This window comes from Diospyros lotus, chromosome 13, assembly GCF_014633365.1.
Source record: "Diospyros lotus cultivar Yz01 chromosome 13, ASM1463336v1, whole genome shotgun sequence".
Lineage (NCBI taxonomy): Eukaryota > Viridiplantae > Streptophyta > Magnoliopsida > Ericales > Ebenaceae > Diospyros > Diospyros lotus.
The window spans coordinates 1,889,307-1,947,256 of record NC_068350.1 but is presented as its reverse complement, the minus strand read 5'-3'; the positions used below and the strand labels follow the sequence as shown (position 1 = coordinate 1,947,256).

The following is a 57,950-nucleotide window of genomic DNA, read 5'->3' as shown; positions in this document are numbered from 1 at the left end:
GTGATATCATGTGCCCCAGCTCTGCTTGCTTGATGCATATGTTGAGAGTCTGTTAGATGGCTTTTTTCTTTTGTATTGCTATATGCAGTCTGTAGCTGTAAGTGTCTGGTTCTAAACTTCACAATTGACCGGTAAGTTCGGTAAACTGATTGATTTATATGAAGCTCTAACATACATAAATACTAGCTGTCTCTTCAGTAGCAAGAGAGCAAATTGGGCACAACTAGAGCAAAAGCAGTGCAGGCTTAGCTTTATTTGAAATTGCATAGGGCCGAGCCAGTACATAATAGAATAGAATAGAAGATAAGCAAAGGGTTATTACTCGTTGAGGAAGAACATAACATAGTGGTATAACTTCATTTTGCTTGATAGAGAATGTAAATAAACGAAAATGGTATAATAATAAAAATAAAGTGACAATTATATGCAAATAATATTGGATTTTTTACAAAAGTTATAGGGCTAAAATAGTAAAATAAAAAATATTTATTAATTCTCACTTAATGAAAGGACTTAAACAACCAATAGGAGGCCATATTTGCTCTTCTTAGTGGGCCGGCCCACAATGAATAATAAATTATTTATTTAATTTTGAATTTTATAGTGGGCCGGACTTGGAAGTCTCGAGCCCGACGATAAATATTTAATTCGGGCTCCGCTCCAGACAATAAATATTACTTGGGTCAATTGGGTCAGGTAAAATTATGTACTTTGATTTTTTTTATGTGTCAATTTAAATTATTTATTATTTTTAATTATATTTTATAATTATATTTTTAAGTTAATTTAATCTTTAATTTTAATGTATAAAAAAATAAAGTAAGATGAGTCAATTTAACTTTATTTTTTTTATATCAAAATATAAAATTTAAATTGATTTAAAAATATAGATATATGAATATAATCAAAATAACAAAAAACTAAGTTATACAAAAATATGAAATGTTTTTGATATGAAACGAAAACGTACAAATAGATATTGTTTTAAAAAATAAAATTAAATAAGATTTGAAACATGAATAAGAAACGTTTTGAAAATGAAAAAAATGATTCTTTCATTTGTCATATGAAATAAAATTTAAAATATATAAAGTTAAATTAATTAAAAAAATTAGTATAATAAAACAACAAAAAATTTAAATAATTATAAAAAATAAAAATTTGACCAAATTTTTATATCAACATATTATTATTTACAAAATATCATTAAGTTTTGGATAAATTATATGAAACCTTTTCTGCATTTAGGGTCATGGCTGATTGTAATATTTTAAAAGTGTAAGGAAATTTTTTTATGTAATTAAAAGTACATAAATAAATTACACATGATATCAAGTGTAAAAATTTTATAATTTTTTTTAATTAAAATATCTTAAAGAAAAGTGTCTTTATCCAAATAGGCATCCAAATAATGCCATCAATAATACAGCTCTATTATTCGAGTCTGGTCTGTCCAATCTGTATCACCACAGCCCTTGTCGGCTTCCTGCCTCAAACATTTAGCTAAAAGTCAAGGTGCATATGATTATCTTCATCCGCGTTCCCCAACACGTGTCTACCTCTCATTCGTTAGTCCACGCTAGTGGAAATCGCCAGGAAGCCGCCATTTTCCCGCACCCCCATACCCTCTCCACGTGTCCCGCCACACCCGCCGGAGCATTGAAACTGAGCCACCGCTGTCCGCCACGTGTCCACCTAAGCTTTTCATTTTTCAACAACGTTGCTCTCTCTCTCTCTCTCTTTCTCTCTCTCCTCGATATATATATATATATATATAGCCGCTAACGTCCATTCCGAATGTGATCCAAATCCAAAATCTCCGTAAGAGATTCAGAAAAAGTTGTAATTTATCTCTGTTTGTTTTCTCCTTTTGTAGATTCGAAATCATTCAAATTTCAAAGCCTGCAATTCTTCGTTTTGTTCGTTTGTCAATGATCGGTAGATCCGATGTGTCATCTCGCCGGATTTTAACTCTTCCGGCGGTTCGTCCCTGCGAAGCCGTTTCCCCGGCGACTCTCCTCGATTCTTTGATCGTCTTATCATCGAATATATGCGATTACAAATCGAGTCTGTTCGTCACCAATGCTCAAAACGCGCGACAAACGATTCGATTGGTCGCCGTTCTGTCCATGTACCTTCGAGAAGTCGAAGAAACCGAGTCGAATCTGGATGATTCCATTGTTCTAAGCTTGTCGGAGCTTCATTTCATCTTGCAGAAGCTTCGGTTCCTGTTGGAAGATTGCTCGCGCGACGCCGCGAGGATGTGGATGCTGCTGAAATGCGAGCGGGTGGCGAGCCTGTTTCACGTGCTGCTGCGAACCGTGGCGACGGCTCTCGATGTTTTTCCTATGAAATCCATTCAAGTTTCGATGGAAGCTAGGGAATCGGTTCAGATGGCGATGAAACAGGCCCGGAAATCAGGTTTTGAGGTCAATCCAGTTGACAGATTGGCTTTTCAAGATGTGATTTCGATTTTGAGCCAATTTGAGAACGGGATTGAGCCTGAACGGAGTCATCTGACGCGTGTTCTTGATCATTTGGGCATTCGAAGCTGGGGTGAATGCAACAGAGAGATCAAGTTCTTGGACTCTGAATTAGGGTTCGAATACTTGAGCTTGGAGAAGAAAGATTTGGCTCTTTTGAGTAGTCTAATTGGGTTCTTGAGCTACTGTCGTGGTGTGGTTTTTGATGCTGTGGACAATATAGCCAGTCATAGATCCAATAGCAGATCTGGCAGTGAAGTGATTAGGCACCTGAATGCTGATGATTTTCGGTGCCCAATCTCTCTTGAGATCATGAATGATCCGGTAACCCTAGAGACCGGACACACTTATGATCGTTCTTCAATTCTGAAGTGGTTCAGAGCTGGAAATCCCACCTGTCCCAAGACAGGTGAGAAGCTCAAGAGCACAGATCTGGTCCCAAATTTGGCTGTGAAGCAGCTAATTTTGCAGTACTGTTCTGAAAATGGCATTCCAGTTACTGAGTCTGGTTCTAAGAATAAGGACATCACGAGGACAGTGGATGCAGGCAGTAAAGCTGCTGGTGAGGCCATCAAATTGCTGACCAATTTTCTTGGTAGCAGGCTTGAGAGTGGGAGTGGCCAAGAGAGGAGCAAAGCTGCTTTTGAAATTCGGCTTCTGGCCAAATCAAGCATTTTTAACAGGTCTTGTTTGGTGGAAACTGGTACAATTCCTCATCTCTTGAATCTGTTGCATTCAAGAGATTCATTAATGCAAGAGAATGCAATTGCAGCATTGCTAAACCTTTCCAAGCATTCGAAAAGCAAAAATATTGTAGTTGAGAATGGGGGTGTGGAATCAATCCTGAAGGTTATAAGGGATGGACTCAAGATCGAAGCTCGACAGCACGCTGCAGGTGTGCTGTTTTATCTGGCTTCGGTGGAGGAGTACCGGGTTTTGATAGGGGAAACTCCGGGGGCTATTCCAGCTCTGATGGATCTGCTCAGGGATGGCACTGATAGGGGCAAAAAGAATGCATTGGTTGCAATTTTTGGGCTCATAACGTACCCTGGCAACCACTGGAGAGTTCTTTCAGCTGGATTAGTCCCCTTGCTGGCTGATCTTTTGACATCTTCTGATAGGGAAGATCTCATCACCGATTCTCTAGCTGTTTTAGCAACTATAGCTGAGAAACATGATGGAACAAGCACAATTCTAAGAGCTGGGGCTTTGCCTAAGATTGTGAAGATTCTCAATTCCACAAATTCAAGGGCAGGAAGGGAGTACTGTGTCTCATTACTGCTGGCTTTGTGCATAAATGGTGGGGATGAAGTGGTTCGTGTTTTAGTAAAGAACCCTTGTCTCATGCCTCTGTTGTATGCCCTCGTCACCGAAGGCACAACTCGCGCCAGCAAGAAGGCCAGTTCACTCATTAGACTTCTGCATGAATTCCACGAGAGAACCTCCTCCAGCTTGATGATTCCAAATTTTCCACGGGAACGCCCTGTCCATGTGTGGTAGCATACGGTTCTTCTTACCATCAGTTTCTTGTAAGCATCCATGTGAAGACACAATTTCTGCAGTATCCTGTTTCTCTTTTTGATTTGTGATGACGAAATTAGCTCGGTTTTTTCAAGAAGCTAATTACCTGTGCAGCTTCTGCTTTTTGATGAAGCTTTGTACAAAAATTACAGTTGTATTATGATTCTTTTGTTCTCAATGCAATAACAATAAGAGTGAGATATAGTGTAAAAGTTCCATTGTGCTTGAAACTCTTGTGGATAAGAAAGTCGTTATTCTCTCAATAAAGGCCCCATTTTTATTTCTGAAGTATACATGTTCTTAGGATCAATTCACAACTGTTATAAGGCATTGCCTGTTCTTTGTAGTTATTTTTCTTGAGCTTGATTGATAGTTGTATTTGGAATCTCATGGAACTAGTTACCACTTATCTTTTAGTACAAAAACACATCTGTGTGTTGATTGTTTCATTCATGCTACTAACGATGATGTTTTAAAGTTTAAACAAGAACAATCTTCTCGAGTTAGTCACCAATTTGCGTGGAACAACTGGTTCACCTTGCTGAAATGTCGAGAGCCTTCTCTAGTCTTACCACCACTTCTTCCATGGATGGCCTTTGCTGCTTAAGCCCCGTGCATGACAATGCTAACTTGAGTACAAGTTCAAAAGCTTCAATTGAGTACTCCCCGTTGAGCTTTGGATCAGCAAAATCTGTTATTTTCCCACCCCTAGTGAGAACTTTTGCCTGAACCCAGAAATGCATGAAAGAAGTTACAATCAGTTGTTTTAGGTCAAGTAATTGAACATGGAAATACAGCTGATAGGTAGTTTGTCCTCACCATTTTATCTATAGACATTGGTTTGCTCAGATCCAAATTAATTACCCTCTGCCCTGATAGAAGTTGTAGAAGTACTATCCCAAAACTGTAAACGTCACCGGAAGAATTAACTCGCCGGTTCTTTTGGTACTCAGGATCCACATAACCGAATGTTCCTCTCACTTCTGAGCTCACAAAAGATTGTCCCATGTTCATAACTTTAGACAAGCCAAAGTCTGATAGTTTCGCTTCAAAGTTCGTGCATAGAAGAATGTTTGTTGGCTGCCAAAAGTCAATAGACAAAAGTAAAGAAAACGAAATCATATACTCGGAACATTCAAGTGTTAAATGAGGAAAAGAAGTGAAGATCCCACAATACTAAGCCTGCCTTAATATCTCTGTGTACAATGCACCCATCGGGATAAGTGTGGAGAAACCAGAGACCCCTAGCGCAGTCGATTGCAATCTGAAGTCTTCTTCTCCAGGACAGTTTTTTCTCTTTACCTGCTTTTTTGTGACTTCGTCAATTGACTCTCCACGAACAAAACAATAAAATGAAAAATTAGAAGCATCAATAAATGGATAGTAGGTTACCAAATAGCCACTCTGAGAGGTTCCCATTATGACAGAGCTCAAAAACAAGAAAACACTCGTCTTGTCCCTCACAATGTCCCAACAGAGTTACAAGGTTTGGATGTCTGACATGTGATAAGCTTGTAACTTCTCTTACAAATGTCTCCATATGTCCATCATCATCAAGTATGTGCTTAACTGCAATGTGCTGCCCATTTGATAGAATGCCCTTGTACACCTTTCCTAGTATAGGAGGACAGCATTACATCAAAACCCGACTTGGATAAAACAGAGTTCCTCAGTTTATGTTACTTCAGCATGAAATTTCATACATCTAACATGCTTCTGTGTGTGGATAAGGTTTTTATTAGTGTTGCTATGAATAATTTAGCTCGACGATGAACCTCACACCCATTCTCCTAACATGGTTTTCACTATTATCAAATACTTGTAAAAATAAGCAAGGTTTATGCCTTGGTGGTTCTTTACTCAACTGACGTGAATGCAATATATACTGATACTTAATGCCATGTTCTTGCATTTTATCTTTTTTATCTTCCCTGTGAAGTGAGACAAAGAAACCTTCTGAAACTGGAAAACTAAAACATAAGCAGATACAAAACAATGAGCAGAAGGATGAGAATCTGGATGACCTTCATTCATTAAGTTAATAGTGCTATACTCGAGGACTAAACAAAATATTCTAGATAACAATGAGCAGAAAGGATTCAGCACCACCAAGTCATCTCACCTTTCTGCTCTTTGTTATGCAGAACTAGAAATAAAAAGCCAACTTTTCATACTAGTTGTGTTTGTTTCTGAAGTTCAATTGGCATATCTTGTCTTTCTTTTTATGAGCGCCAGGTTCGGTTATCAATGCCATAAGAACAAGCAGCATGATAGTCATCTTCGTGTATTAGTAAGTACTTACCAGCTATCCCTTGGCCAATGAAGTTTGATACACTGAGATTGTTTGTTGCAGAATAAACTTCCTTAATTGTCATCTGCTGGGAATTGGAATCCTTGGATGCCAAATAATTTGAAGCTGTTGAGCAGAACAAGGAGGAGAAATTTCACATCTCTAGTTGTTTCTTTATGCTGTATTCAATTGTTTGAATTTCTACAATTTTTAAGGTAAGGTGCGTACTTGCTTTTTCTCTGAGGAAATCAGGTTTGATTGATCTCCTAAACAAAATCCATGATGCAATACCCACTAAAATTATAATCCCCACAAGCCCTCCGATTATAATCCCCAGACCTGAAATCATAAATCGAACAAAAAGATGAAAGAGCCCGATTGAAGTTTATGAGTCGGATGTTAGTCTAACAATAGATCCTTGATGATTTGACTCCGGTTTGTTAGGTTACCTTTTTTGTTCTTTTTAACTTCACCCCCTTTGTCATCTGCAGGTGAAACAAGATTGGCAACAATCAAGCAAGACTGTTAAACTGAGATGAGGCGAGGCATCAAACATTGACAGAAAAGAGGAAAGAACCGAATTGAAATACGTGAAATCCTGTTTCACTCACCAATTGGATGGCTTTGCTCTCCAAGGCATTTGTAAAGCGCTCGGATCCACTTTTCCTCATCAATCCTACTGCTTGTCAGGGACACTAGCACTGCAAACTGGCAAATGTCATCTTCAACTACATTTAGATCTCTGCTATTTCCTGACGGGGCGCCCAGTTCATCCCAGCTCCTCAAGCAGGCTCTGCAGGTCTTATCTGATTCATTTTCAGAACCCAAAAGCCTGCAATATTGTCCCAGAGTTGTCAACTGATTCCCTAACTTATTCTCAACATCTATAACAGAGTAGTCAGAGCATCCACCAGCTCCCCAGCTCAGCTTCTCAATACCACAGTCTGAAGCATTTTGCTTATGACTCTCCATTGAAGCCAAGCAGCCTGCTTGCTCTGTCGAATTCAAGAATATTTGCCCGGTTTGGTTGGCGCGCTGCCCCAATGCACGCAAGTACCCATCAAAAACAGATCGACAGCAGCTGTCTTGAAGAAATCCACCCCAGTTGCCTTGTGTGCAATCCGAGCCATTCCCAGACAAGGGAAGCTGAATATCAAGGACACAATCACTAGCAGGCGTCTGAGCAAAAACCAAGTGAACGGTGGCAAATAAGGTAAGAATTGACACAACAGAGGAAGATTTTCGATGCATAGTCCTATGGAAATTCATCAGAGGCATAGCCATGGAAGGCTGATTTTGCAGATAAATCAATCAAAGAGATAACAGAAGTCAAGAGCACCATGAATCTTCCGTCCTTGAGATCATGTATGCACAGATAATAGGACACTGCATTATGTAAAGTACAGCTTTCTATGAAAGAAAGAAGAGTCAGGCTGGCAAATTCGGCCCTTTCAAGAGTGAATGTCTACGGAGAGGAAGGTGTCTTTGTTGGATACTTAATTTATATCTAAGCAAAAACAGCTGACAAGAGACATGCGTCGCCAGGTATTGAGAGCTCCTCACCTTGCAAAAGTCGAGAGATTGTCATTTTTGTTCGTAGCCTTCTCTTTGTTTTTGTCTTTCAACTGAAAATCTATTATGGACCCTTTATTTTACTCTTTAATCTAGATCACAGGAGATTATGCATGGAGCTTCTTCTGTATCTTTTGTGCCCTTTTTTGTATTTTTTTTAAATCTTATTGTATGAACTTGAGAGGCATACATAAGGGAAATTTTTAAAAATACTATAAAATTTTAAACTATTTAAAACAAAATTATACTTTTCAAACAACTTAACAAACTACTACAAATCATTCGCATGGGGTTCCAACATAGAAATCAATAGAACTCGTTCATAGAAATCAATAAAACTCGTTATTGGCACTAGCGACATGAAGTCTCCTTTACTTGACCAAACTTTATTCACTTGCCCAATGTGTTGTCTCTAAATAATCTCTATACTTATAAATTTTTTTGACTATTTTGAACTTACTACTCTTAGTACGAGTCAAGATCTGCCGTCTCATTCCCAAGTCCCCTTGGTTGTCTCTCCAATTAAATTAAGTCACCTCACGAAATTAATATACAGTGATGTGTATTAATAGTGTCAAAAAATTCAACGTTTTTCTTCCAAAATTCATTATGCAATTAACAGGAAAAAAATCAATCTCTTCCAAATGAAGAGATGGGTTTTTTAAAAAAATTTATAAATTTTTAAATAGTTTAAAAATTTATAGTATTTTTTTTTAAAAAAAATCTCCATACATAATAAAGGCAAATGGCTAGAAGAAGTGAGAAGTTGATTGGCAGTCTTCACCATTGCTTTGAACAAGTCCTTTTGATTCTGTGGAAGAAGAGACAACTGCCGGCCAGTTTCTAGTTTTGTTTTCGGCTCCCCTAAGCAGAAAGCCAAAAATAGGACCTGTATGCTTGTTGTTTGGACCCTTGCCTCAACCAAGTCATTAAAGACACTAATAACAATTGCTTTAGCATAATTAGTGGGATTAATTTTTCGTGATTAAAGATTACATGTTTGTGACATAAATTAAAATTGCATATAAGAATGACTCTTTTTTTTTATTATTATTTCTGAATAATGAAAAATGGCATCAATTGAACTTTACGGTTTTCTTATTATTTTGCAATTAACACGTTACAAATTTAACGTCGTAAAGTAGTGTTTAAAATACTTCAAATCCACGAGAACCTGCCCATCCTTAATTGAGACAGGGCCAAGAGTTGTTTAACTAATGTTGAGTTGGTTTTGAAGAATTCTCAATTAAGTTTCAATCAGAGTCAAGACGAATATGGTATTTAATATTTTTGTCTTATTCGTCTCTATACATATATGTATGTTATATTTATATAGATTTGGTCATTAGAGCGGGAATGAGGTGAAAATCCCTATATCGAGTATGGGACAAGATATTAGAGTAAGATATGGAGATAGGCAAGGTAAACCCCATTGTGCCTACAAAAACAATTATTCACCAATCTTTCCACAACTAAAAAGTATGTCAAAAGCAAGTTCAAGTGAAGGCCTATTTAGCCCAACCAGGCCCATTATAGCTGGATCAAATGCAAAAGCCAAGTTCAACTGGAGGCCTATTGAACCCAACCAGGCCCAATATAGCTGGATCAATTGCATGGACTCAAATTAGTCTTCCAAAAATATGATTTAGGGTTATAAGTTCATAGTTTTATATTTTTTGAAATTGTAAAAAATGGAAATAGAGGTGACGAGGGACACAACGTGTTATTATCTTCTTAGTTGAAAGAATCTATATTTTTGTTTATGTTCTTTCATATTTTTTTTCTATAGTTATTTAAATTTTTTATTATTTCAATTATATATCGAGATCTATATTTTTAAGTCAATTTAATTCATGTATTTTGACTTTTTTTTTCATGTGACAATCTAAACTTTTCGTTGTTTTGATTACACCCTCTACTTGTATTTTTTGAGTCAATTTAATATATATATTTTGATGTATAAAAAAAAAAAATTAAATTATTAACACTTGGTTGATTATGTCCAAAGAATCATCATATATCCTCTTTGGAAGACAAATTTGAAGATAATACAAGAATGAAAAAAAATTGTTGGTAGCAATGTTTTCAACTTGATAAATGAGTCAAAGTTCTTGCATAAAGTGTTGATTCATTTCATTTTATCTTTTTTTTGTTTTCTTTACACGTCAAAGTACATGGAGTTAAATTGACTAAAAATTCATGTATATGGATATAATCAAAACAACGAAAAGTTTGACTTGCCACACACAAAAAAAAAGACAAAATATTGAGTTAAATTGATTTAAAAATATAAATATATAGGTGTAATCAGAATAACGAAAAATCCTATTAACTATACTAAAAAAACATAAAAGTATAAGGACAAAAATATAAGTTTGGCCTCTAAAAGAGTAAGTATAGTGACCATCTAAGAACACTACTTACGAGTAATATATTATGTATCGGCAACAAAAAATATTAATAAGTAAGTGCGTTCGCAAATTCTCAAATAACTAGGCTTAAAAATCGATTTGATAATAGGATTGAGTTGACTTAATTTAGGTTTTCTTGTAATTTAATTCAATTATATTTCTATTTCTTTGTGCTAAGTTGAGATTGAATCACAACTGTGAACTCGACCCACCCCCATTGTTTGCTTCAATTTTCAGACAAATTGCTGTTGCTTGAAGAAACAACAAACAGCAGCAACAATGGCGTGGGGCTCTTTCTTTTTTTAATGTTTTGTTTGATTTTTTTCAATAACTTGTGGCTAAATAAATGTTATATATCTTAATATTTTGATGTGTCGTGCCATTTTAATATAATTGCATAGATTTTGAAATTTTAACCGAACTTGATTAAAATATAATCTCAACACTGATGTTGTGTGAGAGTTTAATTAAAAAGGAGAGGAAAAACAACACATTTTATAAGCTTTCCTAAACACTTACATAAGAGATAAGAATATGATATAGTATAATAAAATAACTAAATTTAGTCGGGTTGGGTTAGATTGGTAGTACTTTGCGGTTTAATCAATTTTATTCTTAAATTTCTATTTATACAAACATACTTTCAAAAAAAATTATTCATTAAAAGTGATGAGATCGATGTTAAATAAAATGGCGAGCTAGTCATTTTCTTTTTATGTTATAGGAAAAAGAATTATTCACCATCAAGATGAGTAAAAACCTCTTAAATAGTTGGAGAGGATAAAAAAAGGTTAAAAAGTTATATATCACATGATTAAAATGTCACATTTTTTGTGCTCGCAAAATCTAGCATGGTGAGTAATATTGTTTATTTTGATCCATTCTACCTCGTAGCGTCTTGAAACAATGATAAGTTTAAGTTATTATATGAAAAATTTATCAAAGTATAAAATTTAAATTAATTTGAAAATGTATGTTTAAAGTATAATCAAAATAAATAAAAATATAAATATTCACATGAAAAAAATTAAAAAATATAAATATAGATTTGGCCAACGGATGTAATAAATAATCAAATTAGGTATATATATGGTAAGTAATTAAATAGAAAGGAAGAAATTGCTAACGAGTTGTCTAAGTTGTTTTTGATGTGATTATATAATATTTATATGAAAATAAATTTGGGTACGGCTGTATAATTGATTATTTAATAATATTTTTGAATAAAAATATTAAAAAAGTATTATTAAAATTTAAAAAAGTTTAACCAAATTTGTCAACAAAAAGGACATTTATTTAAATAATAGAATAGATTAATATTTAAATCAAAATTTTAATTACTTTATGTCTGATAAAGGAGGAAGCGTGTCACGTGGAACTTAAAAAAATCATAAAGAATCTCCCTGGCAAGAGCAAGAAGCAAACTCGCCTCTAGAAATACGACGTCGTAATGCCAGGATCCTACCACCATCGCCGGCCAATAGAAGGTCAAACAAATCAGCTCTATCCCGAGCCGACCGATCTCCGGCGATAAAGAGGGAAAATCTCCGAGAAATGGGCTTCACGGGCGCCGGAGGCGGCGGCGCAACCGTCGTCGGCGGGGAATCGGAATCATCGTCTCTGCTCAACAGCCAAAACAGTCAATCCAATGCGCCGAAGGACTCTTTCCATTTGGCCTACGCAATCTACTTCACTCTCGGCGCTGGCTATCTTCTTCCCTGGAACGCCTTCATCACCGCCGTCGACTACTTCTCGTACCTCTACCCGGACTCCTCGGTCGATCGCGTCTTCGCCGTCGCCTACATGCTCGTTGGCCTCGTCTGCCTCCTCTTCATCGTCGCCTACGCCCACAGATCTCACTCCCACGTCCGGATCAACATAGGGCTCGCTCTCTTCGTCGTGTCTTTGGTCGTCGTTCCGATCACCGACGTCGCCTATGTCAAGGGCCGGACGGGGCTATACGGCGGATACTACGTAACGGTGGCCGCCGTCGCGCTTTCCGGCATTGCCGATGGATTGGTCCAGGGGGGCGTGATTGGTGCCGCCGGCGAGATGCCGGACAGGTATATGCAGGCTGTTGTCGCCGGCACTGCTGCTTCAGGTACTGTTATTTTCGACAGTGGTGGTAACTGGGAGCATTTCTGGTGGTCTGAATTACTTGGTCTTAAGTTTATATTTGCATTGTGAAAATTCAGACTATAAATATGGGCAAAATTATTGCTGGATCTTCTTATGCTCTGCTCTTATCCTTTGGCTCCTAACTACCTCCTCTACTTGACAAGAGTAGCACCATACCAAGCATTTATCACACTATGTGAAAAATGCTAGAAAGTCCGACGAGTTTACCGACACCGAAAGGGGGCAAAAAAATAATTTTGCCCCACGCCCTGTTCTCTCCCTCCCCCTCCCATGGATTCCCCCTGTTTTGTGCGTCTCCCTGCCATGGCCGCCGCCGCACCTTGTTGCCGTCGCCTCTTTGCCATCGCCGCCTCGCCTCGTCGATAGTTGCTGTATCAACTGTCGGCGAGGCGAGGCGACGATGACAGAGAGGCGAGGCGAGGCGCGGCGGCAGCCATGGCAGGGGAGACGCACAGAGCGGGGGGCAGGGGCCCGCTTTGCAAATTTGCAAAGTGGGCAGGGACAAAATTGTCTTTTTGCTCCCTTTCTGTGAGCCACTCGATAGGCCCGTTGGTGTAGAACTACTCAATGGGGAGAGCTGCCGTTATGATAGATATGCATTTCCACATTTATTGCAGGATTAATGAGTATCTTTTTTTTTTTTTTCTGTAAATGATTAATGAATCTCGAAGTCTCAAAAGAAAATAAATAACAAAATTCTGGAGAATAAATTTGGAATCATAAAGACGAAGCAGCTTTAGCTTTCAAGTAGAGTGCTGTTCTCCCTTGTAATCCGTGTATTTCCCTATGGGTAAATTTTGTCAGCCAGGTTTTAACTTAAAGTAGCCCGGGCAACAAGCAAAATGACAGTTATGGGTGAAAGGGACATAGCATTTGTTAGCAGAAGCTGGAGTCATTTAACTTTTTCGTCCTTGCTACAATCATCCAAATCTTGTTGGTGGCATATGTTTTTGGGGTTTAAAATTGTGTTTTGTTGGTTTAGTTCGATATATAAACACAATATAGTATTAATACATATACTAACTTAAACACTTTGATATGGAAATATGAAAGTGCATCTCACTATTTTATTTTTATTTTTTGATAAGCACATCTCATGATATGTTTATATGCATTACAAAGACAAAAACAAAAATAAAATAAAAAATCTTTAATATCAACCTATTGAGCTGATAACCACGGGGAAGGATTAAGTACATTGTGTGGGTAAAATAGGTAAAATAAATTTTTTTATCAACAAAGCTAAGCCCAAGACCATGTAGATTGTTTAAGTTAATATCCACAAGTCCATCAACATCCAGTTGGAAAAATAAAATAAAATGTCTTCCAAATGACAATTTACCTTTTTATATGAAGATTTGGGTTGTAGATCAAGAAACTTGAGGTTATGTTCGAAGATTAGTGCTTTAAAGTTGTATATTTCATATTCATTCCCCTTCCCCTTGATCAGGCTACCACCTAAGACAGAGGTGAACTTCAGACTAAGGTAATTGGTTTCCTCAAAATAAAGGAGAAAATTGGTTTGAAAAATTGATATAAGCTATTGTCGGGAGAAAAGGAGTGTTTTTTCAAGTTTATTAGGTTTATCCAAATTATTGTTTCATCCTTCAGATTGTTGGTTGTTTTTTCGGTTAGTCTGATCTGGTAGTGGACTGAGTGGTCCTTATCTTCTTTGTTTGGTTTCAGTTTCAGATTAGGTGCTAAAAAGTGGTTCCTATTTTTGAGGAAGTGGGTAGTTTATCTCCAAAACTGTATATGTATTGAGCCCTACTTTGCTGAGAAATATACGATTTTCCTTGCCTATGTTTTAACAGCTATTTAAGTTATGAACAACACAGTCATTATGAATGTCATAATCATGGTTACCGGGAACATGGTGCATTCTGGGTCATGGTGTGGGAATAGGTATGGAATATGTTAGTATGCTAATTTTGTGGTACGAAGAGGGTTGGCTTAATTAGTTCATTGTTTTGGGTTGTAGTCTGTTCTATGGTTGTACTTGAGTCGAAATTAGTTCTATGATTCTAAAAATTGTTTTTTCTGTGTTGTTTAGAATTCTTTTCTATGTTTTTGTACAACTTTTGGAATGAATAATCCTATGCAAACAAAGTTTGGTTTGAACATAATTCAAAATGCAATAGAATATACAATATACAATAAAGTGAGGTAGCAAGCTTTCTTTTCTCTATTTTTCTTTGAAATTGTTATAACTTTATGTTTCTTTCCTAGTTTTTAACTGTTTTAACTAAACTCATGCACTGCTTGGGATCATCATTCTTAGGGATCCAGATCATGTTCCTCACGAACTTAGGACACAAAAGAACCACAATCTGAAATGTGTGATCAGGTCACGGTTCTAGGGGGGGTAGGAGGGAACCCAGTAACTGGTCATAATGTCAAGGACTTGGCATTATAGCATCGTGCAGGCTCTAAGCTAGTAAGCTTGTGAATTTTATTAGAGCATGTGAAGCGGGCATGACAGATTTGATAGGTGTTTGGGTGTTTGCTGAAGGCTGAAAGGTTGATATTTAACCCATGCATTGAAGCCAACACATCTACACTTGAAGACTAGGAAAGTCCTACCAATATAGACAAGTCTGATTAGAATGAATCAGTGATACCTAACTTGGAAGACTGGTGATGACAAGTATCATTTTGCAAGGATCAAGATGTGGTTAATTGAAATTACTTCAACATGTGGCTAGCAAAGAGTTATACTTCTTACCCCTTTTACTTAAAAAAAAAAAAAAAGAATGTCCATAGAAGATGAGGCTCTCCACTTTGCAAAGGTTGAGGAGTGTTGTTTTTGTCTATAGCCTTACCTTTGTTTTGCAAAGAAGTTGTTTCCACAATTTGAACCAAGACCTTTTAGTCGAAAATGAGTAACCTTACCATTGCTACCAAAGCATGCCCTCACCCATTATGTTTTTATATTCAAGGACATTTGTCACTTTAAGAGGAGAAAAAATGGTTGTCAGTGGAAATTTATTACAATGTATGGTAGTTCCCATAATTTAAGGAGATAGTTTCAAGACATTAGTTAGGGTTCTTATTGTTGTATTGCAGAAGTGTTGTGTGTCTATATGAAATTTTCTGTTCTGAGGATCCATCACCAGTTCAATCAATTAGAGACACGATCTATCTTCGTGTTGCTCTCTATCACTAATGAAGGTGGACTACATCTCATACCGCCAGCAACTGTTACATAAAAGGAAATCACTCATTTTAATTTGTGTTTGATATACTTGCTGGCTTGGGAAAGGCTGAATGTGCTAATGTTTCGTGGAAGTAGTGCCCTATGTTATTATTATGTTACTCTTTTATGCAAGTCTTGCACAGGAAATTTCCAGTAAAAGCAGTTTACCTTTGTATCATGGAGTGCAGGTGTCCTTGTCTCATTCCTAAGGATTTTTACCAAGGCTGTGTATCCGCAAGATCCCCATGGCCTCAGACAGAGTGCAAATCTCTATTTCATTGTCAGCATTGTTGTGATGATCATATGTATTGTTTTCTACAATGTTGCTCATCGATTGCCAGTTATCAAGTACTACCATGATCTGAAGGTTCAAGCAGTAAACGAGGAGAAAGAAGAAAAAGGTGTCCTGACTGGGAAACTATGGAGGTCAACTTTGTGGGACATTGTTGGTAGAGTAAAATGGCTTGGATTTGGGGTCCTCATCATCTACGTTGTGACGTTGTCTATATTTCCCGGTTACATTACTGAAGATGTCCATTCCAAGACTCTCAAGGACTGGTATTCAATCCTCCTCATCACCGGCTACAATGTGTTTGATCTAGTTGGCAAGTCTCTAACTGCAGTGTATCTCCTTGAGAATGCAAAGGTTGCAATCAGTGCATGTTTTGCTAGATTGTTGTTTTTCCCCCTCTTCTTGGGTTGCTTGCATGGTCCTCAATTTTTCCGAACAGAGATTCCTGTAACATTGCTGACTTGTCTTTTGGGCCTTACGAATGGCTATTTGACTAGTGTCTTAATGATTTTGACTCCAAAAACCGTTCAACTGCAACATGCAGAGGTCGCAGGGGTAGTCATGGTGTTGTTCTTGGTCGTTGGCCTGGCAGTTGGTTCGGTTGTGTCTTGGTTTTGGGTCATATGACCCCGTATTGTCCCGGATTTGCATGTTGTCCGAGCTTACATCTGGAATTGCCCTTTGGTTTGACCTACGGACAGTTTACCTTTGTAAACCATGTATTGGTAATTGCCTCTTCCCCATCTGTCTTGTATTCCATAAACTCTGTAAACCTTGTATTGGTAATTAGACTTAACTGTCTTATATTCCATTATACTTGTAAACCTTGCATTGCTAGTTGTCTCTGCCGCTTCCATGTCGAAGCAATTGGTAAAGTTGTCATGTTTCCAAACCAAAACCAACTTGAAAATAGTATATTGGTAGGTTTCATGTTGGAAGATATTGTTACTTTCTGTCTTCTTTTTCTTTTTAAAAGAAAAGGAAAAATGCTTGGATGGAGTTTTTTTCTGCTCTCCTGGAGCCTCTCTCTAATCTTTATGATACTGATAGCTGTGCCTCAGACTATGTTTTCATGCTTGTGTAGCATACTTCTTTAACAGTTACCCTTGTATTGGCAGGTTCGAGTTTTTTCAACTCGTGCACCATCGATGCTTGGGAAAGTGTTGTGTTTTGCACGCTAAGTCGTTCCCTTTGTTTCTTTTCTTTTCTGGCGAAAAAATAGTTTTTACAGCTTGAATAAGTAACTTTCTAATCATAAATGATCAACTTTACTATTGTGGATTGAACAAATGATTGATTGGAGTTTGGCTTTGTTTAGGAATTTGAGCTGTGGGTGGACACTAGCTAGTATTCATTGCCTTATTTGTAAAGTTTGGCAGAACCTTCTCTTCTGAGTTCGTTGTCTATACATTAGCATTGTGAGTTCACTGTCATGGCTTTTATATGAGTAAAAGGTTTTGTTGCTTATGCATGTGTTGGAATTAATGGGTTTTAAATGTGCGAATTGAAAAAGTCTTCAAAACTGAGCACGATTGTTCTGGGGTGTGGATGAGTAGATACGTTTATTCAGATATGAGAGATACATGATAAAAGATACGGACTTTTGTGAAATGGTGCAATCTAGACAATTAGATTGCACACAAATTTGAAATGATGTGATTTGAAGATTTACATTAATCCGAATTAAACAATATCACTTTTCAAGATTGGATATTTGAAAATTATAAATATGACTCCCTTAATTCTATTCTATCCATTCAAAATCAATTCAAGTTAATTTTTTTAGTCAAAATCAAATTTTTGACAACAGTTTGTAGTGTTTAATATGCCAACTTGGATTTTAGATTTGAAGAGGCTATTTCTTCTCCTGGAAATGCTATTTGGACACTTAAATTTTACATTTTTATTGACATTCTACATTAATGTTTTGTATATTTGTATTGATTAAAACACAATATAAGATATCAATGTAGAATATCATTATAAGTGTCAAACTTAGTCTCCGAGCAACATTTCCATTTTCCTTTATCATCACATTTTGTAAAATTAATATAGAAATAAATATTTAAAAATATTTTATTTTTACTCGTGATTAAAATAACAATAATATAAACATATCAAGTTTATGAGAATTAAACTAGATCTTTTATCAATTTTTTTTGGTCTTTCACTATTTATTTGTTAAATTTATTTTTCTAAATAATAATAGAATTTGAGTGCTTATATTCTCAATTTTTCTTGAAGACTAAACTATTATGAAAAAAAATCTTAAATTACTACAAAAATCAAATTAATAATCAATTTTGACCATTCTTTAAAATAGTCTCTAATTGAATTGGCTATATTTTTATTATCTTCGATGGTATAGTTATCCGAAAATATTATTTTGATGTAATATTTTTGTGTTGATATATATATATATATTGTAATATGTTAAAATTAAGAGATCTCTTGATCACAGTAAGTTTTTGAACTGAACATATCTCACATTTTCTAAAACTTATAGTTTGTCTGCTCTATAACCTTAGATAAACAAATAAATTCATCACAAGTCGACGTTGAAGGCTTGATTTCTCAAATAGACACAATTGATTATGCATTCTTGCATAAAGACATAATTAAACTCATAATCTCACAATATCCCAACTTTTTAAATGTATACAGTGGATCATCTTCGTTATTTTAAAATATTATGTTAATACATTATATATTAATATTAATTAAATACATGATATAACATATTAATATAAGAGCATTATATTAAGTAAAACTCTCGTGTCCAATAGTGGTTTGAGACTTTTATTTTTTCTTTTATTTGAGTGATTTTATTTTTTTAAGTATAAGTTTTAGGAAAAAATAAAATTGTATTCTATTTATAAAGGAAAGCTAAAAATTAGATAGAAGCGTGGGGAGAGAGGGGAACACGGGAATCCGTGTGGGTTGTCACAGGCGATCACGCTCCCACCCCAATATAGAAGGAGGAGGGATGCCGCCAAGCGGCCGAAGCCAAGCCCGCCTGCCTCCTCCCACATGGCCTCTGTAATTTACATTTATACCCCCCTCAAGGTTCTATTACTATTATACACTAATATGTGTGTGTGCGTGTGTGATGTTCATTGGCTTTTTATTTTTTCCCCTTTTTACACGTGTTTTTTTAGGGTAAGTTGCATATTTGTATTTTGTGAGATTTGTTTAAATTATATTAAATTAAAATTAATATAAAAAATCAAAAAAGACAAAATAGGTTGTTAAGTTTAAATTATTACTAAAAGTTGATAGACCATTGAAATCATATGTAATTGGGAACAATAAAAGACAAAAAAACTACTATTATTGTATTTTTCTCTCATCGTTGTTGAGATATTAAAAGAAGAAACAAAGAACTCAAGTTTTTATCATTGCTATTGTGTTAAAAGACCCATATATATTTGTCGTTACAATTCGTCTAATATTCAATTTTTATGATTTCTCATCATGGAGAATACTTATATTTGACCAATGTTATAGTTAACTTTATTGGATTGCAATCAAAGATCGCGTTGTTGTCGTCGCGACCACGTTGAAATAAAAGAAGAAATCACATTGCCATCTTCATTGGTTAGACCCAAAAAAAAAAAAAAAAAAAAATTATGTCAACATCGGTGAATGTTTCATATTCTCTTATTGTTGCTTCTTGCCTCATCTCTTTTGTCTAAATGAGTGTTAGTCGACTGAACCCATTATTGGCTATGGGTTCCATCAGTTAAAGCCTTAACATCGCGCAACTATAGGTTATGACATATGGGAATCCATCACCAAAAGTGATTAGGCTTTGTTTTTTTTTTTTTAATTTAATTTAAATAAATATAAATTAATTAATTAATGTTATGGCAAAGAGGGCTTCAAAGTGAAAAATATAAACCACAAGAACCTCTACAGTTATTTTAAAATTACTAGAGATTTTTATGCAAATGACCTAAACCACATTAAATTATTTTTTTTGGAAATACGCCCTATTACTGATTTCCCTAACCACCCCACCCCATGAGCTACACTAGGGAGGTAAATTAGGATGTGTCTCGTCCTGGTTAGTGCTCGATCCCTCAACTAACTGCGGGCCTAAAGAACAACACCACAAAGCAGTCTTTTGTGAGATTTTTCTTTGCTAGACGATTTATGCCCCGGAGGCAATCACATTGAATTGTTGAGAATAGATTCAGTTGATGATGTTAAATCCAACCATCTTAGAAAGAGAAACAGTTGGAAAGGGAATGACAGGAGTGCAATTTTGTTCACCCCTTTAACGGGGGTGAACGTAACCCCCCCGTCAGTAGGGGTTAAAAAAATAATCATGTTTCAAAAAAAAAAAATTAATTTTAGTTATTTTTTTAAAAAAATCATTTTAAGCCACTCAAATAAATTAATTGCTGAAAACAGTCACTTTCCAGTTTTAACCCTGTCAATTATTTTTGTAAGTATGTCATTTTTTTGTAAGTTCTAATCCATTCAATTTTGATTCTGTCACATTTTCAGTTAAATTCTAAAAATATTTTTTTTTAGAAACATAATTAATTTTTTTTAAACAGTTTTGCAATTTTTTTTTCCAGTTAAGGAGTTATTTTTTTAACCCCACTGACAGGGGTTACGTTCACCCCGTTAAATGGGGTGAACAAAATCGCACTCGGGTGAACAAAATCGCACTCGAATGACAGTATTGGGATGTTGCTAAACCCTAATTATTATTGGCTTTAATTGACCCTAGTAATCATTGGGGGTCGTATCAAACTTGCATGATCTTTCTTTTTATTTTATGAAATTGAGGATAAAAGATAGAGAAATTATGAGTATTTTAGTTATTTTATTTAATTTTTAAATTATATAGGAGAGCGTTATTATTTTAAAATATAACGAGTAATTTATGCAATTAGTTTTATCTACTTGTAGAAAACAAAATTCAATGTCTATTCAATGCAAATATGTTTTTTTGTTAGACATAAGAATAGTCCCATTGATAATACTATTTGTACGGAAGACACTGTATATAATGCTTTATAGAATAATAAAATGACCAATTTGCCCTTATGATAAATGGCCCAAACTCAAAAGACCCATAACACACACACACACACTTTCTCTCTCTCTCTCTCTCTCTCACCCATCTCGCCTTCGTCGCTTGCGGACCGTCGCCACCCTCAGGTGGTCATCGGTTGCTCAAGGATGCAGTGGTGAGGCGATGGAGGCGAGAAAAGACGAGGCGGCAAGGTGACAGAGGCAAGGTGATGATGTTGCAACAATGAGATAAAGGCGAGGCGGCGACGAGAGTAGGCAAGGATGAGGTAGATAGGGAAATAGAAAGAGGAGAGAAATAAGAGGGTGAACTAAAATTGCAAAATATTGGGATATTTTAATGTCAAAATATCGCGATATTTCACCCTGTAAATGGTTCTGTAAACCTTTTTCTATACAAATAGCGCGATCCATAATCCCATAATTGAGAAATTTGTCAATAATAAGATTAGTTGTTATAATAATAGAATGTACAAACAACTTCTAACACTAAATTGAGTAACTAACCATTAAATGACCATTCAAGAGATTAAACAGATTCTATGAAGCTTTTATAACAATATTATTAACTCATGGATCTCTGATCTTTAACACCAACTCAATTGAGTCATTGATCGTTAGAGAATTATCAATCAGATTAAACAAACCCCATAAAGTTTTTATGACAATATCATTAACTTGTTTATCCCTCAACCTCTAACACCAACTCAATTAAGTCACTGGTCATTGTGGGACCATCAAAGAAATTAAACAGACCTCGTTAAGCTTTCATAACAATCTCATTAAGTCACTTATTTTTAACACCAACTCAATTGAGTCACTAATAGTTTGAGGACCATCAAAAAGATTAAACAGACCTGTCAAATTCCTATGACAATATTATTAATTCATTTATTTATCAATCTCTAAGAACAACTCTGACGTTGGACACCAAATCTAGGGCCAATTTAGTGTCCAAGAGTGTTTTGCACCAATTTGGTATTGTTTTCAACGTGTAACACCAAATTGGTGTAAAGACAATTTTTAAAGAATATTATATATATAAATATTAATTTATTTATTTAACTTAGCATAAATATTAAATATTAATTAGTTAATTAATTGAGTTTTTGCATTAAAAATATTTTCTTTCTATCAAGTAATTATTGAAATAAAAAATTTTCATATACATAAACAAATTTAGTTCAATTTATATTAACATGATATTTATGAAATATATTAAATATTTTAAAATATATTCAATATTATACTCATTTTATAGATTTTAATAAAATATTTCCATCGATATATATTTTTTATAACAATTTAATTTATATTTTTAATTATTAATTAAAATATACAAATATAATAAAAGTGATAAAGAATATAAAAGGAATAAATTATTTTGAAGTTATAAAAAAAGAGCAAAAATAGAAATAAAATAAAAAATTTGGTGTTGGTGAATAATGTAACACCAAATTTGGTGGTTGGGAGTTGTGTCCAACACTAAAATGATGTATTCGTTGGAGAGCTTTTGAACACTAAATTAAAGTTGTTTTTGAATTTGACGTATTCATCGGAATTTCGCTAACACTAAGTTAATTAAGTCACTAATTAAAGGGCCGTGAAAGAGATTAAACAAACCCGATTAAGTTTTTATGGCAATATTATCAACTCACTTATTTATAACATTAATTGAATTGAATCACTAACTAAAAGATTATCGATGAGATTAAACAGACCTCGTTAAATTTATTTTTACGAGAATATCAGTAACTCGCTTGTGTTTCAAACTGTACTCGTAACAATGAAAGTTGATGTAGAATCAAATAAAAGCATTTAAAACTGCTCATATATAAACTAAGCTCGAGATCTCAAAATCCCAAATTTGACCATTTACCAATCAAGGTATCAACATGAAATTATCACGACCACCCAAAAAAAGGGCTTTTTTAACGGACGGGGGGGTAAAAGCGTCATATCGGACATGAAACGGAAGAAAGAAAGGAAATCCCTTTCTCAGTTCTCGAGAAGCCGAACCAACAAGACGCAGACGCAGCTCTCTCTGTAGAGCTTTTCTTCACTTTTGCCTACAAACAAAACGCCAAGTGTTTCTGTTTCTCTCTCTCTCTTCACGCTCTCTTACATCACCCGCCCGAAGACGACGCCTCGCCCCTTTCATCAGTGGGTCGCGGATTCCAAGCCACTTCAAAGCAAATTCGTATTCGGTGTCGTTATCATCTTCTTCTTGTTCTGCAATCTCGAAGCCGCCGATTGTCAATCTCGCATTTGGGTGCCGGAAGATCCGTTCTTGTCCGAGTTCGTGGTCTGTAGAATGCTCCTCCTACTCTGGAGAATCGAATCCAATTCGAGTCCCGAGGCTGATTTCTAGGCGAAATGGAGATGGGAATGGAGGTCGGGAAATTGCCAGGGCCCGAACCCGACACAAATGTGCGACCCGGAGCCCGTTCCCGGCCGTTCGAAATCGATCTCAACGAGGCGCCCTTGCCCTCGCCTCGCGAAACCCTTGCGGCGTGCGGTTCGTGCGGAGCGGCCGGCGAGGTGGAGGGGGAGATGCTGTTTTGCCACGGCTGCGGACGAGGGTTTCACATGAAGTGTTTGGGGACCAAGGAAGGGCAGAAGCCGGCCGAATGGAAGTGTTTTAAGTGTTTATTTATCAAGAGGCCGCGGAGGGGGGTGGAGCTTATTGACATGAATGCGTCGCCGCCCCAAGAGGCGGAGGGAGAGGGTTTTATCCGGGAGGCGCAGAACTCCGGTAAAGGAGTTCAGGCGAGCAATGCTGCGGAGCAGAATGGTGACAAGTATGGCCTTTTCTTTTTTCTTTAATTGTCGTTTACACTTCGCAGGTTCTTTGAAAGTCTGGAGTCAATTTTACATTTTCTACTGGGTTAATTTCCAACTGTTACCATTTACCTCGAAGCTCTTGTAATTTATCAGCTAGTTTAGTTGCAAACCTGAGTTGTGGAAACTTTCTATTTTCAAAGTAAGGATAACGTTGCATACAAAACAACTCTTTCCCAACCTTTGCAAAGCGTGGAGTCTTGTGCGCCAAGATGCCTGTGTTGTTCCCTCTTGTAAACGAAATATTGGCTTGCATGGTGGCCTTCTCTAGCAGCTGGATGTTAAGCTGGCAGGAAAATTATTACCATTACTAAAAGTAATTTTGCTCAAATCCTATTTTAGGAATTATATTTATTGAGATCCAGAAGGTCATGACAGATGACAAGAAATCAAGGAAAGATAAAAGCAGCAATAAACAGAGACAACCAGTATCTAGACCCTCCTCCCATGTTTAGTGTTTTTCTTGCCTTTTCTTGTACTTTTGTTAGATCATCCAGATTGGATCACGAGGTAAATACATGTCAAACATAATGTGGCTGCAATCTGTTATCTCAAAATAAGATTTTTATCTACACTAGACAACCTATGGGGTACTGGAAAGCTCTAACCAGCCCCACCCTACCTCATTGAAAGAAGATCTCATTCTGATGTTGATACTGATAAAAGGCAATGAAGTTACAATGTCAGAGTGACTGACAACTTAACCTTAATGAGTCGATGGACTTACCAACCTCAAAGGATGGACTTCCTTGAGAAAGGTTTGAATGTTTACAGAAATAATATATTTATTAAAATAACTCAAATTCGAAAATATTTACAAATCTAGTGCAAATTATTTCATCTCTCCATCCATGCTGAAAATATCTAGTGTGGTTGGACGTTGGCATAAAATCGGTGATTGAAGCAACTTATTTATAGCCATTGGCCCTTTGTACGGGTTTAAAATTTTTTAACATGGGACAATGTGTTCTTCAGTTTCACAACTGCCACCTTGTCCCGCATCAAATTTTTATTAGCCTGTATAGAGGGCTAATGCCTTTAAATAAGTAAGGTCCTACCCTAGTTGTTCGATAATTCAAGCAATGGTCACATAGAGACTGCTAAGGGATCGTCTCTTTTGCTAGCATTGTTGCAGCATATTTTGTGTTAGATTGATTTGGTCTTTTGAGTAATTTGGGTGCTTAATGTTGCATAGATTGGGGCTTAGGTTCTTCATCCATGACAGTTTCAAGTGCCTAAGGTCTTTAAGAATCGCTGTTTCTTTTTTGAAAGACAGTGGTTCAGCCAATGTCTCTGATTGCTGATAAAAAATTCTAAATGTCGTGTGATAGCATTCTTAGATACTTAGACTTTTCAAAAGTGTCCAATGTCTTTAAGAGCGCTTGGTTCAACCAGCGGTTCTGTCTGAAGGAAAAACCGCCAGTTGAACCAACGGTTCTTCACGTAGCGATTCTTTGCTGACTTTTTCCAGTGTGGCTGGTGAGGTGTGTTCTTTTTAGTTAGTAAATATTTTGAGAATCATGCTGTTTTGGTAAATATTTAATAAAATAATGCTTTTTTGAAAAATTCAAAGGACTAGATTCTGGAAGTTAGGTTTGATTGTGTGCGAAGAGGAGGTTTCAGTTGAAGTGTTGATATCATTCCCAATATTTTCTGCATTAGAATTGAGTCTAAAGGAATTTGAAATAGGCAAGGAACAAGAATGATTTTCTATACTTTCATTTTGTGGGTGATGAACAAGTAATATAGCTAGAGTTAAGAGTTTAGATTTAATATTAGAGGCAAAGGAGGCAATGCAAGCAACTGGAATAGCAGCATGGCCAGCTTTGGCTGGAGAAGTCAATTAGATGGCACTTATAATGAAGATGATGAAAACTATAACTCCAATGATGAAGATGACTTTTGTAAACTAGACTAAATCATTGAAATGGATTAAAAGACCCTCTTTTGTTCTCTTTTAGCATGTATTTTTGTCTGGATGGCATTATCTAGTAATTTAACTATAGTTGTTATCTCTCTCTCAACATTTTCTGTTTGTTGGATTGAGCACACGCTTGCGCATCGTGCTTAAACTCTAGAAGTCCATTGAGCTTGAGTGCTCTTAAAGCCTTTAAAAACACTGTTCCTAACCCAATCGCATGACAGACACTCTCATCTTGCATTGAGTTGCTCCCATGCGTGAGACTAACGGGTTTTAAGCCTTTTCAAGGCATTGCCGCATGCTTCCTTGGGTATTTTCCATGAGAGACATCCTCCTTTCCAAGGAGGCAACATCTTCTACCCTTTGCTTGTTACTGGTAGGAGGGTGGGGGTTACTTTTGTGTTCTCTTCATGGTATGCTTCCTTTGTCATGTTCAGCATGATGCCTTCTTGTATTTATACCTTTTGAGAACCTGTCGTCATGACCTTTGCTTTTCCAATTGACCATGTTCACACGTAGCTTCTATTACCCCCATGTTAAAATGCTAAGTCAGCCTTGCAACCGAAATGAGGCAAAAGTGAAGAGGAAGCAAGACGGAGGTTGAGAGTGTGAAACACATATATTGCGCTACTCGAGAGAGTGTACTGATCTTCTTTCTTATTTTCAAATGAGGCTTCATCTATTATTAGCAGTCTGACTTGTTAATGGACTGTGGAGATCAAAACTAATCAATGATAAAAATATCTAAGATATTTATAATGAACTTTCTAGATATGTGCTAATGTAGATTTCTCTAGAATGTCTAGGACTTTTTAGGAAATCCTAGAGATCTCTCCACACGTTTAAAGTACTCTAGAATCTTCTATTGATGTTGGATGGTGAAACTAGGTAGATAAGCAAGCTAGTAAGCTGATCAGGACAAACCCTTACTCTGTCTTGATATGAGAAAGTCATGTCTTAGATGCACATACAAGTAGGTATTACATGTTGCATCTATAGGCAGGGTGCGTTGGTTTCTCATGTAATTGCAACACAATGTTGTCTTGTACCGCCTAAATAACTAATTGTAACTTGGGAAAGTAGAAGGGAAATAGAATAACTAACTCGCACGTACTTGTTGTAAGTGGCGCTGGCCAGTTAGGTTACAAGTTGCACTAGGCGGGAGAATTTCAATTGATTGAGGAAAGATCAGTATAAATAGAGACTGATCTCACTCAAGGAGGATATAAATGAATTGAATCTCGAATTTCCCTCACACTTCCTTCTCTCTCTCTCCGATCAAGTCTTCTACATAACTCTCCAGAATTTGTTGCGGAATTCTCGAGACATCCTTGTCAGATCTGTTAGACCTGTCAATTTAGTATCAGAGCTTGTTCGGGCCAATTCCAATCACTGTGAATTCAGATAGATGGCGGAGGGTACGAGGATGAAGAACATGGAGATGCAGTTACAACAATTTGGCTCCACGATGTTGAATTTGCATGCGAGAGTGGATCAGTTGGAGCTCAGATCCAATCACAATCATGAGGCGATCATCTCCATTGATCGCAAATTGGATGGAGCGGTTAGTCAAATTCGTGAGGAAGTGGGAGTGCAGATCAGGAAGCAATTACAAGGGTTTATAGTGATGTTTGCTCGTTAACACTCGGTAAGTCTATCCCCCGATTTTCCTCATAGAGAAAGAGTAGAACCAATTCTTCCCACTCACAAGATGAGTTAGAGGAGGCTAGATACATCTGAAATGGGGGAGGAACCGATGGGAATGGGAGAAAATGTAAAAGGAAGAAGGCAGGGAATAATTGGGGGTCAAGGCCACACGGGAATTCCTATGCCCAAATTGGATAATCCCATGTTTGACGGTAACACCCCTAGATGGTGGATTAGAAGGTGTGAAAGAGCCTTTGAATGGTATGGGGTACCGGAGCAACAAAGGGTGGCTTTAGCTGCAGCTTACCTCAATGATGCCGGGGATGATTGGTATCAAGGATGGGCTAAAGTGAAAGAGGAGTGCCATTGGGCTAAGTTCGTGGAGGAATTATGTGAGAGGTTCGGAGAAAGAGGGATGACTGATGTAGTAGAAGAATTCAACAAGATTCGACAAGGGGGGATCAGTGGCAGATTATTAGAGGAGGTTTGAGTGAGGAGTTAAAGGCATTGATGCTCAACCACTATCCTTACCTCATAGAGGCTTATTTTGTCTCGAGCTTTATAAGTGGATTGAGTGAAGAATTAAGACCTATGGTGAAGGTCTTACAACCAAAGACCCTCAAGCATGCCATTGACGGTGCAAGGTTACATGAGCTGATAGTGGAAGCACTTATGAAGAAGCAGAGGCTGATGAATAGGGGAGGAACACACAATGTGTTGACCCTCATTGGAAAGAATCAAGGAAGGGAGGCTTTCAGGTAGAGGTGTCAAAAGGGCCGGGCGGCCCGCGGGCCGCCCGGCCCAGCCCGTGACGGGCTGGGCTTTGGCCCGGCCCGTTACTGTTCATACGGGCCGGGCCTGGCCCGGCCCCCATTGGGGGGCCGGGCTGGGCCAAAGAAATTGGGCCCACGGCCCGGCCCGGCCCGGCCCGTTTAAGGGCCCGGCCCGGCCCGGCCCGTGGCCCGTTGGGCCCTTATGGGCCGGGCCCATGAGGCCCTTATGGGCCAGTAAGGCTCTTACTCATTTTTTTTTTAATTTTGTTATTATTTAGTAATTATTGATATTGGATATTAAAAAATTTAATTTCGCAATATATATAAATAATAACCATCAATTAATTTATTTAAAATTTTTAAGTTAAATTTTTTATATATTTAAATTATAAATAAACATTCTCCTTTTTATATGTACATTATTTTTCATATCAATTAACAAAAAAAATTATAAGGAATATAAATTAATGAAATAATATTTAAAACTTAAGAATTAAGATAGAAAATATTTTAAAAAGAAACAAATTAATTTTTATATATGTATATATTATGTGTATTATTTTTAAAAAAATTATTTAAAAAAAAAAGAAAAAAAAGGGCCGGGCCCACCGGGCCCGGCCCGTTAGGCCCGTGGGCTAAGGGCTCGGCCCGGCCCTCTAGCCCACGGGCTGGCCCGGCCCGGCCCGGCCCAGCCCCTTTGTAGGGGGGCCGTGGGCCGGGCCGGGCCCTATCAATGATAAAAGGGCTCGGGCCCGGCCCGGCCCTTTTAGTAAAAGGGCCGGCCCGGCCCGTTTAAAAAGCCCGTGGGCCGACTCGGGCCGGACCGGGCCGGGCCGGGCCGGCCCTTTTGACACCTATACTTTCAGGGGAGTGCAAGAGATGAAGAGCTTACCCTTTCTGGGCTCTAAATTACAAGGGGATAGGCTGATGGAGGAAAGGAGGCAGGCTAACCTTTGCTTCAAATGTGGGGATAGGTATTTCCCCGAGCATCAATGCAAGAAGCAACTGCTTCTAGTGGAAGGCGAAGAGGAGAATGTGGAAGAAGAGGAAGTAATGGAAATACCTGACAAAGGAGAGAAAGATAATGGTGAGATTTCATTGCATGCTTTGAGGGGATTGGCCAATAATAAGATCATTAAGGTGGAAGGGAGAGTGGGAGAATACAAGTTAATAATTCTCATAGACAGTGGGAGTACCCACAATTTATTGGATGAAGGAACTGCTAAAAGGTTGAAGTGTCCCCTAATCAGTACACAACCTCTCACAGTGATTGTAGCAAACAGGAGTAAAGTGGTGAGTAGATCAGCCTGTGCGGGTTTCTGTTGGGCAATGCAAGGAGAGAATTTCGAGATTGACCTCAGACTGCTCAAATTGGGGGGATGTGAAGTGGTTTTAGGTGTGGATTGGATGAAGCATATGAGTCCCATATGCTTTGATTTCAATAGGATGGAGGTGACGTTTGAAAAAGAGGGAAGAAGAATGACATTAGTGGGCAGCAAAGAAGTGGGAATGTGTAAGTTGATTACAGGAAAAAGGCTGCAGAGGGATACTCAAGCAAAAAATGAGCAATGTGGCTCAGCTCTTCTCTATCCAAGCACTCGAAGAAGAAGAGGGGAAACCAGAAGCAAAGAGTGAGCTGATGCTGGTTGTCAGCAGTCCATCCCAACAGACATGGGAGGTAAACCAACTTGACTTAATTTACTTTTGGTTGAATATAAGGATCTATTTAAAGAGCCTAAAACCTTACCTCCACCCCGAACCCACGACCACTCCATCATCCTAAAACCTTAATCGGAACCCTATAATACCCGAGCCTATCATGACCCCCCAGCATAGAAAACATAAATAGAGAATGGTCAAAGAAATGTTGCAACACTCTCTCATTCAGCCCAACCATAGCCCCTTTGCATCCCCTGTGCTATTAGTAAAAAAGAAAGACTATTCATGGCGCTTCTGTGTGGATTACCATCAATTGAATGCCATGACTGTCAAAGATAAATTTCCCATTCCCCTCATTGAAGATCTCCTAGATGAACTGAGGGATGCCACCATTTTTTCTAAACTGGATCTTAGGGCAGGCTATCACCAAATTAGAATGAACCCACAAGACATCCCTAAAACAACATTTCGAACCCACCAAGGCCATTACGAATTCTTAGTAATACCCTTTGGCTGTACCAACGCCTTAGCTACCTTCCAATCTTTAATGAACTAGATATTTGAATCGCACCTAAGGAGCTTTATCCTTGTATTCTTCAATGACATACTGGTGTATAGCCATACTTTTGATCAACACTTTACACACTTAAAGGCTACTTTTGAGATCCTTAGAGTCAACCAATTGTACATTAAGAAGTCAAAGTGCTCATTTGCTCAAAGGCAAGTCGAATACTTCTGATATATTATCTCCGGAAGGGGGGTTAGCGCTGACCCACACAAGGTGGCAGCCATGCAGGCGTGGCCCAGACCTACCACCCTCAAAGCCTTAAGGGGATTCCTAGTCTTGACTGGGTATTATAGGAGGTTTGTGAAGGGATATGGGGTGATAAGTAGACCACTAACACAATTGCTAAAAAAGGAAGGGTTTAGATGGGGACCGAAAGTTGAGGCAACTTTTAAGCAGTTAAAGCAAGCAATGGGCGAGGCACCGGTGTTGGGGTTACCAAACTTCAACAAGACCTTTGTGGTGGAGACTGACTGACACGTGTGATAATGGTGTAGGGGTTGTACAGGCATAGAAGGGCAGACCCATAGCCTTCCTTAGCCTAGCATTAGACCCAAGGCATGTGGGATTGAGCATCTATGAGAAAGTTTGTGGCAGTCTTAATGGCGGTAGAAAAGTGGAGACACTATTTGGAGGGTAGCTAATTTGTGATCAAAACTGACCACCAGAGTTTGAAGTACCTACTACAACAGAAACTCCACACGTAGTTACAAAAGAAAGGTATGGCTAAGATGATGGGTCTTGATTACATTATACAGTATAAGAAAGGGAAGGATAATGTGGTGGCAGATGCTTTATTGCAGTGTTAGGAGAAAGGAGAGGTAGCAGCCATTACTGCATTAATACCGGAGTGGTACTAGGAGGTGGCCAACAACTACGACTCAGATGAGCAAATTAGAGGGATTCTAGAGCAGTTGGTGTTGGATCCTAACAGTAAAAAGGGATACACACTACATAATGGGGTGTTACGGTATAAGGGAATGATAGTGATTGGGGACTGCCCGCAGGTGAAAGACAAGATTCTCCAAGCCCTACATGGGTCTCCCTTGGGAGGACACTCGAGAATTCAAAACACTTACCACAAGGTAAGACAACTCTTTTTTTGGCCTAAGTTGAAGGAGACGGTGATTTGATTTGTAATGACTTGGTGACACTTGCAAAAGGTGCAAGTATGAAATGTGGCCACACCGGGGTTATTACAACCCTTAGGCATTCCGGGACAAGCTTAGGAGAGTGTTTTCAGGAATTTTATTAAGGGGCTGCCTAGATTAGAGAGTAGAGATTTTATATTGGTGGTGGTTGATAGATTCATGAAGTTTGCCCACTTCATCGGTCTATCTCATCCTTACACCACCCGGGAGGTTGCACGGGTGTTCCTTGATTAAGTCATCAAGCTACATGGAGTTCTTAGAACTATCATATCAGCCTTTTTTGGCAGACATTACTGAGATCAATGGGAACCAAGCTTAACATGCCATCTGTCTACCACCCTAAAACAGAGAGCAGATTAAGATGGTCAACCAATGCTTGGAGAATTACCCAAGGTGTCTGAGGTTTCAACAACACAAGAAATGGCATAAGTGGCTAGCTCTAGCCCAGTAGTGGTACAATTCTAGTCACCACAGCTCCATCAAGATGTTGCCGTTTGAAGTTCTCTTTGGGTACAAACCTCCCCTACTACCAATGCCACATGAGTTTACTAATGATGCAGCAGTGGATGACCACCTCCAACAGAGGCAGGAGGTACTTCAGCAGCTAAAAAAGGTTTTAGCCATGGCACAAAACAGAATGAAACAACAAGCGGACAAATGAAGGTGTGAAAAGGGAGTTTTCAGTAGGAGAAGAAGTGTACCTAAAGCTCAGACTCCCTCAGATTAAAGCCATGACAGATGAGCCAATAACTAAGCTAAGCCCGAGATACTACGACCCTTTTCCCATCATAGCAAGGTTGGGCAAGGTGGCCTACAAGCTCCAATTGCCGGAAAATTCTCAAATTTATCCGGTATTTCACGTGTCCCTACTAAAGAAATACATGGGTGGTCAACCGGCTAGCCTCAAACTACCCACTAGAAACTGGAGAGAGGAGCCTACCGTAGAGCCAGAAGATATTCTTGACAGAAGGGTGATCTATCAGCAAGGGGATCCCCTAATTCAAGTGCTGGTCAAATGGAACCAACTGCCCACGGATGACAACACATGGGAGTATCTTCCGGATTTGCTCAAGCAATTCCCTAGAGTGGCAAGTTTACTTTGTATTTCTCGAGGGCAAGAAATTCCTCAAGGGGAGAGTAATTGTCGTGTACCACCTAAATAACTAATTGTAACTTGGGAAATTAGGAGGGAAATAGAATAACTAACGCGCACATGCTTTTTGCAAGTGACGCTGGCCAATTAGGTTACAAGTTGCACTAGGTGAGAGAATTTCAATTGATTGAGGGAAGATCAGTATAAATAGAGACTGATCTCACCCAAGGAGGATATGAATGAATCGAATCTCCAATTCCCCTCTCACTTCCTTCTCTCTTTCTCTCTCTCTCTCTCTCTTTCCTTCTTCTCTTCGATCAAGTCTTCTACACAACTCTCCAGAATTCGTTGCGGAATTCTCGAGACATCCTTGTCAGATCCATTAGACCTAACAAATGTTTATCTTGGATAAAGTAATGTCTTACATTACATATGCAAATGGGCATTGCATGCTGCGTTTAGTAGGTGGAACAAATGGGGCGCTAACATAGTCACAACTTGTTTTTTATTTTCCTCTTTTGGTCAAGGATATCCCTTGTTTGTATTCTTTCCTTGTTGCCTTTGTCTAATATTTGCTTAAACTATTCAAAGTTTATTTGGGCATATTCTTGTTTAAAGTTATGGCCAGCTTTTGTATGTATAGGTTAATCTTTGAGATCCCAATATATTGCCCAATGCCCATGGATTAGTTTAAATTTCAACAGTTGCAAGCATTAATCCAACTAGGTGGGATCGGCTACATGAATTCTAATTTCCAATCATCTCAATCCATGGCCATTTCCTTTGTTAAGGCCATTATATCCTATATTATGTTTAAGGGTTTCTGACCAGTTTCATTTGGTCTTCCTCTCCCTCTTTTGTCACAAACTTCCTCCCTTTCATTTTCTCACCTCACAAATGTTTTTATCGGTCTTCTTCTCACATGTCCATACTATCTTAACTGTGATTTCGGCATTGGTTTTTCTGGTCTATTCATCTATGTTGGTTTGTACTTACCTTAACTAGAGTTTCAAAAGACAAAAAGGAAGAATGGATAAAATATGGAAAGAAAGCATATTCAGGGATTAGAAAATAAAAAGAAGACTCCTAATGTATATCTTTTAAAAGGGAAAAAATGTCCCATATGCTACTTCATTTTTTACTGAGAATCATTTGTAGACTCTCTTTGGGGGAGAAATAGCACTATTGAAAAATTCCATGCCATGATTATCATTGTAGCCTTGTGTGTAATTACCTTAATTGTTGTACTAAAATAACATTTTTTTTTTTTGGGGGGGGGGGGGGGGTTGTGGGGGTGGTTTGGCACTCTGTTTCTGTACTCTTTTTTTTGGCTAATTTCTATTTAGATTGTAAACAATCTATAGTGTTTTTCAAGCCTCACCATCTATATCCAAACTTTACAAGCTTTTTCTCCATATGCAGTTCCCCCAGAATCCCTGAGTTCCAAACCTTGAACCATGTTATTCAATTAAACTACTGATCTCAACAACTTGTCCACTGGGATCTCAACAATTTAAGAACTTGGGCCCTTTGATTCTGTCCGTACCATTCTCAAGTCTGATGCTATCCTAAGTGTGGTCCTATACAATTTTACTCCTGAAGTGCTTTTTTTATTTTTTATTTTTTTTTACCTTCCTTGAGACATGGCACCTATTTCTGAGCACATGAAGTTCTTGCAATATTCATTAACATTATCATTAAGAAGATACTCTAGTAGTAAGCTTTGCTGCTGATGCTGTTATTGATTCCAGATTTAAAAGTTGGTAAATTAAATATTTAGTTCATATCTATGAGAACCTTTAACAATTTTATACCTAGAGATGTACAAGCTCATAGGTTGCTGTGGCTTATTGGGCTCAAGCCTATTCTGAATCTTCATCAGCATATTTTATTGGTCTCTGAGTAGCAGGAATTCAAGACAAGCTTCAATATCCTCAAAGTTAATTCCTTCCAATCCAAATCCTAATCCCTTGTAAATGCCATCAAGCTGGGTCCTACTGCTAGAGCCAGCTCAAGATTGTGCTTATTGAGGGAGTGATGGAGAGAAATCTTGGTTTAGAGTTCCTGTAATACGTTTTTGCATTATTTTCCATCAGATATCATCACAGCAGTTACTAGTTTGTGCATTACTTTCCATATCATGTTACAGCAGTTAATAAGATTGTGTATTATTTTTCATCGGATGGCATTAGAATAGTTAACCATATATGTATTTGGTTTGTAGAATGCACATTGTGCGTGATATTTCCTTCATTAGTCACTCCCTCAGTGCCCCTGTGACAACTTCAAATTTTTGGTATTTGGAGGATGGGTTTAACATCCTAAAGGCATCTCATGATGTGCCTCAAGTTCCTAAACTTGGCTTTGGAGACATGGTGCAATGCAGACTGGATAGAACTTCAAAGGTTGCAGACTTCAGTACCACATGTAAGGAAGGGCTTTGGCCCAGTTATTGCACACCTCTGAATTATCTTCCACAGAGTCAAAGTGAGGTGTATCTTCAAGCTCTTAGAGAATACGTACATGAAAAACATGGCCTACTAGGTGATGGCTGGCATGTAGAATTTTTCTACTGCAAGAAGGGATGTAAAACCATTGCAGTTTATTGTGCTCCAGATGGAAGTAGGTTTGAATCTATGCCTGATGTTGCTAGGCATCTTGGCTTGCCGACAAGCAATCATTCTTTAGAAATTGAGGACAGAAGTGAGAGGTTTTCTTCACCACAGAAAGGATTAAACTCAAACCGAAGACGGAAGGACTTGTCAAGGCTTTCAAGAGCTAATAACCATAAGGAAGGTCAGAATGCTCGAAGGAGCAGTTCTGAGCAGCAGGCTGGCAAATTTGTGAGCAGCAGAAGTGTTGCAGCAGCAATAGAACATGAGCATGGTTTTGAGGTAAATTTATTCATAATTTAATCTGTTTGTTGTTATTCTCTGTGCACCTAGTCTTTATCTGTTCTTTGCCTGCTCCAGCTCCTTTTTCTTTCCCCACCCAGGAAGAGTAAAAGAAATTATGTAAGCATGTGTGATGACTCATAATGTTGACTTTGTTGGGGTTGGATCCATGAATTAATTGACTTTATTTTTTTTTTCCTGTTGTTCCAGGGTGTATTTCCCCTGCAATTTGAAGATCTTTTTGTTCTTTCTTTGGGCAAGGTTGATCCACGGTCCTCTTACCATAATGCCCATCAGATCTGGCCTATAGGTTACAGGTCTTGCTGGCATGATAAGATTACTGGGTCTATCTTCGTTTCTGAGGTTGTAGATGGTGGTGATACTGGTCCTAACTTTAAAGTTCAAAGATACCCATGCTCCACACACCACATTCCAATTGGTTCAACAGTCCTCTTGAGGCAAAAATCTGACTCATATGATGGACAAGATAAAATGACAAGTGATGATTCAACTACTTCTGAAATGTTTGATGATGAGAGTCCAAATATTCAAATGATGCTAAGGGAAGATAGCCCACCGCATCTGGAAGATGTTGATTTACAAAAAGCAAATAGTTCCCCAACAGAACCCAGTTACCGCCTACAAAGATATGTAGACATCATACCTGGTGATTCAGGGCTGGATGATGATTGCATTGGTGAATTTTCAGTCGAAGGGAGATCATCATCATTGGCATGGGACATGGCTGCTGAGTCTCTAATTCGTGCTTGCCATGAGTCGTACAAGAAAACAGGCATTCTTCAGTTTTTCTGTAAACATGATATGAATGGAGTGAATTGTAAAGCAGCTGATAGCATTGATTCATTATCCAAGTTCTGTTGTCTTTATGGCCCCCCTGATATCCCACATTTGATTCAGAGCCCCATTGAGTTTGCCACGTGTAGTGGAATGCTGATGGAATGGTTACGGCAGGACAGATTTGGACTAGATGTCGAATTCGTACAGGAAATCTTGGAGCAGCTTCCTGGGGTTCATTCTTGTTCAAACTATAAAGTTCTGAATGAAAGAATTCAGAATTCAGGTTCACAAACAGTTAAAAGTGGATTTCTTTTGGCTAAAAGGAAGAGTAATATGCATGGTAGGAAAGGAACTGATGGTTCTTTATTAAGTTATAAGAGGCCTCAAAAACAGTTAGATGAAGACTCTGACATGAGGAAATCCTTTCCTTTAGGCAAGCCACTAAGTGCCAAGATTCCTGCATATTTGATAGGTGATGTTCTTCAGGTATGAGGATCTTTTCCCTAGTAAATGTATGGAAAATTCTTCACATAGTTGCATATTTTCATCATTTTGCTTTTTGTCTCCAGGTTTGGGAGTTTCTATGGCGTTTCTCTGAGGTTTTAGGCCTGGAGGAACCTTTTTCATTCCAACAACTTGAAAATGAACTGATGAATCCTTGGTTGAATCCCATAAATCCACTAGAAGGCTCTCAAAGGGTAGGCAAAAACTGTGAAGATGCCATGTTATGCACTGGTGCAGTATTAAGAAAGGCTCATGGCCTGCTGCTGAAAGTGTTAATAGGTGAACTCCTCTTGAAAGTTGGGGGATATGTGGACCCTAATTCTGATGCTGGAGAATGTAAGTCCAGACGGGGTAGGAAAAGAGATGCGGACAACTCATCTACTTTAAAGAAAATGAAGTTTGATATGCTCCAGATGAATGGTCTTACTTGGCCTGAATTGGCTCGAAGATATATCCTAGTTGTCTTGTCCATGGAGGGTAAGCCTGAATCTGTAGAGATTACCTACCGGGAGAGCAGTAAAATCATACATTGTTTGCAAGGTGATGGTGGAACACTTTGCGGTTCTCTGACAGGAGCTGCTGGAATGGAGGCTGATGCACTGGTAAGATGGAGTTACATTTCTTCTGTTTTATTTTTTTTTACAAGTAAAATGAATACAGTTTCTTTTCATGCTTAAAAGGGGTGATATCTAGACAATTGAATGAGCTCACAAGATGAACTAAGACAATTTGTGGGAATATAAGCAAAGAAAAAACAGAAGCAAACAACCAGGTAGGAGAGGGAAAAAAAAAGAAAAGAAAAAGAAAAAGTTTCCCCGAAGGAAATAGATAGTAGGCTCTACTCCCTCAAAGGATCTACATATTCCATGCATAATTGAGGCACCATTCCCCTTTCCCATTTTTTTTGGTTGAAGGAGGATTTTTCCTTCAGTTTCTCTTCCTTTCACACTTTCTTGATGAATCATGTTTCCTATTTTCACTATTTTATCTTTTCTCTGTCCAAGGTTTACCCTAATGAAGCAGGTTTTCCTTTGTTCCATTATGACTAATGAAAATAAAGAAAACAAAAAAAGCAAAAAATAAAATAAAATGAGGACTTTTTATGCTAGGATTATGTTTTGGGAACTTCTTCGTATGGCAAGGTTGTTGGGTAGACTGGCATTCTTGAAATGCAGCATTTATTGCATGCATTGCAGTTTTTGTTCCCTTTTATCATTTAGAATTTTGTGAAAATGGTCTCTTGGTTACCCACTGGTGTTATGTACAATAAGATGGAGGAGCACGTGTCTCATTTAATCCTTCACTTGATGGTGCTAGAGATATTAGAGTTTGTTATTCTCTCTTTGGTGTACCTTGGTTATGTTGAATCAGCTTTCTGAGTGTTGTGTACCTAGGTGTTTTGAGGAAGACGAGGGATTGATTATAAATAAAACTTGTGTGCCTATGGATGTTATTTAATTGTCTTTCTGAAAAGTTAACCAAATGTTCTCACATATTTTTTTCTGCTAGATTTTTTAAGAGAGCTGAAATTTATTGATGAATTATTTATTTATTTATTTTTATTTTTTTGGGGGGCGGGGGGCTTGGGGTGGGGGTTACACTTTAGATGGGCCGTTAAGGCTTCAGAACCTTTATTGGATCTTTGGTCTTGTGAAAACAGAAAATAAATCAAGGGCAACAATGAGCAAAAGCTTGAGCTTGTAACAGTAAGATGTATTCAGACTTGGTCCATGTAAGCTTAGCTGAATTTTAGTAGCTTGCTGAACTGCAGTAATGTTAGAGCTTAATGATTTGACGCTGGAATTCTCAAGAGTTTCTCGAGAATTCTGGGGAATAGAACAGAGAGGAGGAGATAAATTAGGGGGAGAGATAGCAGAGAATTGGAGGTAAAAAATTCCAAATTGGAAGTGATTTCATTCATACCTTTCATCGGATGAAATCAGTCACTGATCTCCCCACAATCAAATGGGAAATCTCTTGCCCAATGAACAACTTGCATCCTAACTGCCCAGCGCCACTTACAACAAGCATGTGCGCTTCTGTTATCCCCTTTCCCGCCTAATCTCCCGAATTACAATCAATTATTTAGGGGGTACATGACAATTACCCTCCCTTTGAGGAATTTCTTGTCCTCGAGAAATACAAAGTAAACTCGCTACCCTAGGTAACTGCTTGAGTAAATTTGGGACATACTCCCATGTGTTGTCATCAGTGGGCAGCTGGTTCCATTTTACCAACACTTGAATTAGGGGAACTCCTTGCTAATATATAACCCTTCGGTCTAGAATAGCTTCTAGCTCTGCTGTAGGCTCCTCTCTCCGGTTACTTGTGGGCAAACTGAGACTTGCTGGCTGACCCCCCGCATACTTCTTTAGTAGGGACACGTGAAATACCATATGAATTTGAGAATTCTTTGGCAATTAGAGCTTGTAGGCCACTTTGTCCACTTTTGCTATGATGGGAAAATGGTCTTAGTATCTCGGACTTAGTTTAGTTATTTGCTCATCTATGAAGGTCTGAGCTTTAGATACACCTCTTCTCCCACTGAAAACTCCCTTTCACTCCTTCCCTTGTTCGCCTATTGCTTCATTTTGTTATGCGCCATGGCCAGATCTCTTTTTAGTTGCTGGAGATGGCCATCCACTGTTGCAACATTAGTAAACTCATGGCGCACTTTGGGGGGGGGGGGGGGGGGGTTGTATCCAAAGAGAGCCTCAAACGATGATATCCGAATGGAGCTGTGGTGGCTGGAGTTATACCACCACTGGGCTAAAACCAGCCACTTATGCCACTTCTTGGGCTGTTGGAAACTCATGCACCTTAGGTAATTCTCCAAGCATTGGTTAACCCTCTCGGTCTACCCATCCGTTTAAGGGCGGTAGGCAAACGACATGCTAAGCTTGGTCCCCATAGACTTTAGTAGTGTCTGCCAAAAAAGGCTAGTGAATACCTTGTCCCGGTCTAAGATGATAGTTCTAAGACCCCCATGTAGCTTGATGACTTGATCAAGGAACACCCTAGCAACCTCATGGGTGGTGTAAGGATGAGATAGGCCAAGGAAGTGGGCAAACTTCGTGAACTTATCAATGACCACCAATATGCAGTCTCTACGCTTTGACCTAGGCAACCCTTTAATAAAATCCATGGATACACTTTCCCAAGCTTGTCCTAGAATGCCTAAGGGTTGCAATAACCCCGGTGTGACCACAGTTTTATACTTGCACCTTCTATAAGTGTCACAAGTCATTACAAATCTAATCACTGCCTCCTTCAATTTGGGCCAAAAGAAGAGTTGTCTTACCTTGTGGTAAGTATTTTGAATCCTCGAGTGTCCTCCCAAGGGAGACCCATGTAGGGCTTGGAGGATTTTCTCCTTAACCTGCAGGCAATCTCCAATCACTATCCTCCCCTTATACTGTAGCACCCCATTCTGTAGTGTGTATCCCCTTTTGTTGTTAGGATCTAACACCAACTGCTCCAGAATCCCTCTAATTTGCTCATATGAGTCATAGCTGCTGGCCACCTCTCGGTACCACTCTGGTATTAATGCGATAATGGCTGCTACCTCTCCTTTTTCCTAACACCGAGATAGGGCATCTGTCACCACATTGTCCTTCCCCTTCTTATACTGTATAATATAATCAAGACCCATCAATTTAGCCATACCATTCTTTTGTAGTTGCATATGGAGTTTCTGTTGCAGGAGGTACTTCAAACTCTGGTGGTTCGTCTTGATCATGAATTGGCTATCCTCTAGATAGTGTATCCACTTTTCTATTGCCATTAAGACTGCCACAAACTCCTTCTCATAGATACTCAATCCCTCATGCCTTGGAGCCAATGCTTCGCTGAGGAAGGCTATGGGCCTACCCTCCTGTGTCAATACAACCCCCACATCATTATCACACGCATCAGTCTCTACGACAAAAGTCTTGTTGAAGTCTGGTAGCCCCAACATTGGGGCCTCGCTCATGGCTTGCTTCAATTGCCCAAAGGCTGTCTCAACTTCCGGTTCCCATCTAAAACCTTCCTTCTTCAGCAACTGTGTCAGTGACCTACTTATCACTCCATATCCTTTCACAAACCTCCTGTAGTACCTTGTCAAGCCTAGGAATCCCCTTAAGGCTTTGAGGGTGGTAGGTCTTGGCCAAGCCTGCATGGCTGCCACCTTGTTTGGGTTAGTGCTAACCCCTACACCAAAGATAACATATCCCAGTTATTCGACTTGCTTCGACCTGCCTTTGAGCAAATGAACACTTTGACTTTTTAATGTACAATTGGTTGACTCTAAGGATCTCAAAAGTAGCCTTTAAGTGTGTAAGGTGTTGGTTAAAAGTGTGGCTATACACCAGTATGTCATCAAAGAACACAAGGATAAAGCTTCTTAGGTGCGGTTCAAATATCTGGTTCATTAAGGATTGGAAAGTGGCTGGAGCATTGGGCAGGCTGAAGGGCATTATTAAGAATTCGTAATGGCCCTGGTGGGTTTGAAATGTTGTCTTAGGGATGTCTTGTGGGCTCATTCTAATCTGGTGATAGCCTGCTCTGAGATTAAGTTTGGAAAATATCGTAGCATCCCTTAGTTCATTTAGGAGATCTTCAATGAGAGGAATGGAAAATTTGTTTTTGACAGTCATAGCATTCAATTGTCGGTAATCCACACGGAAGCGCCATGAACCGTCCTTTTTGACTAAAAGCACAAGGGATGCAAAGGGGTTGTGGTTGGGCTGAATTAGAGAATGTTGCAACATTTCTTTGACCATCCTCTCTCTTTTTGTTTTCTGTGCTAGGGGGTAACGATAGGCTTGGGCATTACAAGGTTCAAATTGAGGCTTTAGGCTAATGGAGTTGTCATGGGATCGAGGTGGAGGTAAGGTTTTAGGCTCTTTAAATAGATCCTCATATTCAACCAAAAGTAAATTGAATAAGTCAAGTTGGTTTACCTGCCATGTCTGTTGGGGTGGACTGTTGACAACCAGCATCGGCTCACTCCTTGCTCCTCCTCTTCTTCTTCCAATGCTTGGATAGAGAAGAGTTGGGCCACCCTATTCATTTTTTGCTTGAGGATTCTCTACAGCCTTTTTCCTGTAATCACCTTACACATTCCCACTTCTTTGCTACCCACTAATGTCATCCTTCTCCCCTCCTTTTCAAACATCACCTATGTTCTATTAAAATCAAAGCATATGGGACTCACATGCTTTATCCAATCCACGCCCAAAACCACATCACATCCCCTCAAGTTGAGCAACCTGAGATCTGTCTCGAAGTTTTCTCCCTGCATTGCCCAACTGAAACCTGCACAGGCCGATTTACTCGCCACTTTACTTTCGTTTGCCACACTCACCATGAGAGGTTGTGTATTGATTAGGGGACACTTCAACCTCTTAGCAGTCCTTTCGTCTAAAAAATTGTGGGTGCTCCCACTGTCTACGAGGATCATTAACTTGTATTCCTCCACTCTCCCTTCCACCTTAATAATCTTATTATTGGCCAATCCTCTCAAAGCATGCAATGAAATCTCGCCATTGTCTTCCTCTGCTTCTTCAGGTGCCTCAATTATTTCTTCCTCCTCCACATTCTCCTCTTCACCTTCCAGTAGAAGCAATTGCTTCTTGCACTAGTGTTCGGGGAAATACATATCCCCACATTTGAAGCAGAGGTTAGCCTGCCTCTTCTGCTCTATCAGCTTATCCCTTTGTATTTTAGGGCCCGGAAGGGGTAAGCTCTTCATCCCCTACACTCCCCTGAAAATCTTCCTTCCTTGACTCTTCCTAATGGGGGTTAACACATTGTATGTTCCTCCCTTGTTCATCAGCCTCGGCTTCTTCATAAGCGCTTAGCTCATTTAACCTTGCACTGTCTGTGGCATGCTTGAGGGTCTTTGGTTGCAGGACGTCTTAACTCTTCATTTAGTCCACTTATAAAGCTAGAGACAAAATAAGCCTCTGTGAGGTAAGGATTATGGTTGAGCATCAATGCTTTTAACTTCTCAAACCTCCTCTAATAATCTGCCACTGATCCCCCTTGTTGGATCTTGTTAAACTCCTCTACTACATCAATCATCCCTCTTTCTCCAAACCTCTCACCTTGGCCCCCAGTTACCCCCTGCCTTCTTCCTACTACATTTTCTCCCGTTCCCACCGATTCCTTCCCAATTTTAGAGGTTTCTGGTCTCCTCTGACTCATCCCCTGATTGGGGAGAATTAGATCCGCCCTTTTTCTAGGAGGAAAATCTGGGTATAGACTTACTAAATGTTACTGAGCACACATCACCATAAACCCCTGCAATTGCTCCCTGATCTGCACGCCCACTTCCTCACATATGTGAGTCACCTCCTCTCGAATCTGATTAACCGCTTCATCCAGTTTGCGATCAATGGAGATGATCGCCTCGTGATTGTGATTGGATTCGAGCTCCAACTGATCCACTCTCGCCTGCAGATCCGACACTGTGGAGCCAAATTGTTGTAACTCATCTCCATGTTCTTCATCCGCATACCCTTCTCCATCTGTTTGGATTCACCGAGATCGAAATTGGCCCAGATCGGCTTTGATACCAAATTGTCAGAGCTTAATGATCTAACGCTAGAATTCTCAAGAGTTTCTCGAGAATTCTAGGGAATAGAACAGAGAGGGGGAGATAGAATTGAGGGGGAGAGATAGCGGAGAATTGGAGGGAAAGAATTTCAAATTGCAAGTGATTTCATTCATACCTTTCATCAGGTGACAAGAATTTCAAATTGTCAGTTGGAGCTGATCTCCCCACAATCAAATGGGAAATCTCCCGCCCAATGAGCAACTTGCATCCTAACTGCCCAGCGCCACTTGCAACAAGCATGTGCGTGTTTGTTACCCCCTTTCTCTCCTAATTTCCCAAATTACAATCAATTATTTAGGTGGTACATGACAAGTAATTGCTTATTAGTGCCTGAAACAACAATCACAAGCCTTAATCTTGCTAGGTGGAGCCGACTACATGAATTTTGGACCCTATTTTTATTTTTGATCCAACTGATTTTATGCTGGTTGTTGGCGACCTAACACAACTCTTCTAATTTATCTGGGCTTGGGACTAGCTGTAAATGGGAGGAACACCTTCAGTGCTAGAAATGTTGAGGGGATTACTCAATCCACAAGCAGAGTTCATCTGCCTCCTGAAAAATATATTATATCCAATTGGATTCATTGTTCTATATAAATATTGCATTTTCTGGTAAGCAATTTGTTCTATTAACCGCAAATTCTGTTCTGTAGCTCATTCCTTTTATACAGATTTCAATATTTAGGGTCTACTTATTATGTAACTGCAGACCAACTATTTAAATACACCTAATTTTTCTCAGTGTTTGTGTTGGCCAAACACATGAAGGCAATAATTTCACAACTGGTGTTGGCTTTCTGGGCTGGAGAACAGCTCCAACTGACAAAGTAGCCAACCTTAAGCAGTTAAATTTGGTTTGCTTGTTTAACGTCCCTTATAATATTTTAATGACTCTTATGTTTTCCTGCCTTATGTTGATGAATACAAAGTTGAAACTTTTCTTCCCCTCTCTTCAGGGAGGGAGAAATGGAAGAAATCTATGTTTGGGTAGGTATTAACGGATCAAGTCCACGGGCGATTAGCTAAATCTGCAGCTAATGCCTTCAAAGACTTTTGTCCTTGTCGACCTATGTTTAGGCTAGGGCTCGGTAGAGAGGACCTTCATTCTCTTGCACACAAAGTATGCAGAAAAAAAGTTTATTTTCTGATCCCTCTCAGTACTTACAAGAGATTATTTATAAGAAAGCCCTAGAAGACTCCTACTAGCAAGGTTGTTAAAATCAGGATTTTAAGTGGGATCGACAAAGGGTCCATAAAATCGTATCGTAAAATCGAATCGTAAAATCGTAAGATTTTAGAGATAATTAAAAATACCCTTTAATTTTTGTAAATATATGTTTATAATAACATAATTTTGTAGAAAATGAATTAATATCATTTAATAACCTAATTATTCCTTATTATAATTCAAAAGATGATATTTCCAAAATATAGCTCAAAAACTAGCAGGTTGGTATAGGCAATTTAAAGGCAAAATATAGGTAATTTAGAGGTAAAATATAGCTTAAAATTCTTTAGAGGATGCTTCCAACGTCTTCCATTAGATTTAGATTGTAATTTTTTCTTGATTTAACATTGATTAAATCAAGTAATATCCCGATTTGGAGTTGGGTGGTCCATTAATTAATTACTTGTTTGTCTTGATTTACTTATACAATCAATGTTAAATCAAGTAAAAATTATAATTTAAATCAAGTAAATTGGAACTTATGCAATTAATGTAGATGCTATGTGACATTGGAACTTATGCAATCAATGTTAAATCAAGTTCTAATTTAGAGGCAAAATATAACAATTCATTGCATAAGTTCCAATGTCAGATGCTATGTGACATTGAGACGTTAGAAGCATCCTCTAAATTACAATTTAAATCAATGGAGGTCTTTGAATCGTAAAATCGTTTGGGGATTTTTGAAGCGTAAAATCGTACATGTAAAATCGAGATTTTATAGGATTTTATCCTAAATTGGATTTTACATGGGATTTGAATCGTTTGGGGGTCTTCGAATCGTAAAATCGTACGCATAAAATCGGGATTTTAACAACAATGCCTATTAGGACACTGCACCTGCTAGCAACCAAATTTTAAAGTCTCCTACCACACAAAGATTCCTAGTACTGATGAAAAACTGGCAACTGACAAAATAGGAATAGGAACAAGAATAACTCTAATCTTCCTTAACCAAACCCAGAATAGGCATAACCTATTCAGTTTTCTGCTTAATTGTTCCGACGCTTATAGGTTTTATGAATTGGAGTTCTAGGATTCTTGACCATAACAGTATGGGTTAGGGCCTCTCCGACAAATATTTGGCTGTTGACTAAATTTAGTTGCTTTGGTATTTTACTTGCTTCTTTATTTTCTCTCCTTTGTACATTTGTATGATTTCGGACCTGATTGCTTTTGCAGATTTAGTTTTGTTATGTTATCATTTTCAACATCTTAATAATTTCAGAGTATATTATCTAGTTTGAAAATGATTGCCTTCACATGCCTTGTAAATTTTGTTCATTTGGTCTTGCAGTTTAACCCTTGCTATTGAGTTTTAGAGCACTGGAACTTATTTTTTTATTCCAACTTTTGCAATTAGCTTAATTATTAAGCACAGAATGTTATACTTGGTGAATGAAATTACACTAATTTGTGTGGTTCTCAGCTTCTTGCAGAGGCTTTAAAGCAAGTATTTGGTGCAGTGAAGAAAAGTGATTTTGTTAGCATAGAGCAACAGGACTCAGATGCAATGAGCAGTCCCCAAATGATTAAGGTAAATGGCAGTGAAGTACCAGAGTGGGCACAGGCACTTGAACCAGTAAAAAAGCTCCCCACCAATGTTGGAGCCAGAATTAGGAAGTGTGTGCATAATGCTTTGGATAAAAATCCTCCAGAATGGGCAAAGACAATATTGGAACATTCAATTAGCAAGGAAGTTTACAAGGGGAATGCATCAGGGCCCACAAAGGTGATTTTTGCCTATATTTATTACTTTCTTTGTCAAGATGTAGAAAAACATCTATTTGCTGGCAAAGCGCATTAGCTCAGCATGTTTTGGGAAACGAGTGGAAGGGGAATTCAGACTTATGTGGATAAACAGGAAATAGCTAGAGCTTGTTTGGTTTTCAATGTCCGCCTACAGATAGGTATTCCCCACACATGCCCCCGTGCTTGTGCCTCGCACACGAACATGGAAGGACACATACTTATTCCTACATAAAAAAAAAAAAAATGTATGCACACAATATCTAGTTTCTATGAACCTGGTCGGCTCCATATTTTCCCTCTTTTTGTGTTAAATCAAACCGCATCTTTGCTCGTTATCCATCTCTGTTAATTAGATTATTTGCATTTTGGTTTGTTGTGTGGATTTTAACTTTGAGTTTTGGCCTGTAGGAATTGCATTTGTGTGTATCTTATACCTGTATGGCAACAAAAATAATTGCTTGAATGTATAGTTGTTTCCTGTCATCCTTTCCTCAGAAGTAGACGTAGAATCACCCTGAAAATAGTCTTGTACTAGTTATTGTAGTCTAGGGCTTTTCCCCTTATAGTTTTGGAAGTTCAATCTCAATTTAAATTTCTTCAAGTTTGATCTAAATAAAATATACTCTTAACTTCATCCAATAATGCTCAGCCATCATTGCTATTAGGTAAAATTCTCATAGTTTCTGGAAGGATGTTCTTTTCTCATTGTAGAAGAGCGAATATAGCAAGTTTAATACCAGACTTATTTTTGGTTACAATTCACTGAATACAGAGAGCAATTGTCTCATTGCTGGCGGACATGAGCCACAAGAATTTGCAGCCCAAACCTGAGAAGAAAGAGAAAAAAAAGAAAGTCAACTCCATATCTGATTTGATAATGAAACAGTGCCGCATTGTGCTGCGGTGTGCTGCAGCTGAAGATGAAGATAAAATATTTTGCAACCTGTTAGGAAGGACCCTTCTGAGTCCCGTTGATAACGATGATGAAGGACTTATTGGATATCCTGCCATGGTATCTCGTCCTATAGACTTCAGGACTATCGATGTCAGATTGGCTTCTGGGGCCTATGGTGGATCCCATGAAGCTTTCCTTGAGGATGTTCAGGAGGTATATGTTTTCATATTTGTTATAGTAAATGATTGTTATCTGTTGTTGCCAAAGGAAGTTCTTTCTTTTGTCCCTTTGCCTTTTGGAGTGTGGAGGGAAGGGTTGATTTCTTTCTAAAGCAGCTTGTTGGTTGTCCAGTGAACACCCTTACATGTATTAGCGTTATATAGTAAGAGTTTTGATTATGACATATTAGTCTAGATATATTACTTGCATAATTTTGTCACATGAAGGGAAAAAAGAATTGATGGCGAAGAATGTATTAACTTGATGCTGTAAATCTGCAAAGTTTATATCATATCTTTTTTATTCCCTTCAATCAGTGGTAAGTTGGTCAACTGTCTTATGTTATGTAGACCAAGTACATTTGAGGCACAATGGCATCTACATACACATTGTAATATATTTATAGGCCAACAGTAGCATGTTACACATGCAAATTCTGTAATATTTCACACAGACCTTCAAGGTTCATCATGCCAATCATATATACGTATTTTTTGCCAAGCACATCAGTGGCGCAGTGCAAACTGCATTGTTTTCTCAGCACTCACCATTAACCTTCTTGCCCGTTCTCCTCTCATTTTCAACTCACCAGATTCCTTGATTTCAAAGACTAGCTCTTTGAGCTATGAGCAAGACCATTTGGGAGTTTATTTTGTTTAGATCATGAAATTAGGTAGTCTGATGCCTCATCGATATAATCTTTTTCTTTCATCATTGCGATCCAACTAGACATGTTTCATTGACAATTTTCAACTGTAATTAGATAACTATTTGATATTTAGTTCTTGTTGGGATTATGCAACAAACACCACGTTTTACACACAAAAATATCTATATATAGTTTGTCACTGGTATTTTAGGAGGGCAACCCCTTGGTAGCAACAATAAGGTTGCTCCTTTATGGTTGGAAGGTCATGTGTTGAGTTGTGGAAACAACCTATTTACAAAACAGCGGTAAAGTTGTATGTAGAAACAACTCTCCCCAACGATGCTTGCAAAGTGGGGGAGCCTCATGCACTAGGGATGCGATTTTGTTAGTTGTTACTGGCCTTTTAGAAGATTGGACAATTTTTTCTTAACGCTAATTACAATTGCTTTTATAAGCCTGCATGATTCTTTGATCCAAATTGACTAATATAATACTGTTTTTTTATCCCTTTACATGCTTCGAGAGAAATTCTAATCTATTGAAGCTTCTGTTCAATTGAAATGCTTGTTCAGAAAGCAGTTAAGCTCTTTCTTTATGGTTCTTTGTCAGGCGTTTCCTGAGGTGCAGTCGTTTAAATTATCATGAGAGTTCATTTTGAATTCTGGTTGATCCTAGGTCCTGTGGCTAAGAACATTTATGTCAACATATTTACACAATGCATGAATATAGCCAATGGTTCTAATATATGTGCAACTAGATTAATGTGTTTTCTTGTGTAGTACATTCAAATTATCAGCTCTAACTCCTTTTTTCCTCTGACTGATGTATGCTCGTTAGTTTGTTGTTTAAATACTTCATGATGCTTATGTGAGGCACTAATCAAGATTACTCACTTTTATGTTATTTTGCAAGGTGTGGAAAAATATACGCACGATATATGCAGATAAATATGATTTGGCAGAAGCTCTATACCAAAAGTTTGAAGATCTCTATGAAAAAGAGGTTGGTTGGTACCTCTCCATTTGCTTTCCCCTGTGTTTGGTTTTTGTATATGTCAGCTGTCATTTTGCCATGATCCATCCCATTGTGTAGTCTTTCAACAGCTTCCAGTAACTCAAAATCATTATACCTGCACATTTTGGACTAGTGAATATTGATGCTGGATGGGGATAAGTTTATTAATTAAAACCCATTTCCTGACAGATGGCTCAATTTTGCTTAGTTTAAAATAGAATCAGCACTATTATTTTGTCAAATCACATGATCTTCTGCAACTTCTTTCACTTGCAAGTTTTCCTCTTTCTTTGAATGTTATACTTTCTTCTTGTTAGTTGAATGTCTTAGGTGATTTCTCTATTATGCTAGTTCAATGTTATACTTCCAAGATTTTGATCACCTTGCAAAGTCTTTGTTTGATTATAACTTATTCCGTGAGCTTAGTTAAACTTGACACGTCATTATACTTGCTATTACTTCTACAAGCATTTAGAACCTAAGGTTGACGTATACTATATATAGAAATTAATCCATAGTTTTTGATCAATGAAAAAGTGAGACTCGGGAGTTGGGGAACCATATAATTTTTAGTATCTGCTGCATTACTTGTGTATTTGAGATTTTCAATATTACAAATACTTCAACCCCTATTGTTTATGACAGTATACCACTTTGAGAAGCATTCTGCTAGATGACCTAGGGTGAGTTGACATGATATTAGTTTCTAATTTACAAAGTTCTCAAAACAATCTCGTGGAAAGAACAACCACAGGAAGTGATTTCGTGTTAGAACAGGATAACCTAAAACAGTAGCTGGTTCACATACGCTACTGAACAGGGGTTCTTTCTTTTTACCACAATCCCGTTGGACAAGCACAAAAAGAAAAATGCAGGGCTTTAGTTCTCTATCCTCGGGCGCCACTAGTATTATGTTGGATGTGTAAAGTTAGCTATTTATTTTTTAATTATTCCTAGTTAATAAGTCACATCTGTTTATGTTAAACTATATGTACATGCTGACTCAATGAATATGCCAAAAGTACCACTGCCACAAGCAGTAGATGGTGTTAATAGTGGGTTTGAAGAGGGGAAATTTGGTTGTGAACCTCCTGGTGGTAGTCCAAGGAGGAAGTGGTGTGCAACAGTCATTTTAATAGAGTAGCAATGGATACAGCAAATTGAAGGGATGAAAGAGAGGATGAGGTAGATTCAGTGTTTGTATGGGGTTCATTAAAATTCTTGCATGAAGTGGTGTTCTTGCACGTCAATATTGAAAGTCTAAAATGGAAAATGAGATTTTAGAGAATTCTCTTCCCTTTCTTGGAAAGTGGCAGCATGGCCCATATTTGGTAGCATCACTTTTTAGTTTTACTTTTCACTTCATACAAGTCATCATGCTTGTCGAAGAAGAGGATATCTTGGTATTTAATTATCAAAATGCTGTCATCAAGCTGTAACCCCTATATTGTAGAAACTTGAGGGGTTATCAGCCTAATTTTCCATGTCAAAAGTCCAAAACTTGAAAATTTTAATATCTTTGTATTTTGTGTATAGAATGCAAACAATTGCTGTCTTCATCCCTATTTCTATTCATACGATGCCATATCAAAAGATGTTTTAACTGGTTTGGAGCATGTGAGCTTGCATTCCCAAGTAGCTTATATCAAGGGATTCACATGTCTAAGAAGTTCACTAAATCCACTAATTTATTGGCCTCAATGTCATACATGCATCAGTGACATGATAATGTACTTGGATAAGGCCCTTCCCCAGGTGTCCAAATAAAATGCATATTTTCTACACATTTAACATAGATGTGATTCCTCTGGAAGTGCACACATTACATAAATGAATAACAATTTGCCTCATTTAGTCTCACTTAACTTTTCAAAAGCTGTGATTGAGTTATTCAAGACATTGTTACCATTTGCAAATTATAGGACTTCAAACTCTGCCGCCCTTTTCTTGCAGCTTGGCCTTCTTGGTTTTCATGTTTGCATTGCAATCTTAGTGTGCAGTCACCAAATAACAAATTTTATATTGATCACAACTTTGTGTGTTGAACTTCAGCATGCATATTCAGTTTATTATTTATTATCAAGGCCATTTATCCCTGTGGCCATCTTGTACCCATTTCTCATGTTCTTCACCTTTTCCAAGAAAAAACTCTGTTTCTTCATTAATAGTTTTGCAACTGTTCATGTCATCGTGTGAATTAGCCAATGCACAACTGCTGTAGTAATTGGTGTCCTTAGGCATGTCCAACTCATGGACATGCTTGTTTTTCTTGTATCCTAGATATGTTCAAAAATGGAATTAATAATAAAAAATTAGGTAACATCATTTGGCATGTCTAATATGTGTAGTTGTCAATATTGTACTAGAAAAATCGTTGGATTTGTTATTGGTATGGTGTGGTACCAGTACTGGACGATACTGAGTACTGTTCCAGATATATCATTATTGTAAATTAATAATATACATTATAAAATCATATGTATAATTATAAATTTATAGAAAAATTTTATGTAAAATCCTATTATAGAAGCATATAAAATCATTATTATTGTCACGAGCATTGCTTAAACAAAAGATTTAATATAATAATATAACAATGCTTTTAAATTAACATATAAAGAAATAAGAAATCCCTATAATTCTTTATTAGAATTAATTATGAAATTTAAATAAAAAGTTTAAAGATATATAGAATTAATTTTTTTTTCCAATTTTTCAATTATACAATCAATTCTTTTTTATTTTTTTGGGTGGTACCCCGGTATCCCTAGATGCCAATACCATCCAGACCAGTATTTGAACCAGAACAGTACAAGTGTTATTTAGTACCTTTTTTTGAATGGTACGTATCCATAACTATGATTTGACAGTGTGATGTGCATCTACATCTAATACATGCTGATGCTTCTTAAGATATCATGGACCTTGTGTGCATCAAACTTACAGATAAGGCCCAGAATATTATATTTTTTAGTGAATATTGGGTATTACAGACTCTCTTAAGTTGTTCCTTCCTGTTTGGAAAATAATTTTCTTGGGCTGGAATGCAGGCAATTCTACTTGAATGTGATATAATTTAATTTCAGACAAAGGCGTTTGTTGTTTGGTATTTTACAGGATGCCTTCAAATATGTGCAGTTAAATCTGTTTGTTCATCTGAGTTTTAACATACTTATTGCATGTTCCAGGTCCTCACACTAGTCCAGAAGCTTGCAAAAAGTGCCAAATCTTTGTCCACAAGTGATGAAGCAAAAAGGGAGGTGAATGATATGCTTGTACATGCAAACGAGAGCTCACTTCCCAAAGCTCCCTGGGATGATGGCATCTGCAAAGTATGTGGAGTAGACAAAGATGATGACAATGTTTTGTTGTGTGATACTTGTGATTCAGAGTACCATACATACTGCTTGAGTCCCCCACTTGCTAAAATCCCGGAAGGAAATTGGTATTGTCCATCATGTGTTGTTGGCCAGTTCAGGTCTCAAGGCACATCTCATGGTACTACTAGGGTAAATTGGTGCCAGAAAAAGAAATATCGGGGAGAATTCACACAAAATTCTATGGAGAAGCTGTCTTGGTTAGCCAGAACCATGGGTTCAAAAGAGTACTGGGAATTCAATGTAGAGGAGGTTAGTCTCTATACTCTTCATGTTTGCAACATATTGTCATATGCTACGTCTAATGTTGGACAATCCTGTTTTATATATTTTGTTTGCACCTCCTTGTTGCATTTTCTGAAGGTCTGTATTTCTCATATTTATTTTCTGACGAGTTGTCATACCTAAAGCTTAGACTTGCCTGTGGAATACTATCAGATACCATTCCTTGTTTGCTTTTCTTTTATGTATAGAACACTTAGAATCACCTTCTTCTGTTCTTTTTTTTTTTTAGAAGATACAAATGGTTCAATATCTGGTCACGGATAACCATGCTTTCTTTTCCCACGAGTAAAGTCACATTGCTCCATGTTTGCAGATGGTCTGTAGATATTTTGGATATATTACAACTGGCCATTATCTGACTTCATTTGCTGTATATTTAGTGACTCAAGGAAACATTTGGCAATTTATGGCGATAGTTTTTTGTTTCTGTATATTTTCTTTTTGGCTGCTCTGCTGTGAAATGATAACTCTACATTGTTCTTGATGCAGAGAATATTTCTTATGAAATTTTTGTGTGATGAGACACTGAATTCAAGCATTATTCGTGAACACCTAGACCATTGCGCCTATATGTCTTCTGACTTGCAACAGAAATTACGAGCCCCATCTTCAGAATGGAAAATCCTAAAACTCAGGGAAGAGATTCTGATTGCAAATTTGGAAAAGAGTAATGCAAGGCTCAACAGAATTGGGGAGTTTATTCCGGATGGGTTGGCTAGCATGCTTAACACAGATGGTAAATTAATGGGGCAGGCTGAAAACAGAAGTAACTACATTCCATGCTGCTCTGGTAATGTCCTCCAGCTAGAGCAGTGGAATGAGCCAAGTGATAGCCAAGAACGGTCGGAGAAACCTCTTGCCATCAATAGAAATCAAAGTTTTGAGGGTTCTGATGCACTTGGTCAAGTTAAATATCAGCACCCTGTTAAGGGTCAGTATCTGATACATGAGAATCACATCCCTCGTACTTATACTGGTGCACAAGCAGGACACTGGCAGGATGAGCTGCCCTTGTCTATTTCCCAGCAAGAAAAGCATGATGCTAGGGGAGAAAATGACTGGAGTTCTGTTAGTTCACAGCAAGGATTGGAGGACAGCAGTGGTAATGGTTTGTTGCTTACCACTAGCCAGGTTACACAAGGTGCGTCAGCGAATTCCACTACAACCCCTGCAGTTGAACATGTACCCGGTCCGCATAAGAACTTGAAACATGTGGATAATGGCCATCAGTCCTCATCTCAATCTGATAACAGTGTATTACAAGCCCACTACCTTGAGTTGAGTTCTCTGAAGCATGAGATTTCTGTTCTGCAGGAGTCAATTGCTCATCTAGAATCTGAATTCCAGAAGGTGTCTCTTCGCAAAGAATATTTAGGAAGAGATTCTGCTGGTCGAGCTTACTGGGGTTTTAGTAGGCAGGAAGGTTGTCTGTTGATGGTTGATGGGAGTGCGGAAGTACAACAGAGTGAAGTAACAAAGTTTACAGGTCCAACTGAGAACAATCCATCTCTGATGAGACACCAATTTGGAGTGGAAAATCCCTCAAGTTCTAAACTAAGCATTTCCAATATTGGAGAGTGCAAACCGAACATTGGCATTGGGACATCTGCATGGATGTCTTACCAATTGGACACTGAAATTGGAGAACTCGTAGGATGGCTGAGAGATGGTGATGCAAGAGAGAGAGATCTGAAAGAGTCCATTTTGCAATGGCAAAGAAATAAATGGAAAGATCCGAATAATGCTGAAAATCATATTCAGAATGAGAAAGAACCAACTCGTTTGAAGCTCTCTGGTGATGAAAAAGCCACTGGGTGCCATTTTATTATGACCAGAGCTCTGACTGCTTTGGAGAAGAAGTATGGGCCTTGTGTGGGATCAGAGACCTTTGACATCCCAAAGCAGCTAGATCATGAAGTTAAGGTAACTTGTGAAAGGATGTTGCATCGATGCAAGTGTCTTGAACCTATCTGGCCTTCTAGACACCATTGTCTAGCGTGCCACCAGACATGTTCCACTAGTGAGGAATTAGAGCAACACAACAATGGCATCAGCTGCGCAGGTTCTCTTATCCCTGGGAATAATAGAATAAATGAAGATTCTAGGAAGAGAAAGGAAATGGTTGCTGAAACTCCAGCTAAGCATCCTGATGACAATGATAGGACATCAAGAAGTGAAAAGAATGAAACTTCCTCTAATTTGGACACATTTCGGGAGCCAGAATGTCCATATGACTTCGAGGAGATAAGCACAAAGTTTGTGACCCATAATTGTCTCAAGGAATTGGTAAGGGATGTAGGGTTTATGGGAACTAGTGTTGATGCATCATTTCTAACAGCTGTATCTCCCTATCTCACTGATCCTGCCCTGGGGTTGGTATCTACAACTACAAGGACAAACGGGGTTATTTGTGGAAATGAATCAACTGCTTTAGAGAATCAGCTCCAACAATCAACAAGAGGAACCAATACAGGGGTTATGAACTTTGGTAGCAATTTGAACAATTTTTCTCCACGTGTTGGAAACAGCAGAAACGAGGTGGCATCACAAGTTGAGAGATTGATCTCCAATTCTACACACAGAAGAGATGTACTCTCATCTGTTAGCAATACAAGCCAAGCACACGGAGTGAATAACTGCTGCTTTATTCCTGAATCCTCATTGAAACGATTAGTAGGCAAGTTTTATCAAATTCTACGACATCTTAAAATCAACCTCCTTGACATGGATGCAGCCCTTCCTGAGGAAGCTCTTAGACCTTCTATGGCCCAATCAGAAAAAAGATATGCTTGGCGTGCATTTGTAAAATCTGCAGGGTCCATCTATGAGGTTAGTTCTATTTCTTGCGCTCTTTTTCCATTAAACCATGTTTAGATTTGTAGAAATTGTATTGACTTGGTGCTCCATGACATTGGAGAACTTTATATCCAGATTGTTTGACTGTCAAAGTGCATTCTAAGGCCTACGCAACTCTATAACCAATTACTTTTACAAAATATTGATGAAAAAGCCCAGGGCTTGGCACACCACTCCTCCTGACTTGTCTCCGCCTTGCATGCCTATATGCCATCTGAATTTTCTTCAATTTTTTTTTTTCTTGACTTGTTGTTTGGAGACTTGAGATCAAGGATGCTATAGGACTGGAGCTTCTGTATATGTGGCCATAATTCATTCCTTGTGCAGTTACTGCTGTGATAGATTAATTCACATATTATTATGGTCGTGCTCGAGCAGTTAGGTGATAAATTATGTACTGTCTTTCAGATGGTCCAGGCGATAATCGTATTTGAGAACATGATAAAAGCGGACTACCTGCGAAAGGATTGGTGGTACTGGTCATCCCTTTCAGCTGCAGCCAATGTTTCCACCCTCTCTGCCCTTGCTCTTCGCTTGTATGCCCTGGATGCTGCCATCATATTTGAGAAGCTTTCGCCCACTACAGATTCAACAGAAAATCTGAAGCCCGGGTCTCCCAACTTGGATACTGGAAACGACAAAAAGGCAAGCAGCCCACTAATCCAAAAGACCGATAACAATCCAACTGACAGTCCGAAACCAAAAGGCAGACCTCATAAGAGAAGGAAAGACACCGGGGGTTGAACATAGAACAGCCATCTTTATCATGGGTACAGAATTTTACACCCAGTTGAATCCATGACACCATGACATATGAAGCAGAAGCAGGTCCTTTCTAAAGCCTGGTTTCTCTGAAACCCTAAAGGTTCGGGTTCTGATCAATGGTTTGGCCCTGGAGTAGGAAGAAGTGCCTGACTGCTTCCGTGGCCGGCCCCTCATCTGTATATATTTTGAAGATACACTAACAGACATGTCCGATGGCAATTCAGACGAGACTGATACCGGAGCAGATCCTCCCGAAATGGGAGAACTTGCTGCCATCTTGTAAGGAGCAAGGTATACATCTGCATAGAAATGAATCAAAATCTGTTGTACAAAGTAAAAGGTAAACCTGAGCAGGTGTAGTTTTAGTAATATATATATTGTTCATTGATAAATCTCTCTGATTTGCAATAGTGTATATTAGTAGCATGCAGAACCAAGCTAACTTAGCAGCTTTGCCTTTACCTGAACGTAATCGTAATATCAGCTCTTAGTCTGGAACTGCCAAGAGTGGATCTGGTCGATCATAGCAATCAGCATTTGGTTGTGCAATGCGTCAAAACCTGCTGATCCGATGCGTGCTCCCACCCATTTGTGATCATCAAAATAGGGCAGGAAACAGTTTCAGAGTTTTGGGAGAGATTTTGCAGAATTGGTACGGTGCTTAAATCAATTTCCCGTGCGCTCTTTGTTTAAGCTCAGATTTCTGCTTTCAGTATCTGCCTTGGTGCTTGCAGAACTAATCTATCTATCTATGCTAGGAAAATCTTTTCACATGAATATGAAGCTTAATTGGTCGATCATGGCAGGGAAAAAAAGGTGATTGGTGATTGATTCGAAGTGACTTCAAAACCTAAAGAAGTTATATTATATATCTATAATAAGACCATTGCTGTATCGTTTTAAGTACTAACATTTGGAAGATATGAACATTACTTGAAATAAAGATACACAAGTTAATGGAAAACTAATAGTGCAGTAGTGAAAGAATGTGACACAAAAACTTAGATAAAAACAAAGGCTTAAAACATATGTAGTATATAATAAATAGAGATTTTTTAAATTTGCCAAGTCGTGTCTCAAACCAGACCTAATAGAATCTTTAGGCTTGTGATTATTGTTCATTTGTAATGATGCAACCAGAATACTCACCAAAACATACCAGGTGGTTCTGGGTGAAACCAAAAGCAACAGGGGCTCTACCAAGTACCAACTCAAGAATTAATCTGCCAAAACAAATTCGGACACCAAATCGAACCTTAGGAACATCAAACGTGGAAGACTGACGAGCAGACAGCAGAGCTTATCTTTCCCAGGATCAAACCAAACTGTTACTGAGAAGTCCACTATGGCATCCATCACTCAGAAATAGAAGCAGCTACGCTAATAACGTTCAAGTGAAAATTGTAATCCAACGGTTATTGAGCAGATGAAGCTCTCTAATCCAAAGATTGGTATGAAATGGTCCATTGTCATTGTTGCATGTGAGAATGCCACTTACATTTTCCTATCA

General features: G+C 38.2%; 5 protein-coding genes across 5 annotated transcripts; 4 read left to right on the top strand and 1 right to left on the bottom strand.

The window, feature by feature from the left end:
- The first annotated feature begins 1,785 nt into the window (after positions 1 to 1,785).
- LOC127789125 (U-box domain-containing protein 19) lies at positions 1,786 to 4,226 on the top strand. Its single transcript, XM_052317913.1, has one exon. It carries the CDS (start codon positions 1,932 to 1,934, stop codon positions 3,981 to 3,983), a length of 2,052 nt encoding a protein of 683 aa, XP_052173873.1. The 5' UTR covers positions 1,786 to 1,931; the 3' UTR covers positions 3,984 to 4,226.
- Positions 4,227 to 4,309: 83 nt separating this feature from the next.
- On the bottom strand, positions 4,310 to 7,973 carry LOC127789126 (probable LRR receptor-like serine/threonine-protein kinase At1g67720). The gene is made up of 8 exons (XM_052317914.1): positions 6,906 to 7,973; positions 6,744 to 6,779; positions 6,523 to 6,633; positions 6,307 to 6,420; positions 5,397 to 5,618; positions 5,191 to 5,306; positions 4,824 to 5,084; positions 4,310 to 4,729 (listed from the first exon to the last, which is right to left on the bottom strand). The coding sequence occupies exons 1-8, from the start codon at positions 7,576 to 7,578 to the stop codon at positions 4,538 to 4,540; spliced, it is 1,725 nt and encodes a 574-aa protein (XP_052173874.1). The 5' UTR covers positions 7,579 to 7,973; the 3' UTR covers positions 4,310 to 4,537.
- Positions 7,974 to 11,665: 3,692 nt separating this feature from the next.
- LOC127789163 (equilibrative nucleotide transporter 1-like) lies at positions 11,666 to 16,916 on the top strand. The gene is made up of 2 exons (XM_052317965.1): positions 11,666 to 12,378; positions 15,801 to 16,916. The coding sequence occupies exons 1-2, from the start codon at positions 11,832 to 11,834 to the stop codon at positions 16,529 to 16,531; spliced, it is 1,278 nt and encodes a 425-aa protein (XP_052173925.1). The 5' UTR covers positions 11,666 to 11,831; the 3' UTR covers positions 16,532 to 16,916.
- A 6,410-nt stretch (positions 16,917 to 23,326) lies between these two features.
- Positions 23,327 to 56,938, top strand: LOC127788667 (methyl-CpG-binding domain-containing protein 9-like). Its single transcript, XM_052317224.1, has 10 exons — positions 23,327 to 23,751; positions 34,825 to 35,494; positions 35,705 to 36,778; positions 36,862 to 37,398; positions 46,058 to 46,360; positions 47,153 to 47,488; positions 49,056 to 49,145; positions 52,346 to 52,786; positions 53,309 to 55,648; positions 56,084 to 56,938. Exons 1-10 carry the CDS (start codon positions 23,327 to 23,329, stop codon positions 56,417 to 56,419), a joined length of 6,552 nt encoding a protein of 2,183 aa, XP_052173184.1. The 3' UTR covers positions 56,420 to 56,938.
- On the top strand, positions 27,217 to 30,396 carry LOC127788669 (uncharacterized). The gene is made up of 2 exons (XM_052317228.1): positions 27,217 to 28,117; positions 28,999 to 30,396. Exons 1-2 carry the CDS (start codon positions 27,870 to 27,872, stop codon positions 29,765 to 29,767), a joined length of 1,017 nt encoding a protein of 338 aa, XP_052173188.1. The 5' UTR covers positions 27,217 to 27,869; the 3' UTR covers positions 29,768 to 30,396.
- Positions 56,939 to 57,950: the final 1,012 nt, after the last annotated feature.

What these genes read in the sequence shown, in the direction of transcription:
- LOC127789125 (XM_052317913.1), top strand. Translation starts at nt 1,932, where the DNA reads ATGATCGGTAGATCCGATGTGTCATCTCGCCGGATTTTAACTCTTCCG.
- LOC127789126 (XM_052317914.1), bottom strand. Translation starts at nt 7,578, where the DNA reads ATGGCTATGCCTCTGATGAATTTCCATAGGACTATGCATCGAAAATCT. An exon ending in CCTCTCAGAGTGGCTATTTG is followed by an intron (nt 5,307 to 5,396) that starts GTAACCTACTAT and finishes ACAAAAAAGCAG; the next exon opens with GTAAAGAGAAAAAACTGTCC. An exon ending in TTGTACACAGAGATATTAAG is followed by an intron (nt 5,085 to 5,190) that starts GCAGGCTTAGTA and finishes GACTTTTGGCAG; the next exon opens with CCAACAAACATTCTTCTATG.
- LOC127789163 (XM_052317965.1), top strand. Translation starts at nt 11,832, where the DNA reads ATGGGCTTCACGGGCGCCGGAGGCGGCGGCGCAACCGTCGTCGGCGGG. An exon ending in CGCCGGCACTGCTGCTTCAG is followed by an intron (nt 12,379 to 15,800) that starts GTACTGTTATTT and finishes CATGGAGTGCAG; the next exon opens with GTGTCCTTGTCTCATTCCTA.
- LOC127788667 (XM_052317224.1), top strand. Translation starts at nt 23,327, where the DNA reads ATGGAGATGGGAATGGAGGTCGGGAAATTGCCAGGGCCCGAACCCGAC. An exon ending in AACATGAGCATGGTTTTGAG is followed by an intron (nt 35,495 to 35,704) that starts GTAAATTTATTC and finishes CTGTTGTTCCAG; the next exon opens with GGTGTATTTCCCCTGCAATT. An exon ending in TGATAGGTGATGTTCTTCAG is followed by an intron (nt 36,779 to 36,861) that starts GTATGAGGATCT and finishes TTTTGTCTCCAG; the next exon opens with GTTTGGGAGTTTCTATGGCG.
- LOC127788669 (XM_052317228.1), top strand. Translation starts at nt 27,870, where the DNA reads ATGCTCAACCACTATCCTTACCTCATAGAGGCTTATTTTGTCTCGAGC. An exon ending in CAAGGAAGGGAGGCTTTCAG is followed by an intron (nt 28,118 to 28,998) that starts GTAGAGGTGTCA and finishes CTATACTTTCAG; the next exon opens with GGGAGTGCAAGAGATGAAGA.